General features: G+C 47.4%; 1 protein-coding gene and 1 non-coding gene across 3 annotated transcripts; one reads left to right on the top strand and one right to left on the bottom strand.

Annotated features, from left to right (window-relative positions):
* Positions 1–19949: 19949 nt before the first annotated feature.
* SIX2 (SIX homeobox 2) lies at positions 19950–40314 on the bottom strand. 2 transcript variants are annotated; one of them, XM_053284231.1, is made up of 2 exons: positions 39274–40314; positions 19950–22510 (listed from the first exon to the last, which is right to left on the bottom strand). In XM_053284231.1, exons 1-2 carry the CDS (start codon positions 39831–39833, stop codon positions 22207–22209), a joined length of 864 nt encoding a protein of 287 aa, XP_053140206.1. In that variant the 5' UTR covers positions 39834–40314; the 3' UTR covers positions 19950–22206. The 2 variants fall into 2 exon arrangements, with proteins under 2 accessions (XP_053140206.1, XP_053140205.1); XM_053284230.1 differs by having other exon boundaries at positions 39268–40314.
* A 31037-nt stretch (positions 40315–71351) lies between these two features.
* Positions 71352–71429, top strand: TRNAE-UUC (transfer RNA glutamic acid (anticodon UUC)). Its single transcript has one exon. It is a non-coding gene; the product is annotated as a tRNA-Glu (tRNA).
* The last annotated feature ends 137 nt before the right edge of the window (positions 71430–71566 follow it).

Consider the following 71566-nt stretch of genomic DNA (forward strand, 5'->3'; position numbering starts at 1 on the left):
CATGAGGTGTGGCCCCTGGGGGCAGCGGCCAGGTTCTTTGAACCTGTCCGTTCAAGGGTGCCTCCGCCCTGTTTGTAACCCATCTGCTGCCAGTCACACCAAATAATTCACAGCCTATGGAAGGAGGTCCTACATGACTCGGATGATGGAGTATTTCCCCAGTTTCCCATGTTGTTTCAAAATGATGGCTGCTCAAATTATAGGGAGCCCCCCCCCCTTTGTAATCCACGTGCTGACCATCCGGACGTGAACCAAATTCTTTCACAGCACGTGGGAAGGAGGCCAAGCTAAGAGCCCCCCGCCACACACCCACACACACAACACACACTCGTTGAAGGAAGTGGAAAGTAGGCTTCCGGCGTTCTCCTTAGAACTGCTGGTTGTTTCACCCCAAATACAGGCCGCCTGGCAGGACTTGAGAGAGTCGTGTGCGCTTTGCAGCCCCAGTGCCAGAGAGCCCTGGCAGGGGTGTTAAGGCCTTCTTGCACATCAGTCAGAAGCTGGAGTGCTTTTAGAGCTCCTTCCGCCGCCGCCCCCCTCCTTAGGGCTCCTTTCTGACTGGCCCTTCTGTGCGCAGAGGTAAAGTTACCCAAGAAGGCTCTCTACGTGCGTAATGGATATCAGCCCCAAGCGCCTCGGAGCGGCGGCCGCTCCCCCGCCCCCCCCCCCCTGCACCCGGTCATACCTGTTTTCTCCTGAATAGCAAGCAATGAACGTTTCCTTGGCTCCCCTCGGCCTTCTCCCGTGGTTGCTAAGCGTGGCGCGGAGCCCCTTTGTTCTGCCTAAGTCCGCGTTACAGGAGAAGGCCGCTCCTCCGCCCAAGCTTGGCTCCAAGGTGACCTGATCTTTCTGGGAAAGAAGGAGGCCTTCGCTGTTGGCTGTTCCCTCCCCGGACGCAGGAGGGAGGCAGCGCAGACGGGAGGCCGATGGTTGCGATGGGGAAAGGAAGAGGAGAGCAAAGTTGTGCGGGGCGCCCTGGTTAAGACTTTCCATGATGAGATGGGCTGGCTGCATTGTCACAGACAGAGGGACGTAGGAAGCTGCCTCCTACAGAGTCAGACGATTGCTCCAGCTAGCTCAGGATATTGTCTGCGCACAGACTGGCAGCACCTTCTCCCGGGTTACAGGCTGCAGAAGTCCCTATCTGGAGATGCCAGGGAGTCAGCCCTATTTGGAGATACCCAGGAGGGAACTTGGAACCTTCTGCTCCAGGGGTGTAGCTATAATTGAGCAGAAGGGTTCAAAGAACCCAGGCCCTTGGGACCCACAGCTCCACCCCCCCATTTTCTTCATTATCTCCCTCACTATGAGGGGCTGCCAGGGAGAGGGGTGAACATGGGCCCCCTCTCCCCTAGCTACACCCCACAGGGCGGCCCCATCCTTGGGGGAATATCTTACAGTGCTCACCTGTGTAGTCTCCCATTAGAATGCAAACCAGGGTAGGCCCTGCTTAGCAAAGGGTAACAATGCAAACCAGGGTAGGCCCTGCTTAGCAAATTCATGGCACAGCGGGAGAATTTTTGACTAACAAGCAGAAGGTTGCCAGTTCAAATCCCCGCTGTTATGTTTCCCAGACTATGGGAAACACCTATATCGGGCAGCAGCAATACAGGAAGATGCTGAAAGGCATCATCTCACACTGCGTGGGAGGAGGCAATGGTAAACCCCTCCTGTATTCTACCAAAAGAAAACCACAGGGCTCTGTAGGCACCAGGAGTTGAAATCAACTTAACAACATACTTTACCTTTACCACAAGAGCAGCTCCACATAAGGCATGTAAACAAGGGAGGAGAGCAGATCTTGTGATAAGAAGCATGGATAATCTCCTTTGCTAAGTAGGATCTGCCTTGGTTTGCATTTGGATGAGCACTGTAAGATATTCCCCCTTAGAGAATGGGCCATAGCTCAGTAGAAAAGCATCTGCATGCTTGCACACAGAAGGTCCCAGATTCACTCTCTGGCACCTCCAGTTGGGGCTGAGAGAGACTCCTGCCAGAAACCTTGAAAAGCTTCTGCCAGTCAGTGTAGAGCAGGGGTTCCCACCTGTGGTTATCCAGATGTTGTTGAACTACAACTCCCATCATCCCCAGCTACAGATGGGATGATGGGAGTTGTAGTTCAGCAACATCTGGAGTAACACAAGTTGGGAACCCCTGGTGTAGACAGTGCTGAGCTAGATAGACCAAAGGTCTAACTCGCTTTAAGGCAACCACCTGTGCTCCTGTATTCTTGTCTGATCACCTATGATGAGTGGCCCTCATACAGCACAGCATCCCATGGGTGGTTTCTGCACTGTCTGTGAATTTTACTGTGGCCATTGGAAATAATGGCTGTGGCATACTGCATAATGGTACCATAGAGCTCCATGTTTGCACAAGAGCCCTGCTGCGCAAGTGCAACAATTTCACCAATGGAGTTGCATGACAGTGTAGTCATTACACAACTCTGCATGTGCAATTTTTGCACTTGCACATGAGCACTCTTGTGCAAGTGGGCAAATGATATGTTCCACCACATGTGTTAAGTTACATGGTATGTCAGCCAATGCTTGCAGTGCCAAACAACTGTGCTTGCACATTTGTACAATTTTAGCAATTTGCACAAAAGTGCTGTAGTGCAACTATGTTGATTTATATATTTATATATATATATATATATATATATATATATATATATATATATATACAGGCAGCAGTATGGACAGTGAGGAAAACACCCCAGCATACTGTGCTGTATGTGGGCCAGTGAGAAGAGCCACCAAGTGACTGAGGATGGGGGCAGTTTACAAACAAACTTGACAGAGTTTGGTTCCAGTTTATTTTTCTTGTAGGTTGCAAATGACTAGTACCAGCATACGAGGCCAGGGTGGCTTGTGGGCTGTAGTGAGCAGAGTGCCAGACACAAAATGAGACTGTTCTGACTTAAGAATGCAAGAAGAACCCCTGGTCTGGTTCAGCCTGGGCCCGGTTCTTACCGAACCGGCTTGCCGGCAAGGATTCTCCTTTACCAGTGAAGCGGGGCAGGGGGGCTTCTGTAAAAGTAGAGCAAGTGGGAGGGGAGTAAAAAGGTACCTTAGACATCTGGCACCGGCAGCTACCGGGAGGGGGGCAAGTGCCGCTCCCCACCCACCCATCGGCCTTCCCCTGAGTAGCCCAGGCTGGTTTGGGCCTGGTTCACACCTGCACAGAGGCCCAAACCAGTTCTGAACCAGCTCAGGCTACTCGAGGGAGACTGCCGCCACCCTCACTGCCCCCTCACAGCCGCCACCACTGGTGGCACTTCTAAGGTACTTTTTTGTTCCTCTCCCATCTGCTGTTACAGATGTCCACCTGCCCCCCCCCCTTACTGGTAAAGGGGAATCCTTGCTGGATTCCCCTTTAGACCTCCAAGCCTTTCAAATCAGCTCGGTTTGAATTCAAACCCCCGTACGGTTCGAGTGTGCACAGAACCAGACTGGGAGAATTGTTGTAGTTGGAAAACACTCTGAGGCCATTCCCACGATCAACGGAAAGTGGGCTGAGGATGCTTAGCCTGCTTTCCATTGATCATGGGAACCATGGGGCTCACAGGTGAGCCCAGTGCTCCCAAGGCAGCTAGCTGGCCTAAAACACCCTCCCCTTAAATGAGCGAGCCAGGAATTGAACTTTCCGCTTAGTGGTAGAGCACATTGTATTGTATACAAAAGGTCCCAGGTTCAGTTCCTGACATCTTCAGGTAGGACTGAGAAAGACCCCTGTATGAGACCCTTGATAGCTGCTCCTAATCAGCACAGACTGTATCAGATGAACCAATTTTCTGACTCCACATAAAGCACCTTCACATTTTAAACACATGTGAGAAGTGCAAAAGCCAAACAAATTCTTCCCAGACAGTAGTCAGTTCTCAGTGAGCGGGTTGTCTAACTTGCAGACGCAGTCATGGTCCAAGCTTGTAGCCTCTACCTTCAAGATGTCAAACTTATTCATGATTTCCAAGAAGTTGGATGTAGAATCACAACCCAAGCCTGTCTGACTAGCTCCAGTGGTTGAACACACACTGCATGCACAAGGTCCCAGGTTCAATACCTATGGCATCCAAATCTCTGGAGAACTGTTGCCAATGAGTGTGTAAGGTAAAGTGCACTGTCGAGTCGATTTTGACTCCTGGCACCCACAGAGCCCTGTGGTTGTCTTTGGTAGAATACAGGTGGGGTTTACCATTGCCTCCTCCCGCACAGTATGAGATGATGCATTCCAGCATCTTCTTATATCGCTGCTGCCCGATATAGGTGTTTCCCATTGTCTGGGAAACATACCAGCAGGGATTCAAACTGGCAACTTTCTGCTTATTAGTCAAGCATTTCCCCACTGCACCACTTAAGGTGGTCTTCAATGAGTGTGTAGACAACAGGTATTTATTTATTACACCTATATCCTGGTTTTCAGCCTTGATAGGCTCTGAAAACAACTTACAATTTAAATAATAACTTTCAAAGGCACAGTACTGAGGTGAAAGTGTTCACGAGAGCTTGATGGACTTAGAGGTTGCTTGAGATGTCAGATGCAGCTCCCTCATTTCCCTGCAAAATTGCTTCTGCAGAGAATATGATGAGTCTTTCATAGGAACACAAGAACATAGGAAGACCATTGGTCTGTCTAGCTCAGTATTGTCTACGCAGACTGGCAGCAGCTTCTCCAAGGTTGCAAGTTGGTGCCTCTTTTATCTGGAGATGCCAGGGACGGAATTTGGAACGTTCCACATGCAAGCATGCAGGTGCTCTTTCCAGAGCAGCCCCATCCCCTAAGGGGAATATCTTATAGTACTCACATGTAGTCTCCCATTCAAATACAAACCAGGGTGGACCTGGTTTGGACCTGCTAACTGGGCAAAGAAACACCTTTTTAACATGGTGATTCTGTCTCTTTATTTAGCAGGCGGAAAGTAACTGGCCCTATCCACCCCCAACAGCATCCCTCCAGTGGCTGTTGCTGGTGTCTATTAAGTTTATTTTTAGATTGTGAGCCATTTGGGGGATAGGGCTCCATTTTTAATTTTTTTAAAAAAAATATTTCTCTATGTAAACCGCTTTAGAAACTTTTGTTGAAAAGCGGTATATAAATTGTTGCTGTTGTTGCTGTTGCTATTGCTGTTGCTGTTGTTGTTGTTGTTGGATTTAGAAATGGCACAGGATAGGGACCCAAGTTTGAGAACCCTAGCTTTAGAGTTCAGTGGCTGAAGAGTCTTTGGGCCACCAGATGCTTGTTGCTCAGTCACCAAATGCTACTGTAACCGAGGATGATGGGAGTTATAGTTCAGCAACATCTGGGGAACCACCTTTGAGAACCCCTGTCTTCATTATAGGCTATCAAAGTTAAAATTCCAAGCAGTTAGGCACGCCTAGGATCAAGCTGCTACACACTCTTTTTTCTTGATCATAAGTGATGATAAACAGGAGAATGTCAGGAAACATCTCCAAGTAGCTACTTGGGTGAGTTGGATGCATATTCCTCGTAGGATACCTGCAAGTTCTGCTGACACTCTTATGTCTACAGTTAACTACCAAACATAGTTAATTCAGTGCTTTAGGAAAAGATTGATCCAGATAACTTGTAGCTCGGGATGATGGGAGTTGTAGTCCAACGTCATCGGGAGACCCAGATTTGAACAGCCCTGCATGCCCTTATCAAAGGTGCATATACATCTGGAATACTGTGTACAGTTGTTCCCGCCACCCCCATGTTTTCAATATTTGATTATAGGTTGGGAAAGGAAAAGTTCTTAACTATTATGTATTAAAATGGTACTAATAAAAGCCATGCTTTTTTGAAAAACGATATTGTAGAGTCTGAAAAGGGCAGCCAGCATGATCGGGAGGTGGTATGGGTGAAGCACTTTCCTTACAAAGGATGCCTAGGGCGAGAGGGGAAGAGCTGATTCAGAAAAAGAACTAGTGGCCGTGCAATCTTAACTATTCTTACTAAAGAGTAAGCCCCGTTGAAATTGGTTGGGCTTAGGCTTGAGGAAACGTGTTTAGGATTGCTCTGACTGCAGGGGACGGGAAAGGGCATGGCAGGGGGTTATGAAATTACTCTTTGTATGGAGAAGAGGCATAAACTCGTGTGTGTGTGTTTTAACCTCCTCTTATAATTCTAGAAGGACAGACAAAATTCAGGACAGACAAAATAAAGAACCCCCCCCCCCAAGACAATGCCGGCTGAGCTGACAGAACTCTCTTCCACAAGATGGGGAGATGACCACTAACTTGAGCCACCTCTAGCCACCTCCTCCTCCTCCTCCTCCTCCTCCTCATAGCAGGGGGAGCCCAGGATCGGGACCAACGGGGTGGTCAGGTGGTGGGTGAGGAAAGGAGGGTTTAGCCTTTAACTCCTGGCCAACTGTCCTCATTTTCAACGATGAAAATGCTTCCTCCATTTGCTTCTGGAGGGAAACTGCCTATTCAACTGTTTTAGAAACTAAATGAAACCTCCATATTCAGAGGCCATGACTAGTAGTTTCAGGGGGGCAAACGGCGGCGGTGGGAGTAGGGGGTCGCCTTCGTGTCCTGCTTGTGGGCTTTGTGGAAGCATCTTGGTCGTTGTTGGAAAGAGAATACTGGAATAGATGACCCATACCCTACTATAACTAACTAATCCTGAACGGGTGTATGGAGTAATAGCATATTTCTTCTCTTATGCTGATCAAAGAGCGAAATAAAGATACAGAATTGAATATTTCTTCTATGCTAGTCCGGCCTCTCCTCCTCTTCCCTCTATTGTCTTCTCCTGTGTTGAATTTTCGATTGTAAACGCCTCGGGGCAGAGATCTGTTTTCTTTTACTTTGCCAGGTGAATGCTGATGGCACTAATACTAATACAAAAGGATTTAATGTTTCAAGTTTAATTATCTGTTTTTTAATATTTTAATTTTTGTTCTAATTTGTTTTGTGTTGGAAACCGCCCAGGGACATGAGCATGGGGCGTGTGCAAATATACTAAATAAATAACGAGGAGGAGTTTTCGTCTGGTCCAACCAGGCTCTGTTTTATTAGTTTGAATAGAAAATCTCAAACCAATATATGGAAAGCCTAACGTATTATTTTGATGATGATTGATGATGATGATGATGATGATGATGCATTTTGTAGTGCCAGACTGCTTCACAGAAAAAGAAAAGCTGCTTCGGCTCAGAGTCAATGGATCAAGAAGGTTAGATCAAGAGAGGAGAGCTGGTCTTGTGGTAGCAAGCATGACTTGTCCCCTTGGCTAAGCATGGTCCGCCCTGGTTGCATATGAATGGGAGACTTAATGTGTGAGCACTGTAAGATATTCCCTTCAGGGGATGGAGCTGCTCTGGGAAGAGCAGAAGATTTCAAGTTCCCTCCCTGGCTTCTCCAAGATAGGACTGAGGGAGAGACTCCTGCCTGCAACCTTGGAGAAGCCACTGCCAGTCTGTGTAGACAATACTGCGCTAGATGGACCAAGGGTCTGACTCAGTATATGGCAGCTTCCTATGTTCCTATGTAAGGTTCTTTAAGGACGAACAAATTAAAATCTTAGTGTCGTGTCCATGAAGAATTGCACAGCGCATACCCTGGAGTCAGTCGAAATCCGACAGTCCCTACGGGTGACTTCTTCCAGAGTAATCCCGCAGGGGTTCATAGGGAGAGATTATTTTCTTTTAAATCACCGATTAGTGTAGGTCGGGCAATGTTGTATGCATGCACGTGTCAACCAGCTTTCCTCCCCAGACCAGCTCATCTCCCCAGACCTCCTGCCCCGAGGAGTTTACAATCTAAATTTCAACACAGGAGAAGACAATGGAAAGAACAGGAGGAGAGGCCGGACTAGTATAGAAGAAATAATCAATTCTGTATCTTTATTTTGGTCTTTTACCAGCATAAGAGAAGAAATATGCGATTACTTCATTTACACCCATTCAGAATTAGTGATAGTAGGGTATGGGTCATCTATTCCAGTATTCTGTTTCCAGCAACCACCAGCTAGATACTTCTACAAAGCCCACAAGCAGGACACAAAGGCGACCCCCCACCCCCGCCGCTGCCGTTTGCCCCCCTGCAACTACTAGTCACGGCCTCTGAACATGGAGGTTTCATTTAGTTTCTAAAACAGTTGAATAGGCAGTTTCCCTTGGAGGTATAGCTTTCGTTTTTCTTTATTTTTTACATTTTAGTTTCGTCTTTCCTTTAAGGTTGCCCCCGCCTCCCCATGTTATCCTCACAACAACCCTGTGAGGTAGACTGAGAGGGAAAGTGATTGGTCCACAGTCACCCAGTGGGCTTCGGGGCTCAGCAGAGAGTCCAGGTGGGTTTGAGTGAGTTTCACCCGTTCATTTGACTGTAATCACGTGTACAGTAATTAAACAGTGATGTACATGTGAACCAGCCCTTAAAGGGAGTCGCTTTTTCTCATTAATTTGAAGAACGTACACGTGCCGTCCTGTGAATGTGCTGCAGCCTATGTTTTGTCCCGCCGCCGCCGATTTTGCCGGGTTAGGGTTAGGGTTAGGAGACCCCCTAGTAATTTCTTCCAGAGGTCCTTCTGTTGGGTTGCTCTAGGTAAAAGCAACCAGAAGTACAATATCTTTGGGGTGTGTGGGGGGGGTGGGAATTGGGAATTTAATACTGTGGACAAACATTCCCCAGAAAAGATTTGCCTCCACGGAATTCACTGCTGGTGACTCAGAACTTAATCCTCTAAAAATCCGGATTAGTTACGTCACTCTCCGCTTCTTCCTTACGAAACGCGACGTTACGAAACGGCAGGTGGAGGTACGAAAACGAGGAGGAGGGACGGCTGTGTACAGCGTCTCGAAAATATAATTCCTATAGACAAGCGGGAGGCTGCCAGAAGTGAGTCGTAACATGTAGGGATTTTCGGTTTGCTGTGATTAGGAGAGGGAGGGGAGGAAAAGCTTGGCAGGACTGATTCTGCTCTCGGCTCTCTCTCTGCCTTCCTGGGCCAAGGAGGCCCTCAGGGTCACAACAAGCTTACCGCATCTACATCGCTTCCTGGATCTTTCCCCCCTCTTATTTCCTCCGCTGGACCCTTCTCCCCTCCCCCACTATTCAATTTTCCTTGCCCGTTTGCAAAGGGCTTTGGCCACTCAACAAGCGCTATATAAGTTGCTGTACATGTTTGTTACTAGTCAGGAAGTCGCCCAACTAGCCTAGATTTTTAAACCCACCCCGTTTATAAGAAGGAAAGGAAAGGGCCTCCCTGGTTGTGGCGCCATGCCTATGGAACGCCCTCCCCGGCGCCCAGGTGTGACGTGCCTCCCGCACGAATGTCCTTCAGGCTCCAGGCCAAAACCTATTTATGTTCCCATGTTTTGTTTAATACAGGGCTGCACAAGTTCGGCCCTCCAGCAGTTGTTGGACAACCATTTCCATCATCCCCGCACACAGTGACCAGTAGTCAGAGAGGATGATGGAAGTTGTAGTTCAGCATTTGCTGTTGAGCCGAAATTGTGCAGCCCTGCTGTTTAATAACATTACCCATCACGTCTGATGGGTAAGATCTCTTTGCTGCTGCGTTTCCCGTTTTAGCCTGTGCATTTTATTGGTGCATTTTATTGCTTCATTTGATCCCTTTAAATTGTTGTTTAACCGCATTACTGTTACAGGGAGGTATACAAATGAATTAGATGCGAATCAATATTTTTTGAAAAAAGAATTACCTTGCTTGATCTGTCCAAAGGCCGTCATCTCGTCCTGCTTCAGTTTTCCACCTGCCAGTTGCCCCCGGGAAGATGGCGAGCAGAATGTGAAGGCTACGGTCCTCCCCTTTCCTTTGCCCCTAATTCCTATTATTCAGAGATATACTGCCTCTGACATGAGGTTCTATTAATTACCCTGTGGCTAACAGTGGCCATAGAACTATCCCGGGTCTAAACGCTTCTTCCAAGCCTGTGTCCCTCTGGTTCCATTTCCTCTGAGGTCGCCTACATGGCCAAAGAAGGGGTAACAGCAGTGGGGCTGTAGTTTCGAGTTGGCAGGTAACGTTTCCATTTGGAGATTGTTCGGTGCCCTAAAGAGGAGTGTGCAACTTGCTATTAGCACAACCTGTGGTCCTGAGCGCATACATCCTCGGACGGGGCTTCCTCGAAATCAAGGCGGCTTAATTCGAAGTCAAGCTGCAATTGTCTTTAAGCTTTAGGCCAGTGAACTCAGCGGGGGTTTGCTCCCGACCCCAGGTTTTAAAAATACAAAGTGGCAAGGGATCGGGCTGTCTTAAGGAGAGACTCGAAAAAGAACTTGCTTTCCTCCTCACACTTAGTTCCTCCTCAGACTTAGTTGATCGACCTTTGTTTTGTTTTGTTCTGTTTTCTAATTAAATTGGGAGGGAGGCTGAAAGCGCAATCCTCGCAATCTTTTGCGCAGGCCGGGTTGAAACGGATAGGAATTGAGAGCAGCTCCCGCGCTCTCGTGAATTCCAACCGGTTCTCCTCCTGAGACGAGTCTATCCCTCGAGGAAGGATCGTCTATCCTGCCACCCTTAGCGAAGACCTTTTGGAAGGAAGGCTTTGGAAGGAAGGAAGCAAGTACCGCTGGGATCCATTGGGTTACTTTTGAGGGAAATAAGAGTCGGAGTGCACAAGAGAGAAAGAACTAGATAGTGTCTCCATAAAAATAACAACAATAAACCCCTTCGAGTATTAAGAAGTGCCAGATTACGGGCCCTTGAGGTACAAGGAACCACCTTCTTACCATTGATCTTTTTCTACCTGAACTGCTTTGAGGACGCTTTCCCTGAAAAGCGAAATCATGATAAATAGAAAGATTGTTCAAGGAGGAGAAAGTAATGAAGGTGCATCTTAAAAGCAACTTCAGTTCTTACCAATGCGGGGGCAGGAGAAGAAGAGTGGCTTGTTTTATAAGAAAAATTGGGTGGGGCCCTAACTGGAGGTCCCAGGTTCAACCCATGGCATCTCCAGGTAGGGCTGGGAAAGACTCTTGCCTGAAATCCTGGAGAGTTGCTGCCGGTCAGTGTAGACATTCCTGAGGTAGATGGACCATGGGTCTGACTCAGTATAAGGCAGCTTCCTATGTTCAAATATATTTGGGACCGGATTGCAGCTTTATTAGTAATGAGACAATCACTGTGTGCCCCACAGAGACCTTTTAGAGCGGTTGTGGCGCCCTGTGTCTACTTTCGCCTTACTAAAACTGCAGTCCTGCGCGCAGATTTACCGACACTTGCCTCCGCATAAACAAACGTGCATAGGATCGGGCTCCTCTAGGCCCTCATTTCAAGACAAAACCAAGTTCATAAGAATAGACCACGCAGCGCTTGACTAAATTATAGCGCCCTTTAGCATAAAAAAGAATGGAAATGGATCCAAGGACTCATATTCAGGAACCCGGGTTTGTGAACGCTGCCAATAATGACCTCGAATTGTTACTATTTTCCATGGGGGGCGACATAGAGGATCGGGTGAGAATAAACAGCGAAAGGACAGGCGGGGAGCTGGCAACCTTCCTCATAAAACTACGAGGCAACTATTTGGTTTACCAACGGAATTTAAAAAGCAAACAGCGACAGCCCATGGAATAAAAATCAAATTATTCCTCGGGCTCTAACATCATAGAATTGGAACAGAGAAATAAGCTTGTATGGCAAAAGGAAGGTAGCCGAAACTGGTTTGTCTTTTCCCTTTTAATTATGATATTCTGTAGCATCAATTCGCAGCAGCCCGACCGACTAACAAACAAGCTAATCCAGTCAGAGTGTATATGAAACCATCGGTCTTCCTTGTGGGTTGGCAAATGTTTAGCGGGGCGGGGGGGGATAGAGGGCGGGGGACAACCCGACTCCCTTCCACCCTCTGGAGTTCCAGCTGCCTGCAATTTTGCTAAAGTTTCGATGGTCCGGACAATACCTTTGCTAGTGTGCCAGCCACACACTGGCTGACATCCTGAGGAAATTTATTCGAGGAAACCTCATTGAAATTAAAAGGACAAGTTAGACATGCCTAGGTTCAATGGCACTTCCTCAAGTAAGTTCGGTCAGGATCCCTATTGGGACATTATATTGTGCGAGTGTGTCGATGGCTGTACACTCCTCCACGAGTTTGTGTGAATGGCTGTGCCTGTCTTCATTCTAGAACTGAATCTGGATACAGGCCCCGCAGATGCATAGCGCACCTAGGAAGTGTGCCGCTGCATCTGTGTTCAGCAGAACATGTGTATCACCTAACCCTAAGCCGCACACTGATTTGTACCTGTGTAGGCTGTACATTCGTTGCGCTTGAACATGACTGTACTGCATTGGGAATAGGCCTAGAATATCAGCTACCCCCGCCCCATATTCTTGTCTGAAGGGGTTCTGAAGAAGCACTGCCTGACCAGCGAGGACCCCCTAAAAGCTCTCCTGGATTGGGGGAGTTTCCCTTGCGCAAAGAGAGAGGCTGCATGAACTAATAAACCAATCTGATGAACAACTGCAAGAACAGCAACAAATATTTATATACCGCTTCACAACAACAGTTTTCGAAGTGGTTTACATGGAGAAATAATAAGCAAATAAGATGTCTCCCTGTCCCCAAAGAGCTCACAATCATAAGATTGTGAGCCAGCGTGGTGTAGTGGTTAGAGTGCTGGACTAGGACCGGGGAGACCCGAGTTCAAATCCCCGTTCAGCCATGATACTTGCTGGGTGACTCTGGGCCAGCCTAACCTACTTCACAGGGTTGTTGTGAAAGAGAAACTCAAGTATGTAGTACACCGCTCTGGTCGGAGGAAGAGCGGGATATAAAATATTAATAATAATACTAAGAATAATAAGACAGACACCAGCAACAGTCTCTGGAAGTACTGTGCTGTGGGTGGATAGGGCCAGTTACTCTTCTTCTGCTAAATGAAGAGAATCACCGCTTTAAAAGGTGCCTCTTTGCCCACTTGAGGTATCCTGAACTTGATTACTCGAAAGTAAATCCCATACCCAATTTATTTGAACATTACATGTTTGTCCCGCCCTTGCTCTTAAGACTTCAATGACTTTCATGCTTCTCTCCGACATCAGATGTATTTTACCCTCATAACAACCCTGTGAGGTAGGCTAGGTTGAGGGATCCTGACTGGCCCAAGATGTGAGCTTCACGGCTGAGTGCGGATTTGAATTTGCATCTCCTCCTGCCTTGCCTAGCACAGGCATATTCGTCCATCCATGGGGCTAACTCCCAAGTAAGTGAATATGGAGTTGCCCTGCCAGGCTGCCGTAGCAAAAACAGCACAGAGAGTTTCTCGGCATATTAAAGACGAACGCGTGTAGTCTTTAAGATGTCACAAGACTGTTCGTTGCGTATAGAAACGCAGAATTGGTTTACATATTCAAGACAAAAGACGCTCGTCATCCACGGAGATCCCCGCAGGACAGTGATATTCTTTAACCCATGTGTGGCACTGGTACGACTCACGGTCCTCGGGAAGAGTGCCAAATATTGCAGGGACACAATATGTGAATGATTTGATTCCCTTAGTGAACAGGAGAGCTTATTATACAACCGGAGCAGAAGCTGTGGGTGATTAATACATCCAATTAAGCGGGATTAACTTGGTCTTGAAGTAAAAGGGCGGGTGCCCTGTGCTGTTGTAATACCTGCGTTATGGTGAGCTCCTGATCCGGGTTCGAGGCTGGGAATTTAGAGAGGCAGTAGTTGTTCCGAAGAAGTGAATCCTGAGATAAAGTATATAGCTCAATGTTGGGATGGTAGCAGCAACGAGGGAGGGCAGACTAGATGGCCGCGAGGTACCATTGACTTCGAACCTGTAAGCAAAATACTTGCATCCTCCCTCCCTCTCTCCCTCCTACTAGGTCCTTCAGCTCCCAGATATTGATTTGCTTCGAATTCAACCTTGTCCTCAAAAGCTTCGAACTTGACACCGGCATTGATTTCTAGCAAGATCCACCCAGAGGAACACGGAGATCTCCTTCAAAGACTGTGTGCCCTTCTCCTCGCTCCTGTAGCCAAACTAACTCTACATACCCGAAGGGAAATCAAACACAAACCAGACTCCTTGCTCTGAGGGCGGTGCCTGCCGCCCCTTCCCATTCAGGTCTCGGTGGGTCCATCTAGGGTGATAGCCCTGGTCAGTTAGCGCCCAGTCAGACGCAAGGTTTCAGATCCTATACAACCGAATGCTTTCATTTCTGCCTCTGCCAAAGACAGAGTAAACAAATAACCATGACCTTACTTGCTAGCAGTTTACTTTGTAGGTGGTTTATGGTTGGATAGTGACCATAATCCGTGCAGTGACTAGAAATGGTCAGGTAAGTGAAACTATGTTGCTCCTAAGTAAATTGGCCTATGGACGATGCGTCCAAGCCACGGAACAAACCTCTCTGTTTGAAAATAAAACAAAAGAAAGCCGAAACTGACCTGCATGGGCAGCATTCCTATAGTTTATAAGATAAAGGTAAAGTGTGCGGTCAAGTCGATTTCGACTCCTGGCGCCCACAGAGCCCTGTGGTTGTCTTTGGTAGAATACAGGAGGGGCTTACCATTGCCTCCTCCTGTGCAGTATGAGATGATGCCTTTCAGCATCTTCCTATATCGCTGCTGCCCGATAAAGGTGTTTCTCATAGCCTGGGAAACATACCGGCGGGATTTGAACTGGCAACCTCTGGCTTAGTTAATCAAGTCATTTGCCCGATGCGCCATTAGGTGGCCAGTAGAAAAGAAAAATCCACGGAGGTGAAGACGGAGGGAAAGTTTGAGAACCAAGACCTCACTTAAATGGGGTGGGGGGAGACACTTTTTTGGGGGAGAAAATATGTTTTGGGGATTGACGTTATGAGTTATTAGGTTTAACGGGGGAGTTCTGCAGAATGACGGGGGAATTCTTCACACACTCAGGAGGTCTCTGCAAAATAATGAACATATAATTGGTTTTTCTTGAGTATGCACAAGAGTAGATCTTTAAGATGTGATGAGACTCTTCTTCCCCCATCTCTTAGCTCTCTGCCCTAAAAGTAAAGTGTGCTGTCAAGTCGATTTTGACTCCTGGTGCCCACAGAGCCCTGTGGTTTTCTTTTGCCATAACCAATATTTATTAAGTCTTCATTTGTTCATTTATTACATTTATATCCCGCTCGTCCTCTAAGGAGCCCAGAGTGATGTGTGCAAGGTTATGGCTCTCCTCACAGCAACCTGGGAGGCAGGTTAGACTGGGATCAACATAACCACCCACTGGCTTCAGTCTCCTTCTGCTTCCCTCTCCCCCTTCCCTGACATCTCCTTGTCCTTGCCCTGCACTTTTTAGGACTTGGTTCCCACGCACGATTCCCATCGCTTCTTGCTTGGCTTTATTCAATTAGCGACCACCAGCATGATCCATCACCGTCGGTGCCCTGCTACTCACAACTATTCACCTCCACTTTTGAGTTAGTAGAAAGCAGTGGTGTTCACACGTGCAAGTTTATCGCAGGTGTTTACCCCGCGTTTGAGGCATAAATACTCCTCATCGATCAAACGCCACATACCAGTTTTCGTTCCATTTGGCAGCCTCAAACGTCTTTTTCCACTGACTCACGTGTTCAGTTCATAGAGAGTAAGAAACCTTCCTGTGAATTGACTGTGAGTGACAGTCCCTAAACTGTATATCCTTTCTGCCCTTTTGGTGTTCTGTACAGTTCCTGCCATATGGTTGGTTGGTCCTAAATTAATGTCAAGTCGTGGTAACTTAAAGGGTGTGTCTACATTAGACTTAAACCGGTTTATCATTCATTCCTGTCTTGTGTGTAGTTTGGTTATTTTTGTTAATTAGAATGTGCAGAATATGTACAAAAAGGAACACTGCTCCCTAGGGTGCCACCTGGGGTGGGGGTGGGGAGTTGGGGGCACGGATTCTGGCCATGACCCTACCAGTGTTCCCTCTAATAGGGATTCCCAGATGTTGTTGACTACAACTCCCAAAATCCCCAGGTGCAGTGACTTTTGGTATCATTTGAATCTTCAGAATGCATAATCCAGGTCTCTGGGGGACTCCAGCCTTAGGAACATCCTGGTAAGGGAGATATTATTCTTAAGGAGCACAGCCATCACACACACACACACACACACACACACACACACACACACACTTCCCCTAAACAGAATAACAGGAGAGGAGAGCTGGTCTTGTGGTAGCAAGCATGACTTGTCCCCTTAGCTAAGCAGGGTCCACCCTGGTTGCATATGAATGGGAGACTAGAAGTGTGAGCACTGTAAGCTATTCCCCTTATTTATATACTGCCCAAAACGCAAGTCTTGGAGATGCCAGGGAGGGAACTTGGAACCTGACATGAAGGTGCTCTTCCCAGAGCAGCCCCATTCCCTAAGAGGAATATCTTACAGTGCTCACACATCTCCCATTTAAATGCAAACCAGGATGTACCCTGCTTAGCAAAGGGGACAATTCATGCTTGCTACTACAAGACCAGCTCTCCTCCCTTCCTAGATCTCATCTGTACTTCCTCTTCATTTCAAGCACACCACAGTTGTGTGTTTCTTCTTTCTCTAAGAGCACCAGTCTCCCATCCTCATTTCCAGCCCCTCCCCCAATACCTGGCCCCCTTTTCCTTCCAAATATACCAGCAGCTGGCTGCCTCCATCTCCCTCATACAGTCCTATCACTCTAAGGCAACCCATTTCTCTTCCCTTTTCTAAAAATCACCTCTCCGTGCTCTTCGGTCGGAGGTTCTCAACCTTGAGTCCCCAGATGTTGTTGGACTACAATTCCCATCATCCCAGTCACAATGGCCATTGTGTCCTGCGGTGATAGGAGTTGTAGTCCAACAACTTCTGAGGACCCAGGATTGGGAATCCCTGCTCTAGGTCATCAAGAGACTTGAAAATTTGTACAAGAGGTACAAATGTGTACTTTCCCAAAAGTAAGGTGGGTGGTTAGTGGATAGAGGGCAGTGGAGATATGGCTTTCCTCACTTTCTTTTGCTTCCTACATACCCCTGCTAACAGTCCCCTGCTCGCTGATCAAAGAGGCACTTTTAAAAAGTGGGGATTCTATTTAGTGAGCAGGGGAAGCGGGCCCTATCCAGCCCCAGCACAGCCCCCCTCCAGTGGCTGTTGCTGGTGTCTACCTTATGTTTCTTTTTCAGATTGTGAGCCCTTTGGGGACAGGGAGCCATTTTATTCATTTATTTATTTGTTTGTTTGTTTATACAGTGGTGCACCTAGGTAATTTTGGAGCCCGGACCTGGAGGGCTTCGGAGCTCCCTGCTCTGGCTGGTGGGGGGGGGAGCTAAATTTTTTTTAAACCATTTTGCAATGGGATGTGAAGACAGGTGGTGGCCAGCAGGGTGCAGACCGAGGTGGGGGAGGCGGTGGGCAAGGTCTCCTTCCCTGAGCCCCCCTGACGCCCAAATGACAGGCTGGGCTATTTTCAGCCCATTTAGGGACTCTCTGCACATGTGCATAGAGGCACAAAATGGGCCGAAAATGGCCCAACCTGTCATTTGTGTGGCAGGTGGGCTCAGGGAAGGAGGAACATAGGAACATAGGAAGCTGCCATATACTGACTTAGCTCAGTATTGTCTACACAGACTGGCAGCAGCTCCTCCAAGGTTGCAGGCAGGAATTTCTCTCTTCCCTATCTTGGAGAAGCGAGGGAGGGAACTTGAAACCTTCTGCTCTTCCCAGAGTGGCTCCATCCCCTGAGGGGAATATCTTACAGTGCTCATATGTGGTCTCCCATTCATATGCAACCAGGGTGGACCCTGTTTAGCTAATGGTTCAAGTCATGCTTGCTTCCACAAGGTTTAACTTGCCCCCAACCACCCTCCTGTGAGCATGTGTGGGGCAGGTGTGGGGCAGGTGTGGGTCAGCGGAGGGGCTCTGGGAAGGCCCCCCAGAACATTTGCAGGCCCCTTTGGAGACAGGAGGCCACGGACCAGATCCCTAAGGTCCGTGGCAAAGTGCACCTCTCTCTCTATATCTATGTACACTGCTTTGGGAACTTTGGTTGAAAAGCAGTATATAAATATTTGTTGTATTCCTATTTGTATTTCTCTCCATCTCTTTAAAAAGACCTTGAAGACTGGAAACTTTCAAAGTAAGGTTTACTTTTTAAACTCACAGGTATGTCTGTGGATGGATGGAGACATGAAATACTCCATAATCTATCTTTGAAAAAAGCAAGTTCAGGTGATCAGTTTAGTTCAAGGATTGGTGCACAGGATCACATAATCCACAGAATAATGGGGGGGGGGCGGGTGTCGTTCCTTGAAGGCATCTAGTCCAGGGTTTCTCAACGCTGGGTCCCCAGATGTTATTGGACTTCAACTCCCATAATCCCCAGCCCCAGTGGCCTTTGGTTGGGGATTATGGGAGTTGAAGTCCAATAACATCTGGGGACCCAATGTTGAGAATCCCTGATCTAGTCCAACCCCACCTGCTCGGATGCAGAAAATCCAGAGCTAGAGCATTCTCAGCAGTTGGCTGTTCCGCAAGCGAGAGCCTTCAGCAAGGGGGAGCCCCCTTCCCCACCCCATCACCACTGATCCAATTATCAACTACTTTTACTGTTAAGAAGCTTCTCTTAACGTCCAACCAACATGTACTCTCCTGAAATTTAAGCCCATTAGATCCAGTCCTGCTCTCTGGAGCAGCAGGGAACAAGTCTTTCTCCTCCTCTGTATGGCAATACTAACCTCACACAGAAACTGAAGTCACTACATAGGGACATAGGAGGCCGCCTTACACAGAGTCAGATCATTGGTCCATCTAGCTCAGTAATCTGAGCTAGATTGGTCCATCTAGCTCAGTGGTAAAACTGCCGCCCTGTAACCAGAAGGCTCAAGGTTGACTCAGCCTTCCATCCTTCCGAGGTCGGTAAAATGAGTAGCCAGAATGTTGGGGGCAATATGCTAAAAATCATTGTAAACCGCTTAGAGAGCTCTGGCTATAGAGCGGTATATAAATGTAAGTGATATTGCTATTGCTAATTGCTACACTGACGGGCAGCAACTTCTCCAGGGTTTCAGGCAGGAGCCTCTCCCAGGGATTGGACCTAGCGTGATGCTAACGGGCAAATTTCCCCTAATCCTTATTCCTGAGTCAAGAATGGAAACATAGAAACATAGGAAGCTGCAGTATAGGGAGTCAGGCCATTGGTCCATCTCGGTTAGTACTGATTACACTGACTTTCCAAGGTTCCAGGCTGAAGTCTCTCCCAGCCCTACCTGGAGATGCCAGGGATTGAACCTGGGACCTTCTGTAGGCAAAGCAGATGCTCTTCCAATGAGCTACACAGCCTCCCACAATTTAGGAAGGCTTTCCAATATGTCACATGCCCCAGACTGCCTTCATAGGAACATAGGAAGCTGCCATATACTGAGTCAGGCCAGTGGTCTATCTAGCTCAGTATTGTCTTCACAGACTGGCAGCGGCTTCTCCAAAGTTGCAGGCATTTCTCTCAGCCCTAACTTGGAGAAGCCAGGGAGGGAACTTGGAACCTTCTGCTCTTCCCAGAGCAGCTCCATCCCCTGAGGGGAATATCTTACAGTGCTCACACATCAAGTGTCTCATTCATATGCAACCAGGGTGGACCCTGCTTAGTTAAGGGGACAAGTCATGCTTGTTACCCCAAGACCAGCTCTCCTCTTCCTTTTGCCATCACTTGTCTTCACTTGACAGAATCACGGAAAATGTAGTTTTGTGTGACAGTGCCCTATGTTGTATGTTGGAGAACCTACTTTGTCTTCTTGAACTGTAATACCTGGGATCTGGGGAAGGGGATCTATTACAATTAAATTGTAATAATTAAATTCTATTACAATTAAATTCAATCTATTACAATTAAATTGGTTTTCCTTAAACAGGCATGTCAGAACCTACACACACGGGCGCACACCATGGGAAGGACAGTCAGTTAAAAGCCAAAGCCTTAATCATTAGCACAGAAAGCTGGATTTCTCGATTTTATTATAAAATAGAAGCAGAAATATTTTTCCAAATACTGTATTCACATAATATAAACAATACACATTAGTCGAGGGGCGGGGCTTGCTGGCGCTTGATATTGTCCTGGGTTTCGATGAGCAGCAATGGATTATGATATATATAGATAGATAGGATAGATATAGATATAAGGCCTGCTCCTGGCCCTGTTTGATTTGGGTAGGTGTCATGGACCCCATGTGGGCCAGAATCAGGGTCCAAGGCTGTGATCCAGAAGCCACTTAAGCCTGGACGATTAAGCAGAGGACCCAGGGTGACCCCAAAAGACTTCAAGGAGGGGGAAAGTTATTCTTAATATGAATAATAATAATGAGTGATATAGGCTTATCTCAATGTTAAATGTGCAAAACGCTGTACAGTCTTTATCCTCACAAACAGCCCTGTGAGGTAGTTCACCCTTTGCTCCCATTCTACAGATGAGGGAACTGAGGTTGAAGAGCACCCCCCCTGAGGTGATGAGCTCTTCCAGCTTCAAGTCCAAATGTGGAGTCACTGAATCGGTTGAAGGGAAGTTCTCTGGCTTAGGCGATTTGTGGATCGCACCTTTCTTGTTCAACCCACCCAGAGAAGGGAGGGGGAGCACCACGTGGACAAGGCAGCCCGGTTGGAGGGTTGTTGTATTTTTACTTTTTTTTTTTTTTGCATAGCATAAGCTATAAAGTAGAATACAAGGGGAGTGGGCCATTTCTAGATGCAAGCTGCTCTTTTAATCTGCTTCAAAAAGAAAGGCAAGACTTCCCTTGGAACAGCAGCCCCTCCCATAATGCAATGTGATTTTTGACCACCATTCACAACCTACTATCCTGTTGCAGTCTGTAGAGAGGCCCTGGGATAAAATAGATGGCAAAGGATCACTCTGATTCCCTCCCCCCACAAAAAGAGCGAAGCAAACCACTCCTTCTGTAGGGGACATACTGCCAAGCAAAAAGTCACAATCGTAACCCAGTTTGGATGCCCCCCGGTCAAATTTTCAAGTAGCATCTCTCAGACTGCACCCAGAGTTCTCAAAAGTGGGTGCCCAGATGTTGTTGCTCTATAAGTCCCATAACAGAGTTATGGGCCCAGATCTCCAGAAATTTTCTCTCCCCTGCCCAGTTTTTTTTAATACACACTTTCTCTTTTAAACTGTTATATTGTGCTGTAATGGAGAATAACTGGAGAGGTAAAACCTGGCACCCCAACTTTTTTTAGCAATTCCCCTAAACCCTTTAGGCTGGCCATGGGCCTGATTCCCAGCCACAATATTGTTGGGCTACAACTCCCATCATCCCCAGCCAACATGGCCATTGTGGCTGGGAATGGTGGGAGTTGTAATCTAACAACATCTGGGGGCCCACGTTTGAGAACCCCTGGACTACACCTTTTCAGCTCATTCAGGCTACACCTTTCATAGAGCCTTGAGAAGATGCAGAAACCAGCAGGTGACCAAGAGTTTGCTCCAGACTTGGCATGAAAGGCACGCCACTTGCTGATCCGTTGCACCATTAGAGGGGCAGGTTGAGAACTGATCAACTCTAGGGTGGAATCGGATCAAGTACCAAGAGACGGAAGTGAGAATGCCGATGCTACCACCCTCGCCCTTCCCACTTAGCTCCATCCAGGAGTGCAGACAGAGAGGAAGCTTGAGGAGCAACTTCTCACATTTTGGAGGGGAGAAAATATGTGTTGGGCACTGAAGAGATGGGTGGTTCGGTTTGCTGGAAGGGAATTCAATGAAATGAGGGAAAACCTCAAATGCTTATGGGGGGATCTACACCCCTGGCTCAGGGGCGTAGCTAGGGGAGATGTTCTGGTGGCCCCTCAGAGTGAGGCAGATAATGAAGAAAATGGGAAGGGGTGAAGCTGGCGGGGGCGGTTCTTTGAACCCTTTTGCTCAATTATAGCTACACCCCTGCCCTGGCTCCTGCACTAATCTTCCCTCATCTCATTTAAGAAATGCTAAGGAAGAATGTCCACCTCTCTGCACCAGTTTGGCCAAACCCTCGTTAAGACTTCGTCCACTTTCCTGACGACTTTAGCGTTGCGCAATGTCTAACGTTTACACAGTACCTTCCACGCAAGTCCAAAGCCAGCCGACAAGCCATCCCAAGCGAGACAACGGATCCATGAAGGACTTTGCCATCCTTTTCAATTTTTCCTGATAATAAGTATAAGTTGTTTAAAAAAAAAAGGATAAAAAGAAGAAAACTGAGTGGGAAGCTTGGGTTCAGGGAACAATGGATGCCAGGAAAGGGTTTGTGTTCCGATTCCTTTTAAGAGCCAAGGTCGACCAAGTTGGAGGACATGGAGTTAAGGATGGAGTCCTGCAAACTGTGGTGGTGCAGAGGGTCCGCGCTGGGTACAGGAATGGCGCTAGGACCCTGGGGGTGGCCCAAGCCATGGAGCGGCTGTAAACCTGCGTTCGAATTGAGCAGTAAGGCGGGGCTGGACGACGAATGATCCGGGGTCCCTGAGGGCGTTTTCTCGTCTTCCGAACTGCCCAAAACCGCCTTATTGCCGTTCAGGGAGGAGGAAAGTGGGTTGTGGCCGTTGGAGCTGGAATTTTCGTTGTTTTCCCTGGAAGGGGAAGAGAAAGAGGGGGAGATCTTAGATTGCAACACAACAGTCTTGTGATGATGCAACTGTCCGCCCTATTTGATGCAGCAGGCCTTTGTGTTTAACTGGAAATACGTCGCGCTGGGATCCAGGGCCCTTCCCCCAAGATGCACTCTTGTAGATAGGACAGCAGCCTTGCGGGGATTCCCGGACTTGGGTCCCCAGATATATTGTTGGGCTACAGTTTCCATCATCTCCATCCACAATGGCTGAAGGTTGGGGATGATGGGAGTTGTAGTCCAGTGTCATCTGGGAACTCAAATTAGAGCCCGCCCCCGCCCCCCCTTTAATGGATCTACTACTACTGTTACTACAAATATTTACATACTGCTTTTCAACCAAAGTTCTGAAAGTGGTTTACATAGAAAAATAAATAATTCATCAATAAGATGGCTCCCTGTCGCCAAAGGGCTCACAATCTTAAAAGAAACTTAAGGGGGACACCAGCAACAGCCACTGGAGGGAAGCTGTGGTGGGGCTAGATAGGGACAGTTGCTCTCCCCCTGCTAAATAGAGGGGGGTGGGAATCACCACTGTAAAAAAAGTATGTTTGCTCAATTAGCAGGGATGTATTTAATGCATTGATCCTATAAGCACTTACTTGGAAACCACTGCCACTGAAATCACTGGCACCTATTTCTGAGTAAACATGGATAGGATCGGGCTACACATCTACCTAATATTTTTCATGGACATCAATCAGGAGGTGCATTTCACTCTGTGCTCACAATCTTCAGTCTGTTTGGGACAATCTTGTCCCAGTTTCTGTGGGTCTATGCGACCGTCTTCCTGTGCCCACAATTCAGTTATTAGGATTGCAACTGAGTCCCCCCACACTGTGTCACACACACCACACTATGCACAGCTCACTGTCATCTATTTAAGAGTATCAACCGGAGTCCAGTGTATTTCAGGGGCAGGACAGGGGGACCCAGGTTTAGATCCCCTCTCAGCATTTGGACTGGACCTAGACCTTCAGAAAATGCCTCTGGCATAGCTTTCTGCACACTGTACCATTAAAGCCAGCATTTCAGGGGAAATCAATTACATTTCTATCCAATGATGTAGCTGCAAATTCAGAAGTGCAGGCTTTCTCCATGACAGCCCCCATGGCCAACCCAACAGCCAGAGAAGCCGAGAAGAAGTACTGTGGTCCATCCCTGTTCATTCTCCCTTCACTACACCTCCTGCTTACATCCAGGTAGCACTTTAAGGCTGTATGCCCACTTACTTGGCAGTTAGGTCCCATTGAAAATCCCAGCTTAATTAAAAAAACAAACAAACAATCCAGATATCAGATATCTGGAAGTCAGTCCTACTGAGGACTGAAGCACTTACTTCTGAGAAATGTGCTCAGGATCTGGGCCTTAAACACCGCCCTGAGCTATTTGGGGGAAAGGAGGATTAAACAAGTTAAGTAAGTAAGAAAGAAAGAAAGAAACTAAGTAGAGTCACCTTAAGTGGTGCAGCGGGGAAATGCTTGACTAACAAGCAGAAAGTTGCCAGTTCAAATCCCTGCTGGTACTATATTGGGCAGCAGTGATATAGGAAGATGCTGAAAGGCATAATCTCATACTGCATGGAAGGAGGCAATGGTAAACTCCTCCTGTATTCTGCCAAAGAAAACCACAGGGCTCTGTGGCCACCAGGAGACAAAATTGACTTGATGGCACACTTTACCTTTAAGTAAGTAAGTAGATAGATAGATATCGATGAATAAAAAACCCTTAAGCCAGCCTGATCCATCACCCCAACTCAGAGAAAAAGCTGGGATTTCAGCTAGTTTGCCTTCAAACTTAAATGCATTTAGGGAGAAATCCCAATGACTGCACCCAAGCTTACTTCCAAGTAAGCCTATCGTTATGGAAGGCCCCACTTCCATCCCCAAGCAGAGAAGGTCAGCGCTCTACAGTTTCCTTTCCAGGGAGCACATTGGGGAAACTTGACCCCTTGCTTAGTCTTATTTGCAGAGGGACTAAACAAAGTATCTGGGAAGCAGTTCCTCTCCCGTAAACAGAGAGCAGCCTGTTTCAGATTCTCAGAGAGCAACCCTGTGCAACCTCCCCCACCCCTTCACCAAGGCCGCACCCCAGCTTCAGCAAAGTCTGGCTAGCAACGCTCAGCCCTTTCAACTGCAAACTAGGTACTTCTCTGTAATTATATCTATCTGTTTATCATATTTTTATAGCGCCATCTCTATGCTCCTTCTTCACCCAGTGTTCCTTGTAAAAGGGATTCCCAGATGTTGTTGACTACAACTCCTATCATCCCCAGCCAAAGGCCATTGCATCTGGGATGCTGGGAATTCTAGTCAACAACATCTGGGAATCCCTGATAGAGAGAACACTGCCCCCCACCCCAGTTCCTTACAGATCCAGCGCCTGCAGATAAGTTGCCCATTTGGGAAGCCATCCAGAAGCAGCACAATAAAGTTGTTTTGCCAAGCCCCTAACCACCACTCACAGGCACAAGGGATCCCACAGCGCTACTTAGGATCGCAGCTGACTCTAAGCAAGTGATACCTAATAGCTAAGTGATAACATTTGCTTGCAGTAGGAAGCTGCCTTATACCGAGTCAGACTCTTGGTCCATCTAGCTCAGTATTGCCCACACAGACTGGCTGCAGCTTCTCCAAAGTTGCAGGCAGGACTGTCTCTCAGCCCCATCTTGGAGATCAGGATCTAGGGAGGGAACTTAGAACCTTCTGCATGCAAGCATGCAGATGCTCTTCCCAGGGCAGTCCCATCCCCTAAGGCAGGGTTTCTCAACGTGTGGGTCCCCAGATGTTATTGGACTTCAGCTCCCATAATCCCCAGCTCCAGTGGCCTTTGGCTGGGAATTATGGGAGTTGAAGTCCAATTACATCTGGGGACCCACACGTTGAGAAATCCTGCCCTAAGGGGAATATCTTACAGTGCTCACATGTAGTCTCCCATTGAAATGCAAACCAGGGCAGACCCTGCTTAGCAAAGGGGAGAATGCATGCTTTCCTCCCAAAAGACCAGCTCTCCTCCCATAATTGGCAGGCAAATGTTACTGGGACCCACCCATCTGCTTGAGTACTTCTGGGGTGCCATCCAGGATTCCTTGTAACAGGGGTCCCCAGGTGATGTGGACTACAACTCCCAGAATTCCCAGCTGCAAAGGCTTTGGCTGGGGATTGTAGGAGTTGTAGTCGTCAACATCTGGGAATCTCTGTTACAGGGAACACTGAAAGTGGTCCTGTGAACGGATATCTCTCTGTCACAATCTGCAGCAGTTTTCCAGCACTCACAGTGGCTGCTCGCAGAATTCTGCAACTGGCACAGACCTTCCACGTGATGATCTTAGGACTCCGACAGCAGCAGGTGACTCCTTGCCTGAAAGCGAGTCCTGAGAATGGACTCTTAACTTTTGCATTCTTTGAAACGGGCCGTAAGTCCCACTAGTTTCAGGAAAAGCGACCCACTCATTAGACACCCTAACAGAAGGCAATGCCAGGCACACTCCTGGACTTGGCCATTATTAAGATCTGTACACCTTGTTGCAATGAAAAAACTCTCAGAGCAGTTTACAGAGCAAAAAGAATGAGGGGAACATGGCGCCATGGTTCTCTACCCCGAGGGGCTCACAGTCTCAAAGGAAACAGAAAGGAGTCGCCAGCAACAGCCACTGGAAATGATCTGCTGGACTGAACAGGGACACTTGATCCCAGCTCGGAAGCTGCCTTATCCCTAGTCAGAGCATTGGTTCTTCGAGCTCAGTATTGTCTGCACTGACTGGCAGCAGTTCTCCAAAGTTTCATTACCCTCCACCCTACCTGGAGATGCCGGGATTGAACCTGGGACTTTCTGCATGCAAGCAGATGCCCTGCCACTGAGCGATGGCTCCAACCCCACCGCTGCTGAATTTGCTCTTGCCCTGCTAAATATAAACAGCCGCCAGAGACGCCTGGTGCCCACAGAGCCCTGTGGGTGTCTTTGGTAGAATACAGGAGGGGTTTACCATTGCCATCTCCACGCCGTATGAGATGATGATGCCTTTCAACATCTTCCTAGATCTCTGCTGCCCGATATAGTTGTTTCCCATAGTCTGGGGAACATACCAGCGGAATTCGAACCAGCAACCTCTAGCTTGCTAGTCGAATCATTTCCCGCTGCACCATTAGGGGTTAGGTTAGCAGGGGTTAATTGCACCTATGGATGTAGGATAAGGATGCTGATCTCCTTGAAGTCCACATCCAGGAGAGCTGGTCTTGTGGTAGCAAGCATGACTTGTCCCCTTAGCTAAGCAGGGTCCACCCTGGTTGCATATGAATGGGAGACTAGAAGCGTGAGCACTGTAAGATATTCCCCTCAGGGGATGGAGCCGCTCTGCGAAGAGCATCTAGGTTCCAAGTTCCCTCCCTGGCTTCTCCAAGATAGGGCTGAGAGAGATTCCTGCCTGCAACCTTGGAGAAGCCGCTGCCAGTCTGTGAAGACAACACTGAGCTAGATAGACCTATGGTCTGACTCAGTACATGGCAGCATCCTATGTTTCTATTTATCTTGAACAGTGGGTGGACGGGAACAACATAGCTATAGTTTGCACCACGCTACACAGGGTGTTCCTTCCAGAGAGAGATTAAGAAAGGAAAGCGGGGAGGGGTTGGCCCGGGGGTGCGGGTGGACACACGACTGAAAACCAGCATGATAGCCTCAGCCTGCAAACCTCCAGAGTCTCCTTGAGTCCATCTCCGCTCTGGAGGGCTTGTAAACAGCTTGCGGCCGGCTCAGTTGAAAGTGTCGCTTGATACAAATTCCCCGCACCCGCTCCCTGCAGAGATTAGAAAGCTCTGGGAGGAAGGGAGGGAGATGAAGCGGGAAGGGGTCGTGTTGGCACTTTCATGCGCATCCTAGAAAGTGGGGTGGGTGGGTGGGAAGTGACACACAGACCCTGGCCGCCTGCTGCCGACGAGACTGACTTCGCAAAGCTGGGGATGCAGCATAGAAATATACCACTTTATTGAGGATCTCTTCCTGAGATCTCCGCGGGCGCTAATCCGTCCCCCCTCTGCTTATTCTGAAGCGTGCCCGTGTAAAGGGAAACAGATAAAATCCCAAAATACAGCGGCAGGAGAGAGAGAGAGAGAGAGAGTGAGTTTCTTTTTCCTGAACCGAGAGAGGAAATGTCCCTTACACCCGGTGGCAGGCAAAGATTTCTTCAGAGGGAGCCGGGCCTCGGCATGGGCGAGCCAGAGGGCGGAGGGGAGGGGACAGGGAAGCGCTCCCCCGCCGCACACAGGTCACTCGCCCTCAGCGCATTGTTGAACTACGGGATGATGGAAAGACACCTTACAGAGAGGTAGAGTGCTGTGCCCCCCCCTATTAATATATAGAGAAGGCACCGAAGCCACGACATAAACAAAACACTTTCTCCTGGGCTGGCCCCCTTTTATGTTTTGGATGGGAGAGTTAGTATGAAATGAAGGAGTTCCCCCCAGAAATCTAACATGTGGGACAAAGCTGCCCAATCCCTATGCACTTTGCTCCCACCCCATCTATCGATCGATCGATCTACATATATTTCCTGGTGGCCCCCTGATTTCAATCCAGCTGGCTTCGAAACAAAAAAGTAAGTAAAGTAAGCTCCATCGAATTGAAAGAGGGCTTGCTTCCGAGTAAACATGCGTAGGATCCCACCGTGGTGGGATTGCTGGAACTGACTTCCACTGGAAGAATTGTTTCAGCAATAAAGCCCCTCTGGCTCTGAGTTCCAGAGAGGTGACTCCCTAGTCACTGGCTGACATGACGCGGGAAATTATTCAAAGTGATCCCACTGAAATTAAAAGGAACATGATAGATATTGAAGTCCTTCTGGTTTCAATGGGATAACTTTCAATAATTTTCCTCATCGTTTCAGCCACCATATTTAGGACAGAAGTCTTAGGGTCTCATAAATAAAGCTTCTGAAAAGTTTGAGCAAACCTGCTTCCATGTAAGGCTACCAACCCAAGGTGGTAGCTGAAAGTAAGCCCACTGAAACACACACACACGGAAAAGCCAGCCCCATCCTAAAGGTAAAGGTAAAGTGTGCCCTGGCGCCCACAGAGCCCTGTGGTTTTCTTTTGGTAGAATACAGGAGGGGTTTACCACTGCCTCCTCCCACGCAGTGTGAGATGATGGCTTTCAGCATCTTCCCATATCGCTGCTGCCCGATACAGGGGAAACATACCAGTGGGGATTCGAACTGGCAACCTTCTGCTTGCTAATCAAGCATTTCCCGGCGGCACCACTTAACAGTGATATCAGAAGTAAACATGCAAAATAAAAGTATCACCCGTATTGGGATTGCTTCCTGAGAGCTCCACTGAGGCTAAACCATTTCCCCTCCGTCCAGTCCTCGCTGTTCCATAAGAGTGTCAAAGTTAGGGGCTGCAGCCAAAGATTCCTGTGGCGCCTGAAAGCCTAGCCATTTTATGGGGCCCCGAGCTTCATTAGTGTAGTAGAGCCTGCTTCATTGCACACACACGAAGAGGACAAACCGTTTCCAGTGTTTGCTCTATGAACCTGATGAAGCTGGCAGCTGAGGCCCCGAGAAAATAGTTAGTCTTCGGGTGCTACAAGGCCTTTTTATTTTTATTTTATTATTATTATTATTTTGTGGATTTTTTTCAGGGAATGAAAAATTAGAGCGACTGGCTTTGGAGAAGAACTCAAAGGAGAAAAGGACCAACACGACCTTTTCTAGTCAGAAATCATAACTTGAATGCCCCCACTGTATAGATATCAATCAATTGATCAATTGATTGGGCGGTATAGAAATCAATCAATCAATCAATCAATCAATCAATCAATCAATCACTGAAGAGCAATGTACTAGCTAAGTTACTAGTCCCATTCTAACCGCCTGCACCAGGGGTGTAGCTATAACTGAGCGGATGGGTTCAAAGAAACCCCCAGCTTTTGCTGCCCCCCCCTCCTGATTTTCCACCCTCCCTATTTTCTTCATTATCTCCCTCACTCTGAGGGGCCTCCTAGGAGAGGAGCAAACATGCCCCCCCTCCCCTAGCTATGCCCCTGGCCGGCAGGCTAGAGGCCTATAGAAGTCAGGTCCTTTCATAGAGGGGCCACTTTTCAAAAACCTCACCATTCACCAAGCAATTCAGGTGGCGCATTTGAGTTTTGGAGTGGCTTGTTTGAGAGGAAATGCGCTAAAGCATAGGGATGTTAATTTGAATTGGGGGGAGTGATTGCGTTTTAAATCAGACTGGTCACTGATCTTGAAAAGGACAAGAGAAGAGAAGAGAAGGGGAGACTTCACTTCTCAGGCTATGACTGATGCTCGGAAAGATAAGGCAAGACTTCACAACTTCAGCCCTCCAGCTGCTGGTGGACTACAACTCCCATCAGCCTTGACTTTTGATAACTGTGGTGGGGATGATGGGAGGTGTAGTCCAACAACAGCTGGAGGGCCACAAGTGTTGCAGTCCTGGTATGAAAGTCATTGTCTGGGCTTGCATGGTTCTTTTCTTAGGTCCCTTCGTTTCCTTTCCGTTGCATTTCCCCAAATTTGGAGGGTCTGGGAGGGCTGGGTTATCAACTTGTTAAAGGGGAAGGGCTGGGAGGGTGATATGGGGTGGGTGGAAGAGGAGTAAAGGATTTTGGCTTTATAGCTGCTTGAACTATTGTTTGCAAACATTAATTTTCACTTGATTGCTGACAATAGATCAGAGTTAAAATGAAGAAAAGGGGAAAATAGAATAATATTTGTTACTGTACAAACAAAACCACACAGTAACCAATAGGGAACAAATAATAAAGAAAGGGCAATATGACCCAAGATAACCCCATAACAACAACAATTCTGTCAAGAGCAATTTTCAGTTAGAATTCATTGTTTTAATGCCCACACTGAAGAATATGCTAAATTAATAATCCCATATTAACTGCATACTACAGGCTGTGGGGTAAAAGATCCCTTTCATAGCTGGGATAAGGCCCATCTGGGAAAAGTCCATCATCCTGTTTCCAGAAGTGACCAGCCAAAAAGTCCCCACTATTGTGTGTAATGGTTTAATGTTAAAAACCAATATATTTTTTATTATTATTTCTTGTTTACACAGTCAGACAGGTATTATTGACTGGTTTGTTTTATCCAGACATCGAGTCCTTCCCAAGGACCTGGGATGGCTGAATTTTATTGTCAATGTTGTTGCTGTTGTTATAGATATCGTTGCAGAATATAGGCTGTTCCCAGTAAAGCTGCTTTTTGTAATTGGCTGATGGTGATTTCTGTGGCCCCTATGGTGTTGAGGTGCTCTTCAAGGTCTTTTGGAACTGCACCCAGGGCACCAATTACCACTGGTATTATTTTGGTCTTTTTCTGCCACAGCCTTTCAATTTCAATTTGTAGATCTTTGTATTTGGTGATTTTTTCTATTTCTTTTCTTCTATTCTGCTATCCCCTGGTATTGCTATGTTGATTATTTTAACTTGTTTTTCTTTCTTCTCGACTACAGTTATATCTGGTGTATTGTGTGGCAGGTGTTTGTTTGTAGTCGGAAGTCCCATAATATTTTTACATCTTCATTTTCTTCAACTTTTTCAGTTTTATGGTCCCACCAATGTTTGGCTACAGGTAGCTTGTATTTTTTGCAGATGTTCCAGTGTATCATCCTTGCTACCTTGTCATGCCTTTGTTTGTAGTCAGTCTGTGCGATCTTTTTACAACAGCTGATTAGGTGGTCCACTGTTTCATCTGCTTCTTTACAAAGGCGGCACTTGCTGTTTGTGGTTGATTTTTCGACTTTTGCTCTTATTGCGTTTGTTCTTAGTGCCTGTTCTTGTGCAGCCAGTATTAAACCCTCTGTTTCTTTCTTCAAATTGCCATTCTTAAGCCATTGCCAGGTCTTGATGATGTCTGATTTTCCGCTTATATTGTGCAAATATTGACCATGCAGTGGCTGCTTTTTCCATTTTTCTGCTCGGTTCTTGACTTGTTGTTATTATTATTGTTAATATTATTATTATCATCTCTGCTGGGTGTAAATAGGGAGAGGACTGGAGGTAAATAATGTGCTCCGAGACCTCTTATAACCATATATATATTCCCTAAGAGCTCTGAGCGTTTCATTTACATTCGCCCAGTAATCCTTTCAACCTTACGACAGGTCAGTATTATTATCTCCCTTTCACAGATGGAAGAAGAGACTGCGAGATCGCCCTCTTGGTTTGCTTGAGACCACCCAGTTTGCAACCTAAAGCACTCTTAGTCGGGAGCAGAGGCCGCAGAATTCACTTCCAAGCAAACATGCACAGGATCGAGCTGGACGCCACATCTGAAAAGAAGCCCGGCTCATAGTCCGAGCTCTTTACCGTCCACTGCGTTACACCCGCTCAGGTAAAATGCCGTGGCTTTTGAATGGATTCCATCTATGCACTTAATATTCCACATAAATGTTACTGAGTACATAGATAATCATCCTGTTACGCGTTTCTTGTGATGCTATTTAATATAGTTACAGGAATCTAACCCTTGACAACTCGATCAGTCGAATCGAGCCAGATAAATCGAAGCAGTTAAGCAGACTTCTTGCCACTGACGTCAGTGAGGCCAGCTTGGTTTCAATCCAAATCGAAATGCGGCTGAGGAGAGGCGCCTGGTTCAGTTCGAGGCATATCCGAGTTCAGCACCACGTTTGCACCTGGGTCCTAAGCACAGTTTTTAACACTAGGAAGCTGAAATCAAATGCACACAAGGAAATTGCCCCCAACCTTAAATACCTAGATGAGGAAGTCGGCCCCATTAGTTACAGTGTGCACCTTGATCTTCTGCTTATTTATTGAAGTTTGTGCTGAGTGTCTTCTGTTAGTAGTAAAAGGGTTTCACCTCATCAAATCTGCACTGGGGTGAGGGAGGGCTGACCCAGCGCACAATCCAGCCAAAGTGAAGCTCAGGTTTTCAGCCCGCTTCTCAGTATGTTTACTTGGAAGTAAATCCAAGCTTGCTCCCAAGTGGGTGTGCAAAAGATTGCAACTTTCCTTTGCTTCTGCGCAGGCTTTTCTTGGAAGTAAACCCCATGGAACTCAATGGCATTGACTTCCGACTATCGGGCTATAAATTGCGCTTGGAATTTCACTAGTCTGATTTTTAGATTGTAGCGAATATGAAGTCAATATTTCCCAAATTATTACTAATAGGACCGATTGCCGAATTGCGATCCTAAGCACTTTACTAAGCGCTGCTGGAAATCGACGGCACTTTCACCTCCAAGGACACGTGGCCAGGATTGTGGCCCTAAAAGGTGTTCATAGGGAAATCTGAAGCCAATGGCAAATCTTCCACGGATGAAGATTTTCACCAACTGCACCCAGACGCCTTTTGATTATTTCGCCTTTTGAGCATCATTAAGTCACCAGCTTAAGTTGGGATTCAGGTGAAGGGAAATTATTGTCAGGAAAGGGCTTCATAGGACGAGCCACTTGGTCCACGCCCCTTGGCTTGGAAATCGAGGTCAAGGGAGCACCCTGCCCACAGGACTCTGCAGGTCCTGAAAGGCTGCCGCAAATGCTACCATCAGACGCTGGAAACCTCCAGACAGTACTCCAGTTCCCTTCTTGTGGGCATTCTCTCTCTCTCTCTCTCTTTCTCTCTCTCTCTCTCCTGTTAGCAGTGAGCTGTTATATTTCATCTCATCAGACCTAGACTTGGGGAAAAGCACCCCCTCCCCACAGTGAGCAACTGAGTTTTTAAAAGCCAACTCCATTTAGGGAAACTGATGGAGCAAATTCCGAACGGGGTCCGTCTCCTCTGCCAGTATTCCAATGTTCTCAACATTCTATCTGAGTGCTGAAGCGTTCCCACAGGCAGGCACTCGACGCCCAGGCTTGCATTGCAACAGGATCGCTTTCCACGCCACCGGGGACTGGAGGTCCGCCCCCGTCCTCAAACTGAGGCTGCAATCTTTTGGGAGTAAGCCCCGTGGGACTTAACGGGACTCGGCGGCAAGCATGGCTGCGCCTGCACATTCCGTACCTAAAGATTATCCAGCCGCCGCCGCCCCCCCCCCCGCACGCCATTAAAAAGATCTCCTAATTCGAATGTCTTGTGTTTCACATACCGAAATAGCTGGGGCGTGTGGGACCTGGCTTTTGGTAGCCCTGCCAAGTTGCCTCCAGGGGCCTCTACCGAGGAAGAACTACGCACCAGGAGTGGGTGTTCTGGGTTTTTGTTTTGTTTTGTTTTGTTCGGGGTAAATTTATCTCCTATGGCCAAGAGCAGAAATTTATGGTATTGAAAGGTTTAATGAAATCATGTAATGCAGGGTTCATAGTGAGAAGGGAATGTGCCCAGGGGTAGGAAATCGCTTTTTAATTCGCAGAGTTTGTAACCGGTTGTCAGATTTGCAGCCTGTGTCTCAATCCGGAAAGTACCACCTCAACCCATTTATTAGACAGTCAAAAGGAAGAAGGCATCCTGTTGAAATATGGTATAGAAATAGTAGTAGTAGTAGTAGTAGTAGTAGCAGCAGCAGCAGCAGAAGCCCAATCACGGATTGCTATCGCAATATACGAGTTAAGATCCAAAAGCGTTGGTCTATTCTCGGAAAGCTGAACCACACGACGTCTGGGGCTGCTATCCAGCCCACATTTATTCGGAAGTAAGTCCTTCTGAACCCAGTGGGACTCATTACCGAATAAACATGGAAAAGATGGAGTTGCCCGTCCAGTATCTCCCCTAGAATCTTATCCGTTGCCTAGGCCCATTGGCAAACCATGACAGCAGACCTCATGGATTTAGAACTATTTTAGTCTTATTAAAGGCAATCAGGATTCCGAAACCATCTTAAACCCAAGCGGCCAGGGGTTTTAATGCATTATTAGCGAGAATATTTGTATACCGCTTGTCAACAAGGGCAAAAGGTCTTGTCAACAAGGGCTTGTCAGCAAGGGCAAAACCGCCCTGAGCCATTTTTGGAAGGGCGGTATAGAAAGCTAATAAAATAAATAAATACATACGTACATACATAAAGTTCACAAAGCGGTTACTCTAACCTCACACTCCGCCCTTCTACAGCTTTCAGGATCTGAGGGGCACTTATTTATTTATTTATTTATTAAAACTTTTATACCGCCCTTCCAAAAGGCTCAGGGCGGTTTACATTAAAGCCAGTTTAAATTTATAGCCGGTTACTTCGGATTAAAGGATTTATACTTGGGAGTCATATTGTGAGCGGCTTTGGGGGCTTGGCTCAAAAGCGACAGGGAAAACAACTAAATAAATCAGGTGGCCTGCACAACCTAAGGTCAGATCCGGCCGCTGGGACTTTTTTTTTTTTTTTTTGCTGGCCCCATCGGTTGTCCAAAGTTTTGTGGCATCTGAGGCGAGGTGCAAAATGCTGCCTTGCCCCATCATGGCCCTAGTAGGGGTCAGCCCCCTTTCAAAATTAACCTTTGCAAGCTTTGAAAGTGCACAAGGGGTAGTTGGGAGGAGGAAAGGTTCCTAGCAGCCTACTGTTCTCTCCTCCTTCTGTGGTAACTAATAACTACTTTCATTTACATTTAATAATGTTAATGTGTTATTTATTATTATTATTATTATTATTATTATTATTATTATTATTATTATTATTATTATTATATTTTAATACTTAACATATTTGTATACCGCCCACAACGCAAGTCTCTGGGCGGTTTACAACAGTGTAACCATTAATGTGCTAAACATTTACCTCGACCCCCACGCCACCAAATTATGGTTGGTTCCAGGCCACTGGGCTATTTGAGTTGTGCACCCCGAGATAAACAAACAAGTAGGCCCTGGGGGACATGGCAGGACACTTCTGAGTGAGCGTGAGTGGGAACGGGCGCGCGTAAGGGGCCTGTGTGTGGGCCTCCGGCCCCTCAATCCACTTTTGCCTTAAACCCATCTGACCACCTCCCAGCTGCAATCCGCATTCTCGCACGCCGGCTCAGCTCGGCCCTCCTGCAGACGTTGGCCTACAACTCCCATAATCCCTGGCTATTGGCCACTATGGCTGGGGATTATGGGAGTTGTAGTCCAAAAACAGCTGAGGGGGCCTAAATTGAGCAGGCCTGCTTCGGAAAATCTCCCAGAGAGTCGATTTTGGATGACAGCCGCAGACTACAGTAGAGGGAGGAGGTCCAACCAGGCGATATATCTCCGTTATTAGCCCCACATGTCTTGGTGGAAACAGAGGCAGGAGCCCTCGCGGTATTCTGGGGTTTCTACCCCACGGGACCCCCTAGGAAATCTCCTGCCACTCACTTTATTTGTGCGAGATCGTGCCAAAAGCTAACGCGGCCGGGTCAGGAAGCGAAAGGGCTCGTGGAATATTGGACATCAAAAGCGTAGCGCCGAGCCCTGTAAGGCCCCTAGTCCTGCGGTTGTTTGGCAGGACTCTTTCACACGTGCTAATTGTACAAGGGCTGACACTTGCCCTCCTTGTGTGCGTGGGATCGAGTGTTTGGGCGTCTAAATTACTGCCAGTCTGCTGAAGATTAGGCTGGGCTTTTTCATCTATGTATGTTAACTGGCCTATAGAGAAAGAGAAAGGTTGGAAAATGATTTCCCATCGATACCTACTGGGGTTATTTTCCAAATAGACGTGCCCAAGACATACAAGTTACACATGGGGTGGGGTGGGATGGGGTGGGGGACGAGAAAAATGTTTTCAGCTGGTCAAACACACTCTATTCCTGATAACTCTGGCAAAGAGGCACCTTTTAACGTGGTGATTCTCTTTATTTAGCAGGGGGAGAGTAACTGGCCCTATCCACCCCCAGCACAGCACCTCCAGTGACTGTTGCTGGTGTCTATTTCATATTTCATGTTTCTTTTTAGATTGTGAGCCCTTTGGGGACAGGGATCCATCTTATTTATTTGTTGTTTCTGTGTGTAAACCGCCCTGAGCCACTTTTGGAAGGGCGGTATAGAAATCGAATGAATGAATGAATGAATGAATAAGGCCCAAGGCTTCCTGGGAATAGGTAGTCCTTGTGAAATAAGCAGCGCCCAGAGACTAAATGAAAGGGGTCCTAAGATGGAAATAGGTAGGAATTATTGCCAGGTAACTTGAGTTTAGCACTAAGGCGCCGGGCTGCGCATTACACAGCATAACACTCAGTGCGGTGGAAACTCACAAATTCCTCCTAAACTCCGGCATCAACTCACAAATCACAGGGCATAAACTCCGGAGGAGTTCCATGGGCTGATTTATACTCGAATTCACTTGGAAATCTACCCCATTGGTTGAAAGGCCCAGTCAGCGCCGTTTAGAACAGCGGGGTTAAAATGTGTTAGTAGCGGGGTGCACGCTGCAAACGAGCCCCACTCACTCCAGAGCACTCTGTTAGTCTGTCGGACTGTTCAAGTATCATGAACTCCGTTAATCCACAGGGTGCACCCAGAATCCTGTGAATACTTGCGTGTTCCCGGTTGTCCAGGCGCAACAGGCCTAGAAATACAAATCTACCACTAAGTCCTCAATGAAAGGGTGCCCTCTGGAACCCAGACCCTCTGACTTCTTGATTACTGTGATGTCTTTTTTTCTGAGGTGGTCCCCCCACCTCCCGCCCATATCAAGCTTTCTGAATCCTATCAAAGGCTCCTTGGTTTCTATCACGCCGCAGAAGAAATCTAGGAAAGGGACGCTTCTATTTGGAAGTGATTTAGCGTTTACAGCTTTGGCATTCCACCTGAAACTACTGTATGATTCTGCGACTGAATGGTCCTCTCGTTGAACCTGGCTGTATAAACCTTCCAGGTATGACCGTGCCTGAGGCTGATTTATTTTGTTGTCATAAGTGAAGGAACTACTCTGTTCCCAATCCTATGTATACTTGTTCTTAGGTTCTTACCAAGAACACTCAACCCAAAGAAAGTAGGCATAGGACTGCCGCCTTAAAGTTGTTGGCCGGGTGTTACAATCCATACAACCCATTTACTCCTTAGCAGTCCTATTCAAGTCAGTAGAAGTGTTCCAAGTTGTTGCTATTGGTCAGCTTATCCGAGCTCGCCTTTAGGGGAGGAAGGGGGAAAGCCACAAATTCCTGCGATTTTCAGACTCCAAAAATATAATTTATTCTAAATGGATGCTCTTATTACTGCTCAGTGGAAATATATTTATATTGGTAGTTTGGAATTGTAGCTAATTTCTGTCCCACAGTTCGTTATGATTGCTCTGCCTGGTTCCTGGATGCGCCACTAGACCTTCTGTTTACACGGAAGTAATGAAACTAAAGGAATTTCCATCCGGACAGATAAACAAGCTCCCTTGGACAGTAAACTGAACGGAAAGGATGATGGGATTTAGTTAAAAAGTGTTTTTAAGATCAGGAGGTGGCCGCTACGCAGATTAAAAACAAAACGCCGCTTTCTCTTTAGTAAATGTATCTGTAAAATTCAAAGACTACGCAATTAAAGTCGATATTTTTACTATACATCTCCGGAAATGAGTTAATTACTATCGACAGTGTTAAATAATTATTGGCGATGACAGCGGCTTTAACCACAAGTTCATCTGCACCAACTAGGCGAGGTGCTTTTCAGAGAGACAAAGGGTTCAAGGCCTGTGTGTTTGGGCCAGACTGAGAGCAACTTTTCCAGCAATGCTGCGTGAAATCAGTCCGTGCTCTACCAACCTGTTAATCTGGTGCAAATTCTTGAAATGAATGAAGTTGCTAGCCGGCACCAACTGGAGCAAATTCAGTCAGGAATAACACGAACTCTTACATTTGAGTTTGATCTCATCACTAGTAAGTTTGTTTTAGATAGGGTAAAGCTGGTCATATTTTCTCTAGAGAGAGGGCCTGACTATGACCTTATGGTCTTTTAAAGTGTTCAGGTGAAGTGCAGGCTTTCTTATTAGTTATAGAGGGATTTTTAAAAAAATCTATTTTCAATGTTATCTTCGGTTCCTTCTTTCGGGTTAGCAAAATGGCTTATTGATTATATTTTGTTAAATACATAAGTCGCTAACCCGGAGTTTTGAGATTCTACCAAACAGAAAGTTTTGGACAGAACAGAAAAATTCGACAGGCAGATAAAAACCGCGCAGATTTTAAAGGACATTCAAGTTTACAGCACAATCCTAAACCTATTTACTCCGAACTAGGCTCCAGCGGTTCGGAGGGGTTTACTCCCAAATAAGTGTCGATAGGATTGCAGCTCCGTCCATTCAAAACTCAGTGTCATGGATTTCAGACTCGTTTTGCAAGGAAGTGGCCAGGAATCAAGGCCCCAATCTTCCTCTGGAATACAATCAGTTCTCTGAAAGAAGTCCCAAGTGGTCTAGAGCGCGAGGGTGCAACTTGCGTTGATTTTCGTGATCCTCTTTTTCTTGGCGTTTGGCGAAGCGGCTAACCTAAGATGATGTCCGAACAGAGAGAGGCCAAACCCCTGTCCCACTTTAAAACTACTTTAAAAGTGCTTTCCTTCCTGCCCCAGATAAGTTTGATGATTTAAATAATTTGCCGCCCGGCCTGATCCTATGCGCGTGTGCCCAGAAGTCTCACTGAGATCTATAAGAATTACTGCCAAGTAAGTGTGTTTAGTATTGCCGCCTAATTTGGAGTGTTATGTCTGAACAAACTTAAGAACTGTCGCTGTGACACCTCCTCCCCCCACCCCCACCCCCGCCGCGGAATGTTTTGCCAGAGGGGCCGCAAGTTGCGTGCAAAGCCCACCCCGAGTTGGGAGCCGGAGGATCAAGCGAGCGAGCGAGCAGCGGTACTTACTCGTACCTTTCCTTGGCCTCCGCCGCCCGGTCCCGCTGCCTCCGGTTTTTGAACCAGTTGCTGACTTGGGTGGTGGTGAGCCCGGTGGCCTCGGCCAGCTCCCTCTTCTCCCGGGGCGACGGGTAAGGGTTGTGGGCGTACCATTCCCGCAGGACGCTGCGGCTCTTCTCCTTGAAGCAGTAGCTGGTCTCCTCGCCGTCCCAGATGGAGCGGGGCAAGGGGAACTTGCGGCGGACCCGGTACTTGCCGACGGCCCCTAGGGGTCGCCCCCGCAGCTTCTCGGCCTCGATGTAGTGCGCCTTGAGCCACAGCTGCTGCAGCTTGGGATGGTTGTGCGCCGAGAACTGGTGGCTCTCCAGGATCTTGTAGAGCTCGCGGAAGTTGCCCCGGTGGAAAGCCACCACCGCCTTGGCCTTCAGGACGCTCTCGTTCTTGTGGAGGTGCTCGCACGCCGGCAGCGACCACAGGAAGCGACCCAGCCTCTCGATGTTGCCCCCTTGCTGGAGCACTTCGCACACGCACGCCACTTGCTCCTGGGTGAAGCCAAAGGTGGGCAGCATGGACATGGTGGCGCGCGCCTTCGGAGGCCCCTCGCTGCCGGCGGCCGCCGCTTAAAGCATCTGCCCTGGCCGAAAGGGGGCAGCCGCTGGGTGCAACGCTGCCGCCGCCGCTGCCGCCGCAGGCACCTCCTGGGGGCGAGGGGGCGCGCGCGCGAGACGGCCGCCACCAATCCGGAGAGGGCTTGGGCAGGAAGCAGCCAACCGCCGGGCGTGCCGAGCCACTCACTTGCGAAGGGAACACCCCGGGGTTAGGTCGGCGCTGCTGCCGCCGCCGCCGCTGCTATCGAATCTTCGCGGGCGGGGGAGGATCAAAGGACGCGGCCGGCGCCCACTTTCACTTTTTGCGGGCTGTTTGTTTGTGTTTGTAAGTCTCCCGGTTCCGATCGGCAACTTTTGCGCCTCTATTGTGCGCGAGCAGCAGCGCGAACAGCGGTGGAACTTTCGCTCTCCCCACCCCCGGGCTGGGCTTGGGAGCTCAGCTCTCTCTCTCTCCCTCCTCGCCTCTCTCTCTCTCTCTCTCTCTCTCTCTCTCCCTCTCCCCCCCGCCCCCGCCGTCAGCGATAGGATCTCTTACATGGAATCTAGTGCTAAAAAGTCCTGCTCCCCCTTCTTCTTTTTCTTCTTCTTCGTCTTCTCTCTCCTCCTCTTCTCTTCTCTTTGCCGGGTTCCCCCCTCCCTTTCCCTCTCTCGCTCCCTCTTTCCAAATAATATTATTCTAAACTGGCATGAAAAAGTGATTAGCCGCGCTGTGATTGGTCCAGTTATCTGACCCGGGGACTGCCAAAGAGAAGACAATAGTTTTAATCAAATTATTTGCCATGGTGACGCTGTCAATCAAAGGTAACCGGATCTGTTTTGAGGTGGCTCCCCGGCTCAGTTGACAGATTGCCTTGAGCCACTCAGAGGCGGGCTTTTGAGAGCTGGGATAATACTAAGAAGTGGGGAGCGGGGGAGGGAGGGGAAAAAATGTCTGCTGTGATTGACACTGCAAAACACGGAAAGAGGGAGGGGGAGTCCCACCCAGGCCTGTCCACTGACTGACAGCGGGGGCGCTACAACACCGACGGGTCCCCCCAGCCCAACCGTTTAGCTACCTAGCCTGATGCTTTCCAATTCGAAAAATCTCAGATTCGAGGGAAAGTTTTCTGCAGATCTCTGAAGCGTCTTAGGATAGTAGACAATTCTATTGGCGAACTTTTGTGTAGTCCTGGCGATGGAAAGGAAGAACTGCAGACTTTTACACAGTGGTCATCTTCCTCAAATAAAATATGGAATCGAAAGTAATCGCAGACAGCCGGGCTTCCTCTTGCATAGGGCCTGCCTCTGGTCTCACTAACATTGGGAGTCATTTTAACAACGTTTCAGTGTTAGTGATCTGTCTTTTCAACCCACATTTCCAGTCGATAAGCTGTCCATTATCAGTTATTATTTCCATAGAGTGTTCTCCTTCCGAATTCAGTTTCAACCGAAATACTAGGTTTTTAAGAGATTGAAATCGCAATTCGTCCAGCAGGGACTTCAATTTAACTGGTGAATCTTAACTGGCGCCTCAGTACTAAAATGCATGCACTTGCGTGTTTGTTTAAATGTATGCATTTACCTGAAGATAAGTAGCATTGATTCAAGAGAACTTGTTCAGAGCGGTTGGTATTGCAGCCTAACATGAAAATCTTACAGACTATTTAGGCAGCAGTCCTGTCTGTGTACATTTGGCATTTTACTTAGTATTTCTCAGTGTGCTTGGGAATTACTTGAGAGGAAATTTCTTTGGAATCAATGTGACTGGGCTTCTTCGTTGAGAATGGGGGTGCCAAGTAGTATCAAACTATACTTTTTCTTACACCGTGGATCTTGTTTCTCATACAATTGCAGACATACATTTAAAAATTCCTAGTCTGCAGTCTTCTGAACAATCTATCCACCGTTCCACAGTTTGCCTGTGATCGACAGACCGGCTCATTAAGATGGAAATAAAGATATGTTGCGCACATTTCCTCTTCCTATTTTTATTCCTCAACATCTGTTAATTTCACCTCTTCATTCTAAATGAAAAATGTTGTGAAGGCAAGAAATTGAGAGATCAGAGATCGGCAGACGTTTCTGGTTTCAAACGGAGAGTCCAAGACCTTTTAACAGAACAAGTGGGAGAAGTTCATAACGGAAGCTTTAGGGCTTCTTCTTCAGAGTTTTGTGACCCCCCTCCCCAGTATTCCGCTGCATCAAACGCGGAGACCTTTCAGCTTGTCCCTTCCTCGGTCACCCAACTCTCGGTGCTTAAAGAGAGAGAAGAGAGAGAAGATACACTCGCAAGAAATGTTCCTTTGGGTCTCAATTTCCTTTAGAACGTTTCTTAGGAGGAACGACTTTCCCAGATCTTCTTACCTGGCTAATGCTGACGGAGGTTGATCCAGTACTTCAATTTGCAAAATGGTAGGTGCCAGAGCTGTCTGGAAGTAGCATCTTCTGAGGTGCCAAGGCCCTCTTTCCTCAAGCCCAGGCGCACGAGCGGCTCATTGTAGTTATGTAGAAGTGGGATCAAACATTCTGCATATGCTCAAAGACACTCTTGTGGCGTCACTCAGTCGGACATGGTTCAAAACAGGAGGCGCTCAACATTCAGCCCTGAGAATCAAATCGCAGAGAACCGCCAGTCAAAGGGTTCTCCGTTCCCAGCCCAGCCCAGGGCAATTCAGTAGTCCAAGGCTAGAAAATCTCCGAAGCACCCACAGCGCTCGCGGTCACACAAGTTAGTTCAGCAAGTCCCACCCTGTGGGGACTGCGGGATCTCGAGTCTCCAGCGAAAGTGCAGCGGTGACTCTGAGACAGCGATGCGAGGCCTCCGGCCGTACACACGCCTCCAGGACTTGGGCGAGAAGGGAGGAGGAGAGATCAACCTCGCAACCAGCTTGGAGCTTGTGCCTGGTCGGAAAGTGGCCACTTGGGAACCCGAGAATCCTGCTGGAACTAGACTAGACGAATTGTCGAATCCGCAGTTTGCAACCGATTGGACGCCAAACGCCGGACTTGGTGCGGAGAAGTGAATGAGAATTGGACGTTAGTAAAGGAAAAAAGAGAAGGGCGCAAAACTTTCATTCATTCATCTTTTTAAGGGCAGCTGTTGGCCAGAAAGATGAGATTCTTCTTTCTTTCTTTCTTTCTTTCTTTCTTTCTTTCTTTCTTTCTTTCTTTCCCCACGCCCGTGTCTAAAACAGGTTATACCTAGGAAGGAGTTTTTAGATCTTGCTGGAAACTGTACTTCTTTTGGAAACGTGAGACATCAGTGCGGTTAAAAAAGCGAAGCAGACATTGCAACTTGCCACTGAAACAAAGAAAGAAATAGATCACATCGGTTTGTGAATGCCTGTGAGTGTGTGCATGCCTCCCCCCCGCCAAGCCAGGCAACTTTTCACCGGTTTGTCCCACTGATTTAACAGAGTTTATTCTGGCTGAACTGCTGCGTGTGTGTAAGACTGCGTGTGTTTTGATACCCTGACCCTAAAGTATATTTACTTGAAAGGTGGTATTGATTTCTGAGGGTTGCGAATCTATATAATGGGTTTCAGATCCGGGTGTGGGACACACACACACACACACACACACACACACACACACACACACACACACACTCTGAGGGTTCAATCCACATCCAACTGAGAAATAAAAAAAACAAACAAACCAAAACACCTTACTCTGGCTTTATTACATTTGAATTGAGATTCCCAAGCCGTTCCTTTAGGGAGGAAACAATAAGTGCAATTTAATAAAATGGGCCATACTTCCGATAAATAGTGCATATCATTAGGCTGTTAGTTGGTTTAAGCCGAAGTAAAGCGTATGGATAATTCTGTAGTATTTCAGAGAGGGATTTCTTGCAGCAAAGCCAAAGCGAACCAAGCAAAAAAGGATCCAACTCAAGCCATTTCTTTGAAGCTTAGGTCATTTCCGATGCAGCGGTTGGTCAGTCCAAATCCTCTGATGGGGCGTCCTTGTAACACCTGAGCGCGTCTGTATTATACAAATATTCCTTTGGAAACACAGGTGGATATGACTTGAATGACGCGGCCGCTAAGGCTGCAATTAATTTATGCAGAAACAAGTTCCTTTGAACTCAGTAGGACTTGCTTCCGAGTAATCACACTTTGGAAACTTGAGCGTCTTGTCCGGCAGCCCGAACCTAGGCATGTCTACTCAGAAGAAGATCCCGGGATTTACACTCCAGGCGAGTATAGAATTGCAGCGTTATTTCATATCATTTAATTAATAGGTTTGATACGTTTTTATGCCATCTTCTCAAACCTGAAGACGGCTCACAAAAAGCAGATGAAAACTTGTTTTACAAATCAAGATATATTTAAAAGCAACAACAACAACCCGAAGCCCGGGCAGGTATTACTTTGTATTATAGCCGTGGCTAAGATATCAGAGCCAGGAAGCCCCCGCTGGAAACGAGCCTCATCCACGAAGTTGCTAGGTGGCCTGAAGGCAGGGGTTCCCATTTCCCAGTCCGGGGTCCCCAGATGTTGACTACAACTCCCATCATCCCCAGCCACAATGGCTGGGGATGATGGCAGTTGTAGTCCAACAATCATCTAGAGACCCCAAACTGGGAACCCTTGCCTTAAGGTAATCTGCTTCCTCCATAACCTCAGCCTTCTCATGAGCAATATGGGAATATCGCATAGTTGCATAGTTGCAAAGATCACATAAGGGAAGCGCTATGAACCTTGCCGCACCATAACAATCGATTGATTAATTAATTCAATTTCTTAATTAATTAAGAAAACAGGGTTACAGTCTGGGCTTTTGCCGAGTCTTTTCTTCAGGCTACGGCCAAAGGTTCGGGAAAGCGCCCCCCCTCCCCCGCCCCTTAGGATTTCTCAGGCGCGACCTAACTTCGTTCCAATCCATTCCGGAGACAACCCTCTCCCCCCCCCCGCACACCGCCCCACACACCCGGCAGCTGAGCTGGTACCCGGGTGGGGGGGGGGGTTTGGAATCCGAGAGCAGCAGCTGTTCGCCTTGGCCGGAAGGAGACGTCAGACTGAGAGGAGAAGCTCTCTCCTGTAGCACCCTGAAAAGAGAAAAGAAAAGAAAGGAAAGGAAAGGAAAGGGGTAGAGTGAGTCTCCAGTCCAGGCCGGCGCCTTAGGAAGAAGAGCTTTCTTGCTCTTTCACTTCAACGAGACTGCGATTCCTTGTCAGTTTTATGAAGTCCCCCTTGCGGGAGGGAAAGACTGAGACATCTTGATTCAGATCGCCCGGCCTTCCAAGAAACAGGCGAACTGGTGACACGTGGACTCGAAATGGGTGCCACTGTTGCTTGTTTTGTTTGTCTGTTTGGCTTTTTGCCTTTGGTGGGTTGTTGTTGTTGTTGATGATGATGATGGAATGTGCACATCGCCGACGAGAAATCTGTAGGGTGGATCCCCGCAAAACCAAGCAGAGAATTGCGCTCAGCCTCTTTTTTTCGGAACTTTCAGATGGACTCTGTGGTTGATCTCAGCTTTAACAGAAACCAAGCTCAATGGGACGCATCCCCACATTTCTGCACCATTTCTAGTGGGCCCTGACTTGTAACTTTGCTCGATTCTCCTCCAGTAGTGGAGCATGGGAGGAATATACCCGAGCTCCTCAAACTGCTTAAGGCTGCAGACCGAAACACGCTGCCCATTGAACGATTTGCGGCTTAGTTCTGAGTAAACAAGCGGCGGCCCCACACAGGCTGCTGCCAGCCACCCCCAGGCTTTCTGAGCAAAAGGCCTTCAAGAGTACTACAAAGAGTAGTGTATGTGGTGTGCGCGCGCTCCGGGCATGCAGAGACACTTACTTCCGAGTAGACCCATGAAGTCTAGAAAGCACTGCTCCAGATCACTTGATCCTTCCATTGGTTACACTCGACACCGTGCAACCACCCTCTTTCCCTCTCTGAATCGCTTAAGAGAGAAAGAGGAATTCTCTCTTCATCAGCACTCTATGAAAGCGTGCTGAAGGGCAGAATGAGGAATGAATTAACCGGCCCCTCTAGAGAGTGTGAATAAAAAAAGCAGTGGGTGGTAGTTTTTCCTATTAATCCCGACTGGGGAAATACGAACTTTGGGATCTGGCCTAGAAATGTTCCCAGATCTGTTCTGGTATAGAGAACTTCAGCCCGAGTGCCAGTTCAGGAAAATGTTAGATGCACTTAAACATCCCATTGAAGTCGCTGGGCTTATAAACCTGTCGTTTAAACACTGCAACAGCTTTCTCTGAACTGTACCCCCTATCTATTTCAAAGCTTTCTATGTCTTTACATTATGCCTTTCCTCCATGAAGCCCAAGGCGATGTACACGAGACTCCGAGGCAGCCTCGCATGTGCAGGCACTGATCAGATGCGGAGGGGCTTAAGCAAGGTGATTCCTGCATCATATGCTAACTGAACAGTCACCTTTCAAATGGGTGATTTTCTTATATTTATCAGGGGGAGAGCAACTGGCCCTACCAACCCCAACACAGCATCCCTCAAGCGGCTGTTGTTGATGTTTACCTTATATTCCTTATTTAGACTGTGAGCCCTTTGGGGATAGGGAACCATCTTGTTTATTTACTCTTTATTTTTCTATGTAAACCGCTTTGGAAACTTTGTTGAAAAGCGGTATATAAATAGTATTAGTATTAGTATTAGTATTAGTATTAGTATTAGTATTAGTATTAGTATTAGTATTAGTATTAGTAGTATGCCTTCAGGTCATGCCCAGCAGTCCTGCCTCTGAAGTGTGCAATCCTATGCACACTTACTTGGGAGTAAGCTCCATTCAACTTAGTGATGGAATCGCTGAGTAAATGGAATCGCTGAGTAAATACTCATAGGATCGTGTCTGTCCATGTCTACATTTGTGAACAGATGTGATGTGAGAATAGAATTGACAGACAGGTAGATAGATTCACTACAAACTTTAAAGTTAAATTTAATGGAGACTCCCCACACCACACACACACATACACACCAAGTGAAAAATCAGTGCTTGCCAGAATCAAATCTTGTTCTTTGAGGAGTTCCATGAGCTTCCTTCTATACCTATAGTCAAATCACTGTAGTGTCTGTGTAACAAATACACAACTCTAAAATATGTTATTCCGTACTATGTAGTTCTAGTTACTTTCATGGAGAAATATGATGTTGCAGCATATTTTCCTCATAACTAAAAGTCTTCGTTTTCTATTCATTGCACAGGAGCCAGCGACTGACATTTAGACCAAATTGCTCATGAGTAGTCCCACTGAAATTAACAAGGCAAGTTAGCCACGACTATCTTGCTCCTTTAGGTTCAGTGGGGCTACTTGTGAGTAATTTAGTCTGGATGCCAGCCACTGTGGTGTAATGTTTGGGGTATCCAGCCAGATTTGGAAAGAGGAGGTTCTAACCTTTGCTCAGTCATGAAATTAATTGAACATACCTCAGAGGAGGGTTGTGAGGATAAAATAAAAGGGTCAAGTCGTATACATCACCTCATCACCCCGAAGAAAAGCCCGGATTCAAATGTAAGAAATAAAACTTGAAGAGCTGAGAGGGTAAAGAGACACACACCTTAGAATTGTCCATCAGAAAGGTAGAAGAAATATTGGCAGACATGGTGAGGAAAATTACCTATGGTAAGGTGTCCTTTTAATTTCAATGGGACTACTTTGAAAAATTTGCTTCATCATATCAGGCTTTTTCCTTTTTCAACCATGGATTAAAAAGCACATCCTTTTCTTCACATACTACTAAATACCATTAGTTAGGAAAACCTTAGTAAGGGTGCTGAAACTAGTTGTACTGTTACTTATAATAAGTTACGTATAATACTAACAGCCAGGTAATCACATGGCTATTCAAGGCAATAAGAAGTAGTACAGTACTGTTGGTATTTATAGGACTGCAAGTATACAGTGTATACCGGTACTATTACACAGAGTAGTAGTATGTTTTTTAATTGTCATTCAACTGTAATTACCACAGTACGATTAGAAAGCAGACCCCTGAAGTGTCATTATTATCAGCAGATCAGCAGCACTGCTGCACTTGGGTTGACTACGCCTTACTCCTAAGTAAGCCTGTCTAAGATTGCACTTTCCAAGCACATTTGGAAACCAGTGGGGGCTTGTTTTAAAAAGTAGATAGAATTTGCTTCTGGGGGTCTGTGTCCCATAAAGATCCAGCGGGAGAAGAGCTAGAAAACAAGTAATCAAAACAAGGCAGAAAGATAACTTAAATGAATAGAGATGGGGCTAGCAGACAGTGGGGAAGAGTGAAAAACAGCTCGTAAATTACTTTTGCTTGCGGGGACAGGAAAGGCACTTTTTGAGGGCCGGGGGGAAGATGTGTATTATTAGGTTTGGTGGGGAGTTCAATGATATGGAGGGGGGAGATGGAGGGGGACTTTTCAAGTGCTTAGCGTGGAATTGCACCATTGCAGTGGCAGTGTTCAAAACACTTATCTTGGGAAGCATCTCTCTCTCTCCTCTTTTCTTTCTCTCCCTCCCTCCCTCCTTTTCTCTCTTTTTCTCTCTCCTTTTCTTTCTCTCTCTCTCTCCTTTCCTCTCTCTCTCTTTCTCTCTCTCCTTTCCTCTCTCTCTCTCTCTCTTTTTCTCTCCCTCCCTCCTTTTCTTTCTCTCTCTCTCTCCTTTTCTCTCTCTCTCTCTTTCTCTCTCTCTCTCTCTTTCTCTCTCTCTCCCTCCCTCCCTCCTTTTCTCTCTTTCTCTCTCTCCTTTTCTCTCTCCCTCCCTCCCTCCTTTTCTTTCTTTCTTTCTTTCTTTCTTTCTTTCTTTCTTTCTTTCTTTCTTTCTTTCTTTCTTTCTCTCTCTCTCTCTCTCTCCTTTCCCCCTCTCTCTTTCTCTCTCCCTCCCTCCCTCCTTTTCTCTCTTTCTCTCTCTCCTTTTCTCTCTCTCCCTCCCTCCTTCCTTTTATTTCTTTCTCTCTCTCCTTTCCCCCCTCTCTCTCTCCCTCCCTCCCTCCCTCCTTTTCTCTCTTTCTCTCTCTCTTTTTCTCTCTCTCTCCCTCCTTTTCTTTCTTTCTTTCTCTCTCTCCTTCCCCCTCTCTCTTTCTCTCTCCCTCCCTCCTTTTCTCTCTTTCTCTCTCTCCTTCTCTCTCTCCCCCTCCCTCCTTTTCTTTCTTTCTCTTTCTTTCTTTCTTTCTTTCTTTCTTTCTTTCTTTCTTTCTTTCTTTCTTTCTCTCTCTCTCTCTCCTTTCCCCCTCTCTCTTTCTCTCTCCCTCCCTCCCTCCCTCCTTTTCTCACTTTCTCTCTCTCCTTTTCTCTCTCCCTCCCTCCTTCCTTTTCTTTCTTTCTCTCTCTCCTTTCCCCCCTCTCTTTCTCTCTCTCTCCCTCCCTCCCTCCCTTTCTCTCTTTCTCTCCCTCCCTCCCTCCTTTTCTCTCTCTCTCTGCCCACCTACTTCCTCTCGTTTTCCTCTCCCTCCCTCCCTCCTTCCTTTTCTTTCTTTCTTTCTCTCTCTCCTTTCCCACCTCTCTCTTTCTCTCTCCCTCCCTCCTTTTCTCTCTCTCTCTCTCCTTTTCTCTCTCTCTCCCTCCTTCCTTTTCTTTCTTTCTCTCTCTCTCTCCTTTCCCCCTCTCTCTTTCTCTCTCTCTTCCTCCCTCCCTCCCTTTCTCTCTTTCTCTCTCTCCCTCCCTCCCTCCCTTTCTCTCTTTCTCTCTCTCCCCCCTCCCTCCTTTTCTCTCTCTCTCTGCCCACCTACTTCCTCTCGTTTTCCTCTCTCTTCCTCTTTTCCTGCCAGATTGCAAGCCAGCCGCAGCCCCCCCTCCCCACAGTAGACTATCATTATCATATCCTCATTTTTTAGTATTATAACGCTGGGGGAGAACCTGAGATGGGTGTGTGGGTGTGAGTGTGTTTTGCAGATGATGATGATGATGATGATACAAGATAGCTCCCCGCTCCCACAACGCCTTTGGGGCCTGGCCCCCAGCAAGCTATTTGCTTCGTTGCTGCCTGCCTTGCCGCTAATGCCGAGGCGGCTCAGTCACTGGCAGGAAGCAACTGTAACCCTTCATTCCCTAACAAGGGTGTGTGTGTGTGTGTGTGTGTGTGTGTGTGTGTGTGTGGGAAAGCGGCTGCCACTGCCTGGCGCTGCACGTGTGGAAGTGCCCCCGAGTTGCAGGGTTGTGTGGATCGAGTTCGATCTTGCTGCGAGGGTGGGGCAAGTCCTCCAAGGCAGCAGACCCCGGGGGAGTTTCGAGCAGGGATCTTCCCCTGGCGAGCAACGCGGTCTGCGTGGCTCCAGCGGGGAGCGGGAGGGGGAAGAAGAGCCAAGGTCCTCTCTGAGGACGAAGCACACAGTACCTCCTTGTGTCTGCCCGGTAGGGATGGAGTCGTTCAAAGCCTCATTTGCCTCGCGGTGGGCCTGTTTCTTCAGGGAGGGATGCGGCGGGCAGGGGGCAGGGGGGAGGGGAGAGATCTCAGATAATGTAGCAGCTAACTCGATTATGCTAACAAACTTGACTTGAAAGCAAATACTGTGCTAGTCAGGGATGTTATGAGGGGGGTAGAAAATGTAACCAGATTCTTGAAGGAGGGAGGGGGCGGCGGCGGCGGCAGGATGAGACGAGCTTTCCCAATCGGAGTGCGCCGCATTGGATTCATAACCGGTTGCAAAGCTAATGCGGCTGGAATCCGAGCAAGATTCAGGCAAAGCGAGGCACGGTTTAGATGCAATACTGTACACCCTTGAGTACCTGAGAGCGAGCCCCATTTAACACTGTGGCACTTACTTCTGAGTAAATACTCACAGAACTGTGCTGTAAGTCTCCATGAACGTAGGAACATAGGAAGCTGCCATATACTGAGTCAGACCATTGGTCCATCTACCTCAGTGTCATCTACACAGACTGGCAGCAGCTTCTCCAAGGTTGCAGCTGCAGGCAGGAATCTCTTTCAGCAACGTACTGTATGCTTTGGTAGTTTATTGGTTCAATAAAAAAAATCTTGTCCTATAAAAAAAATCTTGTCCTATCTTGGAGAAGCCAGGGAGGGAACTTGGAACCTTCTGCTCTTCCCAGAACGGCTCCATCCCCTGAGGGGAATATCTTGCAGTGCTCACACATCAAGTCTCCCATTCATATGCAACCAGGGCGGATCCTTCTTAGCTAAGGGGACAAGTCATTCTTGCTACCACTAGATCAGCATACTTCTCCAGGAGAATGCAGGAGACCTTCAGTGCCTGGGATGTTGCTTCATAAATTCAAGTTTCAATGGGACCCAGGAAACACACTAAATCCTTCCACTGATATCAAATGAGAATTTTCGGTTGAATTCCAATGCACTTTTATTTGGACGCCTCAATGGAGCCTCAGTGGAATTTACTTCTGAGTAAACTTTATTGCATAGGATTGTACCTGAACCGACAGTAAGGCTGCAATTCTATCCACTCTTGCTCATCGTCAGTAAGCCTGTGGAACGCAGTGAGACTTGCTTCCGGCTAAAAATGTTTAAGAGCGTGCAGCATGTCCAATGGAGCTCAGTGGGGTTTCATTCTGAGTAAAAAACTGATGCTCAGGATTTCAATTTAAGACTACAATCTTATGCGCATTGACTTGGTTGACTACAAACCCCATGGAGCTTGGTGGGACTTATTTCCGGCAGATGAAGATCGGCCTGGAAAAGTGTTTCAGCTGGGTTGGGTCGTGCTCTGGGCGAATCCTGTCTACCGTTCAGTTGCACCCTTCCAAAATCGAGTGTCCCCCGGTGAATACCGATTTCGAATAGTCCGACCCGCACCGTCCAGGATTGTTTGGATTCGAGCCTATTTATATACTTCAGTAGTAAAAATAAATAAATAAATTCCGCTGCTTTCCGCAGGATTGATGAGTGCAGATCCGAGAGGTACTTTCCGTGGAGGGCGGAAAATTCTATCTCTGGTGCCTAGGGGCACGAGAAGGAAATTTGAGGCTGCGATCCTAAACACTTGGCAATTCGTTGCACTGAAAAGGTCCTTCTAAATAAGGGACAGGATCCAGCCGACATCTATCGTATTTATGCCTCCTTGGTTTTAATGTGAGAGCAATGTGTACCTCGAAGAAGCGTTGGCAGAGGTGCTCCAATCTTGCATAGAAACTATGTGGCAGATTGCGTTTCGGATAATGAAAACAGGACTGCGTGTGTGTTTGATGACTGTAGATTAGGGCTGTACAACTTCAGCCCTCCAGCTGTTTTTGGACTACAGCTCCCATCATCCCCAGCCAACAGTCAGGGGGTAATGGGAGCCGCAGTCTTAATAGCTGTAGGAGGGCCCGGCCGAAATTGTGCAGCCCTGCTTGGATGTATTGGTTTTATAGAGAGGGCGACTGTAAGTAATTTGGTTGTTACGGCGCTTTCATTGCTGTTTATGATCTATGGCCATCAAGGCAATAAAACGCTTGACTTGAGTTGAGGCTTAAGAGCTACAATCCTATACACACTTACCTGGGGGAAAGTAAGGACAGGAGACCTTACTTCCGAGCAAGCGTGCAGAACACTGGGCTCTTGAAATCAATGGGGCATTAAAGCCCTCTGCTTAAGCTGGATCGTACTCAGCGTTGCTTGCAATGGAGATTGGAAACCCGCCTTGAGCGCAGGAGCGCAACTCCCGCGGTGCAAAACGACTTCTTTTTCGGGGCAGAAGTTCAAACCCGCTTCCTTGGAAGCAAACGTTCCTGGAATCGATGGGACTCAGCTAGTCCTCTGCAGACTTACCTGGCAGGGCAGACAGCCCCTCTGAGGACTGCGTGCGTGGTAAATCTGTTCAGGAGTGCTGTGTCTTAGCTCCATCTGAATGGAGCTAGGGATGGACCATTAAGGCCAGGCTGCTTTGGGATGCTTAGAGAGGATTTTTTGCATCTCCCAGGCGAGAGGCGGCTGGAGAAAAAAGTCCCTGTCCCGGCGGCTTCCTTTCCTGAAAGGAGACGCCCGCAAGCCGGTTCTCCACCCGAGGCAGCCGTAACCTTCCTGCTGTCTCCCTCCGCCAGCAACCCGATAGCCTCCAGGTTAATGGGGCCACCCTTGATTGCCTTTGTAGTGTCCCCTTGAAAACCTAGATGGAAACACCGGGGCACGAGCGCGGGGGCTGGTTATATTGGTTGAGCTCTCTTGCAAGAGACGTGGAGTGTAGCAAGTTAATTGGGAAAGGAAATAGGGAGAGGCGGGGGGAGGCCCAGGAGGGGGAAAGTGATGAGCAGCAATATCCGTCTGGTTTTATTGATTAAACAAATCCTCGTTTATTTGTGGGTGCATCAGCGGCGTATAAATGAAACAAGACAAGCTAGATCGTCTGCAATGATAGAATGTGTCTTTGATGTGGCAGCAGGATTGATTTTCGGGATTTCCCGTCAATATGTGTTTTAGGCTGCATTCCTGAGAGGAAGATCCGCTGAATGCAGTGGGACTGACTAGCTCAGAGGCTAGCACTCCTAGTCACTCTATGCATGTGATGTCACCGATATCATGGTAAGAGCAAATTGTCTCTCCCGCTAGGTGTAATTCGGCACGATCCAGCCAAAGTTTGTCCCTGAAATAATTGATCTTGTTAGGGACGAACTTGGGTTTGGATCGTGCTTAGTTATATAGCAGGAGAGAGAAGATTTATTCCTAAAGTAATAAGATATCTGGTTATATCCTACCTGTCTGTGTCTATCAGCGGAATCGTGTTATTTGAAGAACGTGTCAATCGAGCCTGTCGAAGTTGAACTGTCATTTAAGTCAGTGAACAGATTTCAAAGGGGAAAGTTAAGCAAGTACTTTGGGCGTGCTGCCTATGAACGCCCTTGTCGGAGTAAACCCGAAGTGGGGCTTACTTACGAGTAGAACATAGGGTCCAGCTGTATACCTCTTCCACTGAAATCAATTGCGTTTTAAAAGTTCCTGGATCCTTTCTTCTGTGTGCATATATTATTTAGCGGATATAAGAAGTGGAATGGGAAGAATACTCCAAAATGTAATTAAATGTTTTAATTAACGTAATTAATTATTTCTATTAAAAGTCGGAATATCAGCCAATTAAAAGGAACCATATGTATTAAATATTCGTCTCATTACTTAGGCCACTGTTCAAAATGAGAGAGAGAGACAGAGACTGATTTTCAATTATTGGGATTGCTGTCTATGCAGGCTACTTGGAAGGAAGTTGTATCTACCTGAGTGAAACTTGCTTCTGAGTAAACCTGCATAGGATCAGGCTGCACTTCCCATAGAATACACAAAGCACTTTTACTTACCTGCTTTCAGATTTCCCAGTCCCCAACTCAAAGAGACCCAGCTGCGGAATTTAGGTTTCAAGTGCATAGTTAAACCGAAGCCTTGGCAAAAGGCAGAAGCTGCCAGCAGCAGCCTCGACAGAATAGCCTTGTTTTTCATCAGTGGGGCTATTTCAGAGTAAGCAGGAGGAAATTCGAAGCCAAAGCATGAGGAATTGCGCTTCTGTTTAGATCAGACCGATCCACAACCCAGTTGAGAAGTGCGGTACCTACTGAGTCAGAAGTAAATTCATCGTGTGGCTTTCACTTACGCCCAAATTCGTGAGTGTGGAAGTTCAACCTAAGGCTGCAATCCTACTGCATTAACATTAATGGGAATTGATATTTGCGCAGAATTGCACCTCCATGCGAGAAAGCAACGTTTGTTATAGTACATAAGAACTTAAGAGCAGCTCTGTTGGATCAGGCCCAAGGCCCATCTAGTTCAGCATTCTGTTTCACATGGTGGCCCACCAGATGCCGCTGGAAGCCACAGGCGGGAGTTGAGGGCATGCCCTCCCTCCTGCTGTTACTCCCCTGCAACTGGTACTCAGAGGCACCCTGCCTTTGAGGCTGGAGGTGGCCTATAGCCCTCCAACTAGTAGCCGATGACAGTAACTTGTTCTATAGTCCTATAGGACTGGATGTGATAGTCCTATAGAAATGGATATAGAGCAGGCACTCTCACCCTAAACGCATTTAATTACTCTGAAAGAAATCATTTTAACTTCCATGGGACATGTTTAGAATCTTGGGTTCAGTCCTCTGCACCTTATTTGGGAGTTTCATTGTAATTGATGCGACTTACCCCCGAGTAAACGCGTTGAAAACGTGTTTAGAGTCCCAGCTTATTAAATTATGCTAAATCAAGGTACCTACTCATTAACTAAATTTGTATATCTTATAGGATGTACACACACACGCCCCTCTTCCAGACTCTGACATGAAGTGCCTCAAAGCACTAAACCGGGAGTTCTCTACTCACATACTCGACTCGTGAAGTCCCATTTAAATTAGCGGGACTTGTTTCCGAGTAAACATGGAGAGGGTCCCAAGCAGCTCAGAGGGCCTAAGTCTTGGAGTAACGGGCTGGTGTACATTGATGGAGTTACAGGGTACATAACGTGTTTTATTTATATTATGCCTGCATATAGATTTTTTCCCCTATTGTAGGCCGCCTTGTGGGGCTTTTTCCGCCTGAAAGGCGGGATATTAATTATATCTTTGAAGCAAACGAACAAATAAATACAGAAGCCCCCCGCCTCTACTCGCTTCACTCCGGATTACACTCAACGAAGCACTTTACTCCGGATTAAAGTCAACTGAACAATTTCCGAAGCGGGGCGTTTCTCTCTCTCTACACCTTTCCCCCAAGCAGCCCACATCGCTCTCCCCGAGCCGCCCCCCTCCTTGCCGCGGTTCTCTGCATGTCTCCAGACAAGACAACACGAACAAACAACAACAAGAGGGTAAACCGAACCAGATGGCTGGAATCAGGAGCGAGAGCGCTGGAGCCTCGGGGGATTGGCAGAGCGCAGCAGACTCGGGCAAGGCACGGAATCCCCAGCTGAAGGCGGGCGGGGGAAGGGAGTGCAGCCGGGTGCGCGGGCTGTGGGTGTGACCCGCTCCTGGACTGGCCTCCCCCGCCAGCCTCGCCACCGCGATCTGTTTGGCAATCTTCGTCAGCTTCGCCTTTCTCCGGAGTTCTCCAGAATCGCCCACAGGCCCGCCCGGGTAGTTGCCGGAGCGCAGGAGGAGGGTAAGCGCCTCCGCCTCCTCCCCCTCGTCTTCCAGGCTTGATGAATAGCGATCGGGTTTCCTTGAATGGCTGCCCCCTATTTTCACAGCCTCCCACCACTAACCCGAGAGCCTGTTTCCTCGACCTCAGTTAATGCCACTGATTATTCCAAGATGAGGAGGGAAGCAGGAGGCCCGGTGGCGGCTGATTCCGAGCACTTGCCTTATTACCAGCCTCGTCGTCCTCCCGGGCTCAGGCGAGGGGGCCGAGAGAGGATAATCTTACCGCACTGCCAGGAGAAGGGGCAGCTTGACTGACAGAGGAGCAAGAAGAGCCATCTTTGCGGAAGAACTAGAAGCAGCCTCCTCAGCCCAGGGCGCTAGGATCTGCCCGAAGGGAAGGCTTTGGGGCCTCCCAGCTTTTTATTTATTTGCACTGCAGAGGGTCTCAGGCCTGGCTCCCCAGATGATGTTGTTGGACTACAACGCCCATCATCCCCCTTGGCCATTGTGTCTGGGGGAGATGGGTAGTGAAATTTATGGGTAGTGAAAGTTATGGGTAGTGAAATCCATAACTGATTGTGAAGAGCTCCAAAAGGATCTCTCCAAACTGGGGGAGTGGGCGACAAAGTGGCAAATGTGGTTCAGTGTTAGCAAGTGAAAAGTGATGCACATTGGGACGAAGAACCCCAACTTCAAGTATATGCTGATGGGATCTGAGCTGTCAGAGACTGACCAGGAGAGGGATCTTGGGGTCGTGGAGGACAACTCGTTGAAAGTGTCGACTCAATGTGGGGCAGCTGTGAAAAAGGCCAATTGCATGCTAGGGATCATTAGGAAGGGGATTGAAAATAAAACGGCTAATATTATAATACCCTTATACAAAACGATGGTGCGGCCACACCTGGAGTACTGCATACAATTCTGGTCACCACATCTAGAAAAGGACATTGTAGAACTGGAAAAGGTGGAGAAGAAGGCAACCAAGATGATCAGGGGCCTAGAGCACCTTCCTTATGAGGCAAGGCTACAACACCTGGGGCTATTTAGTTTAGAAAAAAGATGACTGTGAGGAGACATGATAGAGGTCTATAAAATCATGCATGGTGTGGAGAAAGTGGATAGAGTGAAATTCTTCTCCCTCTCACATAACACTAGAACCAAGGGTCATCCCATGAAATTGATTGCCAGGAAATCTAGGACCAGCAAACGGAAGTTCTTTTTCACACAACGCATAATCAACGTGTGGAATTCTCTGCCACAAGATGTGGTGACAGCCAACAACCTGGATGGCTTTAAGAGGGGTTTGGATAACTTCATGGAGGAGAGGACTATTGAGGGCTACTAGTCGGAGGGCTGTAGGCCACTTGGAGGGCTGTAGGCCACTTCCAGCCTTGGGGGTGGGGTGCCTCTGGGTACCAATTGTGGGGGAGTAACAGCAGGAGAGAGGGCATGCCCTCAACTCCTGCCTGTGGCTTCCAGCGGCATCTGGTGGGCCACTGTGCGAAATGAGATGCTGGACTAGATGGGCCTTGGGCCTGATCCAGCAGGGCTGTTCTTATGGTCTTATGGAGGTTGTAGCTCAACGTAGCATCTAGGTATGTATGGTTGAGCACTTATGGGTTATGGCAGGGTTCTGCAACCTCATTCCACCAGATGTTGTACGACAACTCCCATCATCTCTGATTATTGGCCACTGCAGTGGGGGATGATGGGAGTTGTAGTCCAGCAACAGCTGGAAGGTTGAAGTCATACAGCTCTGATTTATGGCAGGGCACCACAACTTCGGCCCTTTAGCTGTTGCTGGACGACAACTCCCATCATCCCTATTGGCCACTGTGGCTGGAGGTGAATGGGAGTCGTAGCCCAACAGCAGCTGGAGGGCCAAAGTTGTGCAGCCCTGAGTTATCACAATTGCTGCTGTTACTTTTTAGGGTTGGTTGGTTTTTAATGTATGGGTTGATCAGTGGTGTAGTGCTGCAGGGATGCAGATCCAGTACTTTCCCCCCTTTAGGGTCTCAGCAGGGATGCCTTGGTGTTCAATGCCTTCCCTAGCCAAGTGGAATGCATTGAACTTCCCAATGGCCAACAGCCATTTGGAAATCCCGTGCATTCCTACGGCCATTTGGAAAGAACCAGAGCATTTCAGTGGGCCTTCCCATTCATTCACTCTAGTACATCCCCCTAGAGTCTATGTGATCTTGACATCTTGTAACAGAGCCACCCAAATTATTGCATCTATCTGAGGGGTGAGGCTGTCATGGTGTGTGTGGCTATGGGGGCTGTAATGGAGAGCACCTGCACGTCTGAATTTACGACTACATCACTGTGGGTGATGCTTTTAAAAATCACCTTGGCGCTTTCCAGATTAGTTGCCCCAAAGCGGCTAAATGCCTCATTCAGGCCAATTGCAGTCAAAACGTAAAACCTGGAGGGGGAGCAGCCTTGCAAAAACTAACAACCTGGAAAAACAACACCTTTTTTACGCTGGATAAACGATGTCATAGCACTAAATCGCAGCGATTAAATTTGAAATAAGGCATCCGACATATGAACGGCACCCTGCGGCCAGTGTTGGGACTGCAGTGTCACAACACAGGAAGTGTGGAAACACACTTCAGAGATACATCCTGACCCCGTTTTAGGGTCTAAGCCAGAAAGCACCCTTGAGTTGCAACTTGGGATGAAAATGAAGAACATCGACTTGAGAAATAAACCCATCAAATAAACGTACCATCTTCAGATGGGCCTCTACCATGTCTCTTGCACATTCTGGCCCTCTTCAGTATCAGGCTCAAAGGCCCTGAGTGTCTTAAGAACATGGTCTTAGCTGCGGCTGCAGGTGCTAGCTGCACGTATATGGGGTAATTGACAGCACCCATGATATAGATCTCTTTAATTGAGTAACGGGGCCCTAGAAGAAGCCTAGTAGTGATCCATATGGAGATTATTGTGTTATAAGAAAATGGTTCCTTTCATTGTTTAGAAGCTGATGTTTAGTATGTCGTCTGACTCAGAAGCAAGCAACTGCACTTCTACAGGATGGGGCCAAATAGAAACATCATGTTCACGTTCCAGGAATGTCAGGATGACAGAAAAGCGTAAGCCTAGGGATAAATCAAACGTATGCTATCTGAAATGAAAGTAGATTTCACAGTCTTCTTTTCCATTAAAATGCATTTTGACTGTCCTGCAGTACTGTAAGTATTCAAATACCAAACATATATCATTTTGATGGTGAATAAAAATAATTCTAATTAAGATGTTTTAAAAAAGTGTTGTCTCTGATAAAGGAAATTGATTTAAAACAACAACAACACCCCACACACCACAAAATACGAGCAGGAGCTCCAACTATTAAATACTGGAAGAAAAATGTGTGTCCAGTTTGTGCATTTGTTTTGTTCTGTTTATTATTACTTATTATTCAATAATTTATCTCCTGCCTTTCCATTTATAAACAATCCTCTAGGTATCTTACAACAAGTTTGAAAGAACAATATGCAGTTCACTTCAATAACATGTTTGACTAACAAGCAGAAGGTTGCTGGTTCGACTCCCTGCTGGTATGTTTCCCAGACTATGGGAAATACCTATATCTGGCAGCAACGATATAGGAAGATGCTGAAAGGCATCACTGATCTCATACTGCGTGGGAGGAGGCAATGGTAAACCGCTCCTACCAAAGAAAACCACAGGGCTCTGTGGGTGCCAGGAGTTGAAATCGACTTGATGGCACACTTTACTTACTTTACAATAACATGATAAATGAAAAGCAAGAATAAACGGCAGCACAGATTAAAACCAGCACCGTAAAAAGGACACATGAAATATTGGGTCAGTTCAGGAGATGCTTCTCCCTGTTGGCCTCACCCAGGCATCAGCATGCTGGTCCAGTCCGCTCCTGTTACATCACAAAATCTCATGGAGAGTGGATGATCTGAAATGCACCCCACATGTGATCACAATACTGCTAGTGGAGAAGGGCCAGGGGCGTAACAAGGCTGGAGTGGGCCCAGAGACAAAATTTTAAAATGGGCCCCTCGCTGATACACACACACACTTCACAATATATAGTCATGTGACTTGTCTCTGCGGGGGGGGGGCTCGAGGCGTGGGGGCCCCCAGGCAGCCGCCTCCCCTTGCCTAATAGTAGTTACGCCCCTGAGAAGGGCTGTACCTCAGTGGAAGACCATCTGCTTTGCATGCAGAAGACTCCAGATCCAATGCCTGGCCTCAGCAGCCAGTGTGGTGTAGTGGTTAGAGTGGTGGACTCGGGGCCGGTCACGTCTCTCTCAGACTAACCTACCGCACAGAGGGTTGTTGTGAGGGTAAACATAACCGTGTGTACACTGCTCTGGGTTGCTTGTTGGAAAAGTGAGAGATAAATGTAGTCAGTAAAACAAATCTCCTGGGAAACATTCACTGGAAACCCAGAAGAGCTGTTGCCAGTCAATGTAGATGATGCTGAGTCAGGGGGCTTTCCAGATGACAGGCTGTTCAGCAGTAAAATGCTTCAGCTTGGCAGGATCATATTGAAAACATAAATGGTACAAACCTCCTACAATGAGAAAATACAGCTGATGTTTTGTTTTGGGTGCCACACATGCAACATCATAGGACTAGAAGGCAAGGATAAAATCCTAAAGAAGGCATCCGAGATGTGAACGGCACCTTGATGATAGTGCAGGGATTGCGATGTTGAAACACAGGCAGTCTGGAAGCACACTTAAGGGACACGTAGTGGCGGTGTTGTAGGGTGTAATCTGGCAAGTTCCCAGGTGGACAAATGGCCTGGCTTAGTAAAAGCAGCTTCCTAGGTAGCCCTATGCCAGTCATCATTCTACACAAACAGCTTTTGTTGAAAACAGCAACAAACTTTATTTGCTAGCTGCCCCATAACAAATTGTTCTCTGGGCAGCTCACAAATAGGAAGAACCCATTGCTCGTGTTCAGTTTTGTAGGGAAAAGTGGACATCCGATCAAAAAGGGAGTACAAATCTATGTTGACGCACCACTCCATCTATCTATCTATCTATCTATCTATCTATCTATCTATCTATCTATCTATCTATCTATCTGCACTCTTACAGTCCAAAAGAAATGTCTGATGCGCAAAAATCTGAGAGCGATATGCCTCCTCCATAATCCTCTCCTTTTCCTTGCTGTTGTTTTGAGTCCCAAAATAACTGTCTCCTAGCATCCATTGCTTCTCTCTATCAGTTCCTTTCCTTCAAAGAGCACCTCCTGTCCCTAATCCTGGTGGGAGGGGTTTGGTGTTTTTTTGTTTTTGTTTTGTTTTTGAGTTGAGGGTCAACATGTCCTCATTGCCACCACAAGTCCAGAATTCATCCCTTTTCCTTTCCCCTTTCCCCTCCCTCTCTCAGTTCCTTGCCCCTCCATACAAGAGGCAACAACCCAAGATATTTTAGAATCCACATGGAGGCTTTTCACACAGCAGGCTTTCCTGCGGACTTACTGCGAGTTTGGGGCATAACAAATATTCCAAAGCACAAAGAGTATTTTTTTTAACCCTGGACATAAATCAGGCTCGGTTCCAATATGGAAGGGAAACCCCGAATCGTGTGTGAAGTGCTCTCTGAAATACTGCATGGACTTCAGAGTAAATCTGGCTGATATGTGAACTCACACCCACCCTCCCAAAGTAAAGTTGCGGTAAAGTCGCCATCTGAAAAAGCAAATGGCAGTCCCTGTGGTGGTAAAAATATAATAATCCTGGGTGACATCCAAACTAAAGCTGCACTAATGCAGACACATCGCACGACTGTAAGGATGTTGCACTAGCTGGTCCCACTAAGTCAGGAGCTTCCGTTTCAGAGCAGAGACACAGGGACACAGGCAGCTGCCTTATACTGAGTCAGACCATTGGTCTGTCTAGCTTGGTATTGTCTACACTGACTGGCAGTGGCTCTCCAAGGTCACAGGCAGGAGCCTCCCCCAGCCCTTTTGGAGATGCAAGGGAGCGAACCTGGGACCTTCAGCATGATGCTCTTCCATTGAGCTATGCCATGGCCTCATATCTTACAGAGCTCACATGTAGTCTCCCATCCAAATGCAAACCAAGGTGGGCCTTGATTAGCAAAGGGGACAAATCATGCTCACTACCACAAGACCAGCTCTCCTCCCCTAGTGTTGCTCTGGTGCAACAGCATGTGCAAACCCTGGTGCACCTCCAGCTGCAAATATATGCTCTTCCTCCATTCATCTATGTTGTACAGACTGGTTTATTCAATATATTTATAATACTGATATCCTGCCCCTCCAGTGTAATTCAAGGATGCAAAGCTATCTGTTCTCCTTGTCGCACAAGCACAATGCTTGCACAGGGGGACCAAGAATGCAAGAAACCGAATAAACCTGAGGACCCACTCAGAGACATGGCCCTTATAATGCCCTTATACAAAACGATGGTGCGGCCACACCTGGAGTACTGCGTACAATTCTGGTCACCACATCTAAAAAAGGACATTGTAGAACTGGAGAAGGTGCAGAAGAGGGCAACCAAGATGATCAGGGGCCTAGAGCACCTTTCTTATGAGGCTAGGCTACAGCACCTGGGGCTATTTAGTTTAGAGAAAAGATGACTGTGGGGAGACATGATAGAGGTCTATAAAATCATGCATGGTGTGGAGAAAGTGGATAGAGAGAAATTCTTCTCCCTCTCACATAACACTAGAACCAGGGGTCATCCCATGAAATTGATTGCCGGGAAATCTAGGATCAACAAACGGAAGTACTTTTTCACACAACGCATAATCAACTTCTGGAATTCTCTGCCACGAGATGTGGTGACAGCCAACAACATGGATGGCTTTAAGAGGGGTTTGGATAACTTCATGGAGGAGAGGTCTATCAACGGCTATTGGTAGGAGGGCTACAAGCCACCTCCCGCCTCAAAGGCAGGATGCCTCTGAGTACCAGTTGCAGGGAAGTAACAGCAGGAGAGAGGGCACACCCTCAACTCCTGCCTGTGGCTTCCAGCGGCATCTGGTGGGCCACTGTGCATAACAGGATGCTGGACTAGATGGGCCTTGGGCCTGATCCAGCAGGGCTGTTCTTAAGTTCTTATGTTCTTATAACCTTCTTGTATGGGTGCATCCTTGTTCATTGCACTAATACAGCACTAGCCTGGATGGCAGCCAAAGTGAGATTGCCAGTTTGTTGTCCTTGAATCATATCCCCAATCCAGCTGGCTAAACTGGTTCACCTCACCAGTGCTGGTTCCAGGATTTTGCAGGCCATTGAGTAAGGCATTCTTAGCCTGGAAGAAAGAATGAGCACACTGGGAATTCTCCCATGCAACCTTTGACCTTCTTGCTTCATGCAAAGTGAGAGTGGCATAGCTGATCAGGCAGTGGCCCTTTGCCAGTCTTGGAGTGCTAGCAAAAACCTGTTGACACCATCCTCTGAAGCCAGTATTCCATTGCTGGCACCTTTGCTTTGAACGGTCAGAATATTTGTGAACATTCCATGCTGACAGCCTCTCCGCCAGTAGCTGGAGGGCTCACAAGTAATAGGAAGTGGGCAGCAACATGCAACAGTGGGTTTTTTTTAGCTTATGCCATATATAGAATGAAGTTCTGACAAGATATTTCTAGGTGCAGGAGTCACTCTTAGAAATGTTCTATAACTCTGCATTGAAAGAAGGGGAGCAGGATTAGTGGAAATGAATATGTTGGCCTCATTCAAAAAGGGTGCAACTGGCATCATTCAGCACAAGCATTAAGAAAAAAACAGATATGATTTCCTTTATAATAAAGTGAACCTTATTCACTTGGTGGAACTTTAGCTTTACTCACTTCCCAGTTTCTTCTAACAAGCTTGACTTGCGGATCGTGAAGAATACTCACCCACTTTTCTCCTGCAGTCTCTGAGTAAGGTGTCAAGGTGTTCTTTTATGACACTTCCTTGCTCCCAAATCTCCTTGCTCTCTAAATCTGCCTGATTTAGCCGCTGTACAGTAAAGACCCCTGAAATGGAACTTTATTTGCCACTGGCATCTCCCACCTTGCTTGACGTGCCTCAAGGCTTAAACCCAGTAGTCAGGAGCCCCTTCCAGACATTTTCCTGCTAGGATGCCGCTTTCTCCTCACATCCATCCATCCGCTGCTGCATAAAACGTTCACCTCCAACAAAGAGAAAGGCCAGCACCGCAGAAGAAAGAACAGAGAGGACACCGAAGAAGGGAGTGCCCTAAGAATAGGGTATCAGTCTACCAGTCAGAAGAGCCAAGGCGCAGATATATTGAGACACAGTGGCACGTGGAGGGCATAGCTCGCCCATGTTTGGGCCACCTGCCCCTCAACCTGGTGATGGCCCCCCACCCCAGTGCCACTCTTTCCCTGCCTCCCTCACTGAGTAGCCCATGGTAGGCTTCCCTGCCCCTGCTGTGGGGTGGCTGGCTGAGCAGGTGGAGAAGGGCAGCTGCTTGGTCAGCGGGGAGGCCACTGCTGCTACCTGGGGTGTGCCACTGTGTGCCCACGGTGGCAGTGAGGAGAGGGGGGGTGCCGGGGTGGGATGCGGGTGCCACTGGGTGCTCACCAAAGCCCCAGAATGTGCTGGCAGTGGCAGTCCGGCAGCAGCTGTGCATGGGTTCTTTGAAACCATGCACACAATTACAGCTCTGCCCCTGCGGAAAGAAGAGAGGATATTTATTTATTTATTAATTACATTTATAAACCAACCCATCCAGAGGCTCTGGGTGATGTACAACTTTTTAAAAAGACATAAAACCCACAATTCAAACCCACTACTAAAAACAATATAAAAACAATTCAAAAAACGATTAAAACCATTAAAAAAACCAATTAAAACACTTAAACAACAACAACAACACTTTACAAGCCTTAGAAGGCCAGGCCAAACAGATAGGTTTTTACGGCTCTCTTAAAGGCCAACAGCGAGTCTAAACTGCGGATATCTGCTGGGAGTGCATTCCACAGACCAGGAGCAGCTACAGAAAAGGCCCGATTCCGAGTCGCCACCAGATGTACCAGTGGTAACTGGAGACGGACCTCTCCAGATGACCTGAACGGGCAATGGGGATTGTACCAAAGAAGACGCTCTCTAAGGTAGCCCGGACCCAAGCCGTTCAGAGCTCTAAAGGTAATAACCAGCACTTTGTATTTTGCCCGGAAACATATCGGTGTGGGGGGCAGCCCTATATTCTCCAGCTCCACTCTTAATGTCCCTAGTCGTCAATAGGAGCTATTGGTGTTAAGAGTCACTGCTTATGGAGCCAGGTGTCCAACAAAGGCCAGTGGGCTGGCTAGCCATTGACCTCCCACCCCCACCCTCCATCTGGGTACCTTGTGCGCAGCTAGCTGCAGCATGTTTGAACAGGGCGAGGGTCAGAACTCCTTCCTAGTCCGAAAGCGGCTTCACGCCATTTTATTTCTACTGAATATCCCTTATCCATCCCCATCCCTCTGGTCACACCCAAATCCTACCCACCAGTGGTGTCCATAGGCCTCTGGCTGAGTCACAGGAGGCTGCTGCTGTTTACCTGGCCATCCGATTGAGGAGCAACTGAGGTGATAGAGTAGCCCAGCCTGTGTGTCCAGAGGCAGGCCATCATGAAGTCCTCCTCTGGAGAAGGCTGCAGGATTTAGAGCACAATATGGACAGGAGAGGGGTGTGTGTGTGATCCTGAACCCTGCCTTGGACCATACTTCCTCGAGCATGCCCCCCCTCCATTATAGAAATGTATACATGTTCCATGAGATATGCTTTTGGCCCGAAATGCTTAACTTTGTTTACTAAACAGGATGCATAGATAGATCAGGAGAGTCTGCTGTGGGCAAGGGAAGCCTTCACCTTTTATCCCCCACATTGCTCAAATCCAGATTGTTCTCTCTGTGACTGCCCCAGAAGGGTATGAATGCAACCACCATCACTGGAGGCATGCTGTGCTGGGGATGGATAGGAAAATAGGAAGTTGCTATATACTGAGTCAGACCATTCGTCTATCTAGCTCACTATTGGCTTCACAGACTGGCAGTGGCTTCTCCAAGGTTGCAGGCAGGAAGCTCTCTCAGTCCTGTCTTGGAGAAGCCAGGGAGGGAACTTGGAACCTTCTGCTCTTCCCAGAGCGGCTCCATCCCCTGAGGGGAATATATCTTACAGTGCTCAAACATCAAGTCTCCCTTTCATATGCAGCCAGGGCAGACTCTGCTTAGCTAAGGGGACAAGTCATGCTTGCTACCACAAGACCAGCTCTCCTCTCCAAACTGATAGGGCCAGTTACTCTCCCACTGATAAATAAAGAGAATTACCACTTTTTAGAAGGGCCTCTTTGCTCACTTAGCAGGGGGAAATCCCATTGATACCAATAGGAATTCATTCAAGGCTAACCTTCAAAACTCATTTCCTTAAGGAACCCTAACCCCTAGTTCTCACTGGCAACTGCAAACCCACAAGATGTCATTATATTTGCTTACATTCATTGCTTGTTACCCTGACTTTCCCCCTCTCCTAATCGCATAACCTGGGAGTGTACACTCCTTAGGTTAGGGGCCTACCTCTTTTTCACTGAATCTGTAAAGTATTGCATCTATTTATAGCATAATAATTTCAAAGATCCAGACAATCCTGAACATATCTACCAGCATCTACATCAAGTGCATTTGGGTTTTCCATCAATTCCACTGCCATGGCTCTCCCCAGAGAAAACTGGTAATTGTAGTTTGGCAAGTATGCTGAATATTCTGCAAGTGATCCTTAGTCTCCATGCAGAATGAAGGCTGGCGTACAGAACAAGAATGCACCAGTGCAATGAGAAAGCAGCCTAACAGAACTTCTCAGCTAACTGTAATGGGGAAGTGCCAATTTTTGACACCTCCCCCTCCCCAAAAAGCCCTCTGTGCCACCCCAAAATATGTCCCCGAGGGCCATGCAACCCTCAGAGACATATTTTGGGGTGGCACCGAGGGCTTCTTGGGGAAGGGAAGGGTGTCAAAAATTGACTCTTCCCTGTGTAGTCAACAAGAACCGCGCAGACTGGTAAGCAGGAAGTCAATATTTACTTAATTAAGTGTAACTTGATTGTTAAGGTATTGTAAAAATCAATAAAATTTTAAAATGCAGAAAATTGACTCTTCCCTACTGCAGTTAGTTGGGATGTTCTGTTACATAGGAACATGGGAAGCTGCCTTCTACTGAGTCAGACTATTGGTCCATCAGCTCGGTACTGTGTGTGTACAGTTTGGCAGTTACTTCTCCAATGATGCAGGCAGGTGTCTCTCTTGGCCCTTTCTGGAGATGGCAGGGAGGGAACTTGGAACTTTCTGCATGCAAGCAAGCAGGTGCTCTTCCCAGAGTGGCCCCATTCCCTACAGGGGATATCTTGCAGTGCTCACATGGATAGTCTCCCCTCCTTGTCCTAACCAGGACACACCCTGCTTAACAAAGAGGCCAGTTCATGCTTGCTTCTGCAAGACCAACTCTCCTCTGTTAGGTTTATCTCTCACTGCATCAGGGCACCCTTGTGTTGTATGCCAGCCTCACTTCCCAGCATTTCCTCTCAAGAAGAGGGAATAACCATTAAGTCAGTTTATTCAATGGCGGAAGGGCACATCCAACCATATGCCTTATTTGCAAGAGCAGTTAGATCCTGATGCAATCTCAGCAGCAAAGTCAGTATGAATACCAATGGCTCCACTGAATTTGAATGGGGACCCCCAGGGAAACCACAGTTGCTACAGCTGCCAAGTTCTGAGATAGCGGATCTGGGAGGCTGGGGGAGGAGACTGGCCATGAAAGGTTTGGCATGAAAGCACAAGGGTGTGAGCATGTGTATGTTTCAGAGGGAGGGGGAATTGATCAATGTAAAAAATGTGAAATCCCTTGGCTAGCGTGAGTCAAAACCTCCCTCCAGGCATCTTGAAGCCAAGCAGCTGGCACATAGCATGGCATCTAATCTCGAGACAGACACCCAGCTTGGCAGAGGGACAGGGCTAATATTTTCACAAGGAGGAATTGTTCTTGACCAGTTGCACAAACAGTCTCGCCCACAGCCACCGGCAGGCCACTCGTGGCAGGCGAGTTCACGTTCTAATTGTTGTTATTGTTTCTAATGGCAAAGATCAGCATCCTTGGGGACAGCAAAAGTATAAATCTCACTTCACAGCTAATAACCATCTCTCGGAACATTATGCGTTTCTGCCCTATGGAAGAGGAGATGTGGTGATCTCCTCTATGCTTATTTTTCTTACAGGACTCTCAATTTCACCAGGGCTTTTGTTTTTAAAAGAAGAGGTAGTCAGGTCTTGAACTTCCTCCAGATGGGATAGATCGCCTGCCCGGCAGGAGGAACTACCAACAAACCCCTTCAGGCAGACAATAGGCTGGTACACACAACTGTTAAAATTAGGGCACAAAGGAATCTGCCTTCTACTGAGTCAGACCATAGGTCCATCTAGCTTAGTATGGTCTACACCAGGGATTCTCAATGTTGGGTCTCCAGATGTTATTGGACTTCAACTCCCATAATCCCCAGGCCCAGTGGCCCACTTACTCCCCCCCCCATTTCCCCTGCCGGTGCTCGCTGGAAAACTGATCCGGAGGGGCGGTTTTCCAGCAAACGCCTGCTGGGGAAACATGGCGGGGGGTACATGTACCCTCCCTTGCCCTTAAAGTTATCCCCCAACCTTCGAACCCGCCCCCACCAGTTCCGTGCACACCCCTAGTTCACGCTGTCATTCAAATCTAGGTTTAATGTGGGTTACTGAAATTTGCATGATGTTGTGAACCCTCACCCAGGTGGGAATCTCAGATTCATTTCAGGGCATCTTGGTGTGGGTTCACATAATCACATGAATGTTGCTAACCCACATTAAACCTACATTCAAATGATTGTGTGAAGCAGGCCAATGGCTCTTTCCGGATGGTAATAAACTCCAGGAAGTTCAAAGCTTCAGCCCAAGTTCCAAGCACAATCTTACTCCCCCTGCGCAATCTTACTCCCCTTTGCAGCATGCTTCTGCACTACTTCCTAGCACAATCTTAACTTGTATACACACTGAGCAGGGACCTCACATAATGTTTGCAGCACCAGCTGCTAGCCAGCTCTTGCATTCCAAGAAGAACTGACCCTTTTTAATTACTACTTTTGTCACAATGTCAATTGGAGAAACGGGTGGGTGCGTTTCAGAAAACAAGAGCTGGCCAGCAGGTGGCACTATGAAAATTGTGTGATGTCCCTGCTTGGCATATGTATAGAAGGTAAGATCATGCTAGGCAGTAGTGTGGAAGCTTGCTGCAGCACATGTACGGGAAGTGAGATCACACTTGGAACTTGCACAAAAGCTTTAAACTACCTGCAGTTTATTGCTGTCTGGAAAGGACCAATACTGATCTAAAATTAGAGGATACCAATTTAATACTAGAGAGAGGAGGGATATTAGGGCTGCGAGAAGTAGCTCTGTACTGAGTTGGGGGTACACAACTCTAGGTTTTGATGGGCTCTCTTTTGCTTTGATCGAATTCAGAAGTTTCGATTTGGAACTGAAGTTTCAGTGTCTCACCACTGGCCCTTGAGCCAGGCTATATCCTGCCCGTGCCCAGTAAGTATCTCCATAGTTGTGGAAGGATGATTAGGGGAGAGGAGGGACTGAAACAGCTGAATTGCTTTGGAAGATAATGGGCCCAGTTTAGCCATGGTTGCTTCAATCTGGACTGAACCAGAGGCCTGACAGTTCAGTTTGGAATCAAAGCTTTGGTGACCGAATTGGGTCAAATCTCCTCCAAACCGAATCAGACACTGAAGTTTCATGCAGCCCTGGTGGATACATATTTTCAAGGATGATCAATGGGCTTTCAGTATTACTGAACTGTCCTATCTGATCACTGGTTTCCTTTGGCATTGATTTTGCTATTGTTGCTTCTGCTGCTCCAGTCTTTTCCACTAGACTTGTTTTTATTTGTTGGATTTTAATTGCATTTTTGTGTGCCACTTGGAGGGCCCTTTGGAGTGGAAAAGTGGGTTATATGCTTTGGTATAAAGTGTCAATAGCAGGGTGATCTCATCTTGGGTTGACTGCTGAGGCAGAATTTTCCTGACATCAGATATAAATAGCTGCTTCTTGTGAAGTGCATGGAGGCGATGCGGGAAACCTCTGTTGCTTGCTAAACAGCAACAGCTGGAATGCGGCTCTCAAGCAGTTGGTCCGTTGAGGCTAGTGCTATTCAATAAGAAAGCAACCATCATCACCACACTTGTTACAAAACAGCTGTGAACTATGCTCCACCTTCCTTAGTGGAGGCTTCCAATTGAATATATAGGACGAGGTTCTCAAACGTGAGTCCCTGGTTACCACAGGACTACAACTCCCATCACCCCCTGCTACAATGCCCAAAGGTTGGGTTGATGGGATTTGTAGTCCAACAACACCCGGGGACCCAAGTTTGGGAACTCATGACCTGGGACATAGCAGTTTTCTTGTCTGTATCCATGATGATAGTTTTAAATTCTCATTCATTCAACCTGAAGCCAAAACAAGGATCTGGAAGACCTGGGTTCAAATCCCAGGTTCTCCATGAAACTCATTGCCAGTCAGTCAGCATTTGTGTCCTTCTCACATTCACACCCACACGATTGGTGCCCTAACATGATCCTATCACGAGCCTTTGGGTAAAAAGAGGGGGGGAAGATAGACAAAAAGGAGGAGAGGGGGACCTGGAACAAATTAACTATCTAGATTTTCTGGACCCTGCTCCCCAGATAGCTCAAATAAGTAAACCAGGGGTTGGCAATCTTTCAGAAGTGAACATAGGAACATAGGAAACTGCCATATACTGAGTCAGACCATTGGTCTAACTTCTCAGTATTGTCTTCACAGACTAGCAGTGGCTTCTCCAAGGTTGCAGGCAGGAATTTCTCTCAGCCCTATCTTGGAGAAGCCAGGGAGGGAACTTGAAATCTTCTGCTCTTCCCAGAACGGCTCCATCCCTTGAGGCAGGGGCGTAGCTATAATTGAGCGAAAGGGTTCAAAGAGCACGGGCCCCCAGCTCCTGCAGGCCCTCCAGCTCCAGCCCTCCATATTTTCTTCATTATCTCCCTCATTCTGGGGGGCCACCAGAGAGAGGAATGAACACGGGCCCCCTTTCCTCTAGCTACACCCCTGCCCTGAGGGGAATTATCTTACAGTGCTCACACTTCTAGTCTCCCTTTCATATGCAACCAGGGCAGACCCTGCTTAGCTAAGGGGACAAGTCATGCTTGCTACCACAAGACCAACTCTCCTCTCCTCTCCTCTCATGGCGTGCCAAGTCCTCATTTGTTCAGTTTAAGGTTTCACATGCCAATAATCTTGCACAGAAAGCCTCTCTCTAGGTATAGTTTAACAATTGTTGTATGTCAAATATTTTTTTTTTTAAAAAATAAAATAAAATGCTTAATAAGGCTGTGGGATGGAGGGCCAGTATTGCAGTAGCAAGCATGAACTGTCCCCTTTGTTAAGCAGGGCTTGCACTGGCTTGCATTTAGATGGGTGACTATATATGAGCACTGACTGCTTTAAGGTATTTCCGTAGGAGATGGGGCCATAGCTCAGTGGTAGAGCATCTGCATTTCATGCAGAAGGTCCCAGGTTCAGTCCCTGGCATCTCCTGCTAGGAGTGAGAAAGTCTCCTGTTTGAGAACCATGGAGAGCTGCTGCCAATCAGTGTAGTAGACAATGCCGAGGTAGAGGGACCAATGGTCTGACTCAGCATAAGGCTGCTCCCTATGTTCCTTAAATTAAAATTT

The sequence above is a fragment of the Hemicordylus capensis genome, chromosome 1, assembly GCF_027244095.1.
Source record: "Hemicordylus capensis ecotype Gifberg chromosome 1, rHemCap1.1.pri, whole genome shotgun sequence".
NCBI lineage: Eukaryota > Metazoa > Chordata > Lepidosauria > Squamata > Cordylidae > Hemicordylus > Hemicordylus capensis.

Bases quoted from the DNA above. Each gene is read 5' to 3' on its own strand.
- SIX2 (XM_053284230.1), bottom strand. From the start codon at position 39,833: ATGTCCATGCTGCCCACCTTTGGCTTCACCCAGGAGCAAGTGGCGTGC. The intron at 22,511-39,267 runs GTAAGTACCGCT...TTCCCCTTCCAG, and splicing joins GAGGCCAAGGAAAGGTACGA to GGAAAACAACGAAAATTCCA.